General features: G+C 70.3%; 4 protein-coding genes across 7 annotated transcripts; all 4 read right to left on the reverse strand.

The window, feature by feature from the left end:
• Positions 1–19,204: 19,204 nt before the first annotated feature.
• LOC138846773 (lipocalin-1-like) lies at positions 19,205–22,709 on the reverse strand. Of its 2 annotated transcripts, XM_070063483.1 has the most exons (6): positions 22,484–22,709; positions 21,178–21,311; positions 20,731–20,798; positions 20,364–20,471; positions 19,557–19,658; positions 19,205–19,458 (listed from the first exon to the last, which is right to left on the reverse strand). In XM_070063483.1, exons 1-6 carry the CDS (start codon positions 22,589–22,591, stop codon positions 19,430–19,432), a joined length of 549 nt encoding a protein of 182 aa, XP_069919584.1. In that variant the 5' UTR covers positions 22,592–22,709; the 3' UTR covers positions 19,205–19,429. The 2 variants fall into 2 exon arrangements, with proteins under 2 accessions (XP_069919584.1, XP_069919577.1); XM_070063476.1 differs by lacking the exons at positions 19,205–19,458; positions 19,557–19,658 and having other exon boundaries at positions 19,880–20,471.
• Positions 22,710–25,258: 2,549 nt separating this feature from the next.
• Positions 25,259–31,034, reverse strand: LOC138846781 (uncharacterized). 2 transcript variants are annotated; one of them, XR_011384313.1, is made up of 6 exons: positions 28,977–31,034; positions 27,800–27,921; positions 27,317–27,484; positions 27,038–27,148; positions 26,717–26,818; positions 25,259–25,752 (listed from the first exon to the last, which is right to left on the reverse strand). XR_011384313.1 is itself a non-coding variant. In XM_070063489.1 (6 exons), the coding sequence occupies exons 1-6, from the start codon at positions 29,599–29,601 to the stop codon at positions 25,706–25,708; spliced, it is 1,179 nt and encodes a 392-aa protein (XP_069919590.1). In that variant the 5' UTR covers positions 29,602–31,034; the 3' UTR covers positions 25,259–25,705. The 2 variants fall into 2 exon arrangements, 1 of the variants encoding a protein (XP_069919590.1); XM_070063489.1 differs by having other exon boundaries at positions 27,313–27,484.
• An 8,172-nt stretch (positions 31,035–39,206) lies between these two features.
• LOC138846786 (odorant-binding protein 2b-like) lies at positions 39,207–42,338 on the reverse strand. The gene is made up of 7 exons (XM_070063490.1): positions 42,178–42,338; positions 41,366–41,499; positions 41,169–41,239; positions 40,599–40,709; positions 40,338–40,439; positions 39,601–39,627; positions 39,207–39,344 (listed from the first exon to the last, which is right to left on the reverse strand). Exons 1-6 carry the CDS (start codon positions 42,265–42,267, stop codon positions 39,602–39,604), a joined length of 534 nt encoding a protein of 177 aa, XP_069919591.1. The 5' UTR covers positions 42,268–42,338; the 3' UTR covers positions 39,207–39,344; position 39,601.
• A 5,346-nt stretch (positions 42,339–47,684) lies between these two features.
• Positions 47,685–57,796, reverse strand: LOC138843246 (histo-blood group ABO system transferase 2-like). 2 transcript variants are annotated; one of them, XR_011385479.1, is made up of 7 exons: positions 57,532–57,796; positions 53,847–53,907; positions 52,335–52,391; positions 51,363–51,398; positions 50,807–50,941; positions 48,197–49,093; positions 47,685–48,009 (listed from the first exon to the last, which is right to left on the reverse strand). XR_011385479.1 is itself a non-coding variant. In XM_070066782.1 (6 exons), exons 1-6 carry the CDS (start codon positions 57,593–57,595, stop codon positions 48,403–48,405), a joined length of 1,044 nt encoding a protein of 347 aa, XP_069922883.1. In that variant the 5' UTR covers positions 57,596–57,796; the 3' UTR covers positions 47,685–48,402. The 2 variants fall into 2 exon arrangements, 1 of the variants encoding a protein (XP_069922883.1); XM_070066782.1 differs by having other exon boundaries at positions 47,685–49,093.
• Between the last annotated feature and the right edge of the window lie 7,527 nt (positions 57,797–65,323).

Genomic DNA, 65,323 nt, shown 5'->3' on the forward strand with positions numbered 1-65,323 from the left:
TACTACCTGTGCACACCTGTGCACACCTCACACACCTGCACACAACCTGTGCATGCCCCACACACCTGTACACACCTGTACACACCCGTTCACACACCTGTACACATACCTGCACACACCTGTACACACCTCACACACCTGTGCACACACCTGCACACACCTGTACACACCTGCACACACACCTGCACACACCTGTACACACACCTGTACACGCCTCACACACCCATGCACACCTCACACACCTGTACACACACCTCACACACCTGTGCACACCTCACACACCTGTGGCTGGAGGGGACGCACGCAGCGTCACCTGCGCACACAGAAGACCCTGACGCACCTTGAGAAGGGACAACTCGGGGAACCTGGAGGACACTGGGCTCCCGTGCGGGTGGCAGGGGCTCAACCACTTGAGCCGCCCCTGCTGCCCCCGGGAGCTGGGACAGGAGAGAGCAGGCCCGGGTCCCGGCACTGGGATATGGGTGTGGGTGTCGCAGCCGCGCGTGACCACTGGGCTAACCACCACCCCATGGCAGCTTTTTGTAAAGACTTATTTATTTATCTACTTGAAAGGCGGAGCTGCAGAGAGAGGCCCTCCACCTGCTGGTCCACTCCCCAGATGGCCACAGCGGCCGGGGCTTCTCCCTTCCTCCGGGTCTCCCACGCAGGTGCAGGGGCCCAAGCACTTGGGCCATCTTCCCCTGCTCGCCCAGGTCAGCAGAGAGCAGGAAGTGGAGCAGCCGGGACGCGAACCGGCGCCCGTATGGGATGCTGGCGCTGCAGGCGGCGGCTTTACCGCACACCACAGCGCCGGCCCCCCGGAGTGATTTTTAAATGCTGCCCTGTTTCCCCTCCTCCTTTGCGTGGCCCGGGGGGGCCAGGTTCCTGCTTCCGGGGGCTGCTGCTGCGGCTCGGACCTGCACATCCAGGGCTCACGCAGAGCTTGGGGCCGCCGGCCCTTCAAAGGGGGTTCCGTTCCCGTCCCGGCTGCACCTGAGCCGGCAGCTGTGAGCCTTCCTCGGCCGCGTTCCCTTTGTGTCCTGAGGCCCCCGGCACGGCGCGGCTCAGGGTGCTGTGTCGCCGCAGACCCCACGGGCTCCTGCCCCCGGACGTCCAGGACTGGCCTCGACCCCCAGCGCCGTGCCTGCGTGGACCCGGCCGCAGATCGCCTCTCCCACCCCCCACCCCCGGCGCTGTGTGTGCGTGGACCCAGCCGTGGGATTGCCTCTCCCACGCCCCACCCCCCACCCCCCACCCCCGGTGCGCCTGCGTGGACCCGGCCTCGCACACTCCGCTCTGGGCTGGGGACACGGCCCTGTCTCCGTCTCTGCTCCTGACCGCCCTCCCAGGACGCCGGGACACTCCCGGGAGGTGATTTCTTCCAGATTTGTCCCCGATGGAGGCCTTGCCGAGACCCCTCAGGGAGGACCGGGCCCCAGGGGAGAATCCAAGGGTCGGCGGGGATGAGGAAGGTGCCTTGGTTCTCCGGGGAGACCTGGGGGGACACAGGCGGCCCCGCTGCCGCGGTGGACGGAGCGGAGCCGCCCAGGAGAGGACGCCGCCCCGGCAGCTTCTCCAACCACGACCTAAACCCAGACCCGGGGCTGCGTGGCCCAGGCTCAGGAGACACAGGAGGGGTCTGGAGGGGTCGGGGCCCGACGCCACCCCAGCAGGGGCGCAGCGGGTAGAGGGACTCCCCTCGGGACACAGGTGACAGGGTGACCATGACTCAGCAAAGCAGGGCACAGCCAGAGGGAGGCGGCAGGTGCACCGATGGAAACAGCCGGCACGGGCGCTGTGTGCGACTGGCCAAGCCTCTGACGTGGGCTCCGGTTCCAGCCCGGCTGCTCCACTTCCGATCCAGCTCCCTGCTGTGGCCTGGGAGAGCAGCCGTGATGGCCCTGGCCCTTGGGCCCCTGCACCCGCGTGGGAGCCCCGGATGGAGCTCCCGGCTCTGGCCTGACCCAGCCCTGGCCATTGTGGCCAGTTGAGGAGTGAACCTCTCTCTCTCTCTCTCTCTCTCTCTCTGTAACTCTGCCTTTCAAATAAATAAATGAATCTTTAGAAAAAGCAGTTAGTTTAGAGCTAAACAGTGCAGCTGCTGATACGAAGAATTCAGCCAAAGACTCAGCAGGAAGGCAGGGGAGGAGGGGCGGGGCTGTGGAGGAAGGGCGGGGCAGGGGAGGAGGGGCGGAACTGGGGGAGGAGGGGTGGGGCTGGGGGAGGAAGGGCGGGGCAGGGGAGGAGGGGCGGGGCTGGGGAGGAGGGCAGAGCAGGGGTGGGGCTGGGGAGAAGGGGTGGGGCTGAGGAGAAGGGGCGGAACTGGGGGAGGAGGGGCGGGGCTGGGGAGAAGGGGCGGGGCTGGGAGGAGGGGCGGGGCAAGGGAGGAGGGGCGGAGCTGGGGAGAAGGGGCGGAACTGGGGAGGAGGGGCGGGGCTTGGGGAAAGGGCTGGAGCAGGGGTGGGGCTGGGGAGAAGGGGTGGAGCTGGGGAGGAGGGGCAGAGCTGGGGGAGGAGGGGTGGAGCTGGGGAGAAGGGGCGGGGCTGGGGAGGGGTGGGGTTGGAGGAGATTCTGTTTCTGGCTCGGCTGCAGCCTCCAAGTGGGTGAAGCCCTGGCCAGCGGGCAAACAATGGTCTTTTTAAAAAAGATTTATTTGTGTATTTATTTGAAACTCAGTTACAGAGAAGGAAACGCAGAGGCAGAGAGAGAGAGAGAGAGAGAGGTCTTCCATCCACTGGCTCAGTCCCCAGATGGCCACAACGGCCAGGACTGCGCCAGGCTGAAGCCGGGAGCCAGGAGCTCCATCCGGGGCTCCACGCGGGTGCAGGGCCCAGCACTTGGGCCGCCCTCCACCGCCTTCCCAGCCGCATCAGCGGGGACCCGAGCCGGCCCCCGGATGGGATGCTGGCATCACGGGCGGTGGCTTCACCCGCTAGCCACAGCGCCGGCCCCCAGACAGCGGTCTCTGAGCGGCGAGGGGAGACGGCGCCACCACGACCAGGCTGCTGCCCGAGGTTCCAGCCCACGAGGCAGGAATGGGCCGCAGAGCCGAGGAGACGCAGACGAGAGCTAGAGACCGGCGGCTGCGAGTCGCAGGCCGAGGCAGAGAGGCGGCCACCACAACGAGAGCAGACGGGGTCCCGGTGCAGGGGTGCGGGGCACCGGGGCTGGGAGGAGCCGCGGGTGCAGAGTGAGGCCCTCAAAACCGCATAGCCAAGGCCGCCAGAGGACGCAGGTGAGCGGGCGTGGGTGCAGGAGCTCAGCTGGACGCCCGAGGCGGAAGTCCCAGGGGCGGCTGCAGCCCCACCCCACGCCACCCCACGCCACCCCACGCGGGGGTTTTCTCTGCTCCTCACCAGCCACACCGGGAGGCTGCTCCTGCCGGGGCGGGCGGGAGAGCAGGGTTGCCCAGCCCCGGGCGGCAGTGACCCGCGGGTCGCCGACAGGACCCCGCCTCCTGCGCCCTGCGCCAGCCCGGTGCCATCGCCTGCCCCTCGTCCATCTTCTCCGAGTGGGGCTGGGTTTCCCTCGGGAGGGGAGGGAGGTGCCGGCCGGGGGCGCGGAGTCAGAATGACCAGCGTGTCCACTCTGCCCGTGTGGGCCTGGCGGTGATGAGGTCACCTCTCGGCCGCGTGGATGGGAGTGGACGGAGCCCCGGGGGGGGGGTGAGGGGGACGGAAGCCAGCGGCCGCACAGGAAGGCGGGGGGACCCTGTGGGACCCCAGGGAGGCTCCTCACAATCTGCTGGTTCGTGAAGTTCAGTGCCCGGTGGGGGGTGGGGGGACGTCCGAGGTGGGCCTCGGAGCAGCAAGACGGCCAACAGTGAGGGGACAGAGCCCAGCACCCCGCACCCAAGGGGGCTGCAGGCTCCCCGGGCCCCCACACATCAGCCCAGAGGCGGGAGGAGGGTGCTGGCGGCTTTATTCACGGCTGCGCAGGAAGAGCTGGGAACGGGCACCTCGCGGAGCCCCAGGCGGGGCCCGCTGTGCCCTGGGTCTGCAGCCCTGCTCTCCTCTCTGCTTAGGGGGCCGGGCTCCCGCACCTGATGTGACGGGGAGGGGCCCCTGTGACTCTGGGGAGCGCAGGGGCTCACCAGCCCCTCCCCCGGGGTGAGCCCCCCCCCCCCCCGCCTGGAGGCGGCAGGGCCTCAGCTGGGCAGTGACGCGGGGCGGAGGCTGGCAGGTGGCACAAGGAGGGGCCTGGCCGGGCCGAGGTGCGGGGCTGGCACTCACCGGGGCGGGGGCGGCAGGGCTCTGGGAGGGGAGACAGGCGGCAGCTGAGGGGCGGGACCCCGCCTGCACCACGCCCACCCTGGGCCGGGGGAGGGGGCTTCCGGCGCCCAGGCTGGGCGGTCCAGGCTGGAGCACACCTTCCTCCCAGGTGGGGTCCTGCGTGACCAGCGTGGGCGTGGGCAGCCTCTGAAGCACGCGTCTGAATTTCTCCACGACCTCGTCGTCCACCTCCGGGGTCCTGGCTGTGGGGACAGGGGTCGGCCCTGGGCTCACGGGTCTGTCCGACAGGCTCCCAGCCCCAGCTCTGTCACCTCCCTGGGGAGTGAGGGCGGCTGGGTGACGGGAGGGGAACCCCTGTGCGGCCGCCCAGGGCGTCTGGTGTACAGATGGGGACGCCGGGCAGCCCCAAGCCGCAGCCCACGTGGGGTCTGGGAACCACGGCCAGCCGCTGTCCCTGGGGAGAGCCCCCCTCCCCGGGTCATGGCGCAGCAGGAAGTGGTCCCCACTGCTCCCATGGCCCCTGCCCCGGGGACGGCCCCACAGACACGGGCAGGGCATCGCGCTGGGCCCCTCCCCGTCCTCCCACGGGGGGCTTCTGAGGGCTGCTCAGGCAGATGGCCAGCAAGGGCCACCCCCTCGGGGCCCGGCCCCCCAGGAAGCGCCCCGACGTGCCCAGGCACTGGCACGGGACCGGGTGCTCGGCCATGGGCAGCTCAGCGGGGGGCGCGGGGGCCTCGGTGCAGAGCAGCAGGAGGTGGGCCTCTGTGTCCAGCACAAGGAGCTTCCGTCACCCCCGGTCTGGACACACAGCAGGGAGCAGCGGCCACTGCGGGGTCAGCCCGCCTGCAGCAGCCCGTCCCTTCCCCGGCCGGGCCAGCTCCCTCGGGCGGGCACCTACAGTCCACGGTGAACACAGCGGGCTCCTCCGTCTGCCGGGCAATGACGCTCTTCTCCACACAGCCGCCGCCGTCCCTGGGGAGCCAGGTCTGGTCACCTTTCCCCAACCCACGAGGGGACAGCAGCTGGGCTCCGGCCAGCACCCGGGCCACAGAGGCCCCAGCCCAGCCTGGCCCTGGCCCCCGGGGAGGAGTCAGGAGGCACCGGCTGTCCTCACGGTGCCTGAGGCGTGTGGACAGAGGGCCACACACAGCCCCGACACCTGGCGATGAGCTGGCCCCGGGGGGCGGGGCTGGGCACCTGCAGCTGCCAGCGGACCCTGACGGTGCTTCTGCGGAGCCCAGTCTCACCATGGCCGCCCTCGGAAAGGCCCCCCGCCCACATGCTGACCTCTGACCCAGCCTGGCTCCGGGGGCGGCCCGGGGCTCGGGAGGAGGTGCCCAGATGCCCAGGGCGGCCGTGCTGGCGCAGAGCCCTTGGCTGCCGACCCAGGGGTCAGGAAGTCCCCCGAGCCCCGTTCCTCACCCAGGCTGCCCTGGAGGGGCCCACATGGACCCTGGGGTCCTTCCGGAAGTGGCCGGAGCGGACCCTGCCCGGCTGCCTGTGCTGTCCCGCTTGCTGCCCCAGCCCCTCGCCGCCCGCCCCGTCCTGACGGAGGGCGCGCCGCTGGCTCAGGACGATCCCAGGTGCCCCTCGGGCGTGGGCCTCAGCTCCTTCATGTACGTCCCCAGGAAACACTCTCGGTCTCCAGGCGGGAGGAGTCGCTGGTCGCCACGGCCACGGCATGCCACGCACCTGCCAACTGAGGGGACCCCAGCTGACTGCCCCTCCCCTGCGGTGAGCCCTGGGCCCCATCCGTGGGCCCAGGTGCCCGGAGCAGAACCTGACGGCTCGTAGCACCAGGAAGGGTTCCAGCGTCCCCGGGCAGCCGAGCCCCCAGCGCCGTGGGCTCCCAGACAGGGCATGGCTCCGCCAGGCGAGACGTGGGAGCTCGGGGGTCAGATGGAGGGGGACCAAGATGCCCCCTGCGCTGGGGTCCTTTCTGCACCCAGCTCAGGTTCTGAGGCCCCAGGCTCCCCTGCCTGCCCCCAGCCCGGGCCCCCAAACCTCTGGACATCCAGGTCCCTCGGGGTCTGGGGCAGGAATACAGCCTGGATGCTGCAGGCGAGGGCCAGGCCCAGGGCGGGCAGGAGGGGCTTCATGCTGGGCCGAGCTGCTGCGCCGTGTGGCTGCGGGGGGCCGGCCGGGGCTCGGGCCCTTATGCAGGAGGAGGGCGGCCGAGGGCCAGCCCCGGCCACTCACACCACACACCGGACCCCCAGGCTCCTCCTCGGGCCCTGGGGCGCTTCCTCCTCCCGACAATGGGGGCCTTCCTCCTCCCGGTCCCCTTGGGCAGGGACCACGGGAAAGGGCTGGGGTCAGCCAGCGTCCAGGGTCAGGAGCACTTCCTGGGGAGGGGCTGTGGGGTGGGGGTCAGAGGTCAGAGGTCGCATGTGGGACAGCACCATCAGGGAGAGGACACTGATCAGCAGCCAAGGCCCAGGAGCGCCGCGCATGACGGGATCCTTCAGACACCGCGGGAGTACCTGTGCTGGCGCCACTGCACTGCTGACCTGACCCAGGGCCCTGCCCCCGGGTGTGCACACCCAGCTCACACCTGCACTGCCGCCCCCAGTGTGCACACCCAGCTTGCACACACCCTGCTGTCCCCGACTGTGCACACCCAGCTCACACACACCCTGCCTGCCCCAGTGTGCACACCCAGCTCACACCTGCACTGCCGCCCCCGACTGTGCACACCCAGCTCACACCTGCACTGCCGCCCCCAGTGTGCACACCCAGCTCACACCTGCACTGCCGCCCCCAGTGTGCACACCCAGCTCACACAACCCTGCAGCCCCCGGGTGTGCACACCCAGCTCACACCTGCACTGCCACCCCCAGTGTGCACACCCAGCTCACACACACCCTGCCGCCCCGAGTGTGCACACCCAGCTCACACCTGCACTGCCATCCCCGGGTGTGCACACCCAGCTCACACCTGCACTGCCGCCCCCAGTGTGCACACCCAGCTCACACACACCCTGCAGCCCCCAGTGTGCACACCCAGCTCACACACACCCTGCAGCCCCCAGTGTGCACACCCAGCTCACACCTGCACTGCCGCCCCCAGTGTGCACACCCAGCTTGCACACACCCTGCTGTCCCCGACTGTGCACACCCAGCTCACACACACCCTGCTGTGCCTGGTGTGCACACCCAGCTCACACCCGCACACCCACACTAAGCGTGCACACCCCGGGGGCCCCTCCTTGCTCGGCCAGCACCCCTGTTCCACTCTGGGGGCACCCAGGAGACTCCCACAGCCGCTTCTTGCTGGCTCGGAGCTGAGGCAGGCGTGGGGCCAAGGCCAGGGAGCTGCTCGGCCGAGCTGTCCCGGGCACTGTCAGCGGCGTGGGGAGCCCTGGTCCCCCGGCGACGTTTGCCCAGCTGGGCAGCGCGGGCCGGGGCGGCGGGTGCGCCAGGCTGAAGCCCCTCGGATTGCTCTGGGAAAGCAGCAGGGCCCACCCACAACCAGTGCAGCCGCACCCTCCCAGTGCCCGCAGGCTAGGAGCGAGGCGGGACGGGGAGGGGAGCAGACCACGACCCAGCCCTGCTCTGACCCCTTCTTGGCATGGATGGGACCCGGGGGGCCTGAGACCCCCCTTTAGGGAAGGGCCGGGCTTCAGAATGGACCAGGCTGGGGTCCACCGCCCAACCTGAGACCGCCCAGCCCAGACCCCAGCAGAGGCTGCACACTGAGGATACGGAAGCCGCATTTACTGTGCACCGGGAGGCGGCGTGCCGGGGTCGGAGCCGCAGCAAGGACAGCGGGTCCCGGGGCGGCGAGGGCTCCAGGGGCGGCTCAGCTGGGTCCAAATGGCCGAGGTCCCCACCAGGCCCGGCAAGAATCTGCAGGGGCCAGGGCAGAGGGAGGGCGCTGAGCCCTGCCCAGGGTCCACCAGGATGCCCGGCCAGCTCCAGGAAGCCAGCAGCCCCTGGGCTCGAGCCCCGAGCACAGCCCGGTGAGAGCCCCACCCGGCCCGCGCAAGGCTGCAGGAGCGGCCGAGGCTGAGCAGGGTCAGGAGCGGCCCCGGGCGCAGAGACGCGAGGAGGCTCCCAAAACAGCCGGCCCCGCTGCCGGCTCCGCAGACCCGTCAGAGCAGGTGGGCTTGGTCCTGAGCCCCCGTCCCAGGCCGTGTCACACACGGGTCCCTGAGAGGCAGGCAGCAGCCCCAGCCCCGCCAACCCCTCCTCTTCCCCCATCCCCCACCCCAGCCCATGCCAGCCTGAGCTCCCTGCCAGCAGCCAGGCCAGGCAGGAGCCCAGAGGGCACAGGGCGGGGCAGGAGGCCCAGGACGCCACTGGGAGGGCACAGAAGGGCAGTGCTGCCCCCAACCCCAGAGTGGGGAAAGGGGCCCCACCCCCTTGCGCCCTGAGTACTTTCCCAGGTCCCGGCCAGGAGGTGCAGACAGCGCCCCCACCCACCCCCAGCCGCCCGTGGCCTCTCCCTCCCAGCTGGGCCGGACTCGCACAGGCCGGGTCACTCAGCTCAGCCACTGGAGGCCTTCGGGCAGGGGTCTAGAGGGGCCGAGAGAAGGCGGACGGTCACTTCCTCCTGCCTACCCCTGGCGGGACCCCCGGACCCACGGCACCCGCGCCCTCACCGAGGTGCGGCGGCACCACGATGTGCACCCTCCTCAGGCCCTGGGTCTCCACGAAGTCCTCGAAGATCAGCACCACGTCGTCCTCGCTTCCGCAGGGCGGCCTGCGGGCTGGTGGGCCGGGGCCGGGGCCAGGCGGGGGAGCCAGTGGGCTGGGGCTGGGGACAGGTGGGGAAGCCGGTGGGCCGGGGCCGGGGACAGGCCGGGGAGCCAGTGGGCCGGGGCCGGGGACAGGCCAGGGAGCCGGTGGGCCGGGGCTGGGGCAGGCCGGGGAGCCAGTGGGCTGGGGCGGACTCCCTGTCCCAGGGCCGCGTCCAGGGGGCGTCACCTCCAGGAAGGTGAGGACAGAGCCTTGGGGACCCTCCCAGTGGGTGAGCTCCCAGGGCCCCGGCTCTGAAAGCTCCAGGGGACAGGGAGAGAGCAGAGAGCGGACATGGGGCTCCCGGGACAGACACGGGGCTCGGGGACGCCCGCCGCCCGCCGCCCACTGCCGCCCGCCGCCGCCATTGGTACTGAGCAGCGTCAGGGTGCATGAGACCTGGGCCCTGCTCCTCCGCATGGCCCGCAGGGTGTGGCAGCCCGGCACCACCGTGGGCCAGTACACGCCCACCTTCCCGCCTGCGGGGTCGGTGTTGGGGACTTGGGGTTTTTTCAAAGGTTTATTTATTTATTTATTCATGAAAGGCAGAGGAAGAGGTGGCGTCCACCCACCCATTACGCCCAGATGGATGCAGTGGCCAGGAGCCCACAGCCCCAGCCGGGTCCCCCGCGGGTGCAGGGCCCAGCACGCGGGCCTCCTCCACTGCTCTCCCAGGCCACAGCAGGGAGCTGGACGGAAGTGGAGCAGCCGGGACTCGAATCGGCGCCCACAAGGGATGCCGGCAGTGCAGGCAGTGGCTTCACCACTGTGAAACAGCGCCGGCCCCTGTGTTAGACATTTTTTTTTTTACCAAGAGCCCAAGAGGTTGCCATGGTAACAACCAGGCTGTCTCCCCCCAGCAGAGGCACGGGGGCGGCCCCAGGCATCACCCAGCCCGCGGCAGGGAGGGGCGCCTGCCCCAGACCTCTGCCACAGGGGCTGTGCACAGGCCCAGGGCCCAGGAAGGGGCTGGGGGCCAGGTTGGGGTGGGTCTGCGCCTCTCACCGGCCTTGAACGTGGTGGGGCTGTCCGTCGGCATCAGCAGGACCTTAAACTCCTCGCACCTGCCGGACTTCTGCCTGCAAAAGCCCCAAGACGGCGCCCTCCGCGTCCACACCCACTCGAACCTTCACCCTTCCTCCCAGAAACGTGCCGGACTTTCCGCGGCCACAGCCGGCCGGGGCGGGGCACCCTGCCTCACCTCCTCGGCCGCACCTGAGGCCGCCCGCAGCCCCCACGCCTCCCACCTGGCCAGGCGGAGCCCACGCTCCTCTCACGGCACAGCCCTGGGCACCGCCCCCGGGTACACCCGTGCCAGCAACACACAGCGGCCCACCACACCTTCGGCACCACCTGCCCTGCCTGGGCAGTGCCGTGGCCTCTGCCCCCGACCCCGTGCACAGCCCCTGCTGGCGGAGCTGGGTCGGGAGCCCTTGGCCTGTCCCCCTGCATCTGGGGCAGGTGCCCCTCCCCGCCTTGGTGGGAGCCCCTGCAGGGGACGGCAGAGGCGCAGGGTGCGCCCCGTGTCCGATGGCTCCCGGGACTCCCGTCTCCAGCCCCACCGCGGCAGACCGTCTGGTGTTCCCGGGCCATTGGTGGGAGGCAGCCCGTGCTGGGGGAGGGGCCCGAGCCCCGTGTGAGGGCCCTGCATGCCAGGCTCTCTGCTGCCCCTGCCTGCCGCCCCTCGCAGGGTCCCCCACCCAGGTCTGCAGCCGGGGGGGCTTCAGGGCAAATCCGCAGTCTCCACACCCGGACGGCAACACCCGCGCTCACCGTGGGGCCTCGAGCACCGAGCTCCGTCTTTTGGAAGCTCGGGTCCCTGGCTTTGCCCCACCCCCGCCCCGGGCCTCGTGGAGCAGGTGTGGCCACACAGGCTCTGCATGCTGGGCCAGGTGCTCTGTTCCGGTGCTGGCCCAGTGGACACCAGGCACGGCTCTGAAGGTCATCGGGACTGCCAGGCAGGGCTGAGGCCCAGCACAGGAAGCAGCTGGCCGTGCAACGCACGGGGCCAAACGCAGGTGCTCATGTGGACAGGTGGTCGTGTGGACAGGTGTGGACAGGTGGTGGTGTGGACAGGTGTGGACTGGTGGTGGTGTGGACAGGTGGTCATGTGGACAGGTGTGGACTGGTGGTGGTGTGGACAGGTGGTCATGTGGACAGGTGTGGACAGGTGGCCATGTGGACAGGTGGTGGTGTGGACAGGTGTGGACTGGTGGTGGTGTGGACAGGTGTGGACTGGTGGTGGTGTGAACAGGTGGCCATGTGGACAGGTGTGGACCGGTGGTCGTGTGGACAGGTGGTTGTGTGGACAGATGTGGACTGGTGGCCGTGTGGACAGGTGGTCATGTGGACAGGTGGTGGTGTGGACAGGTGTGGACCAGTGGTTGTGTGGACAGGTGTGGACAGGTGGCCGTGTGGACAGGTGTGGACAGGTGGTGGTGTGGACAGGTGGTCATGTGGACAGGTGGCCGTGTGGACAGCTGTGGACAGGTGGCCTGTGGACAGGTGTGGACAGGTGGTGGTGTGGACAGGTGGCCGTGTGGACAGGTGTGGACAGGTGTGGACAGGTGGTCATGTAGACAGGTGTGGACAGGTGGCCGTGTGGACAGGTGGTCATGTGGACAGGTGGTCGTGTGGACAGGTGTGGACAGGTGTGGACAGGTGGTCATGTGGACAGGTGGCCGTGTGGACAGGTGTGGACAGGTGGTCGTGTGGACAGGTGGCCGTGTGGACAGGTGTGGACAGGCGGCCGTGTGGACAGGCGTGGACAGGTGGCCGTGTGGACAGGTGGTGGTGTGGACAGGTGGTCATGTGGACAGGTGGCCATGTGGACAGGTGTGGACAGGTGGCCATGTGGACAGGTGTGGACAGGTGGTGGTGTGGACAGGTGTGGACAGGTGGCCATGTGGACAGGTATGGACAGGTGTTCATGTGGACAGGTGGCCATGTGGACAGGTGTGGACAGGTGGCCGTGTGGACAGGTGTGGACAGGTGGTCGTGTGGACAGGTGGCCGTGTGGACAGGTGTGGACAGGTGGTGGTGTGGACAGGTGGCCATGTGGACAGGTGTGGACAGGTGTGGACAGGTGGCCGTGTGGACAGGTGTGGACAGGTGGCCGTGTGGACAGGTGCCCTGCGCCCAGGTGCGGCTTCAGGGACCTCCGGGAGGAAGAGCACGCTGGGCGTGTGCGGCTGCTGTCTCTGGAGTCCCTAACGGTCACCTTGGGGCAGGCCAGGACACTTGCTGATGAGTGAGTGCATGTGGGTGGGTGGATGTATGGGCGGACGGATGGACAGACAGATGGGAGTTTGGACGGATGGACGGATGGGTGGACAGATGGGTGGATGGACGGATGGACGGATGGACGGATGGGTGGACAGATGGGTGGATGGACGGATGGACGGATGGACGGATGGGTGGACAGATGGGTGGATGGACGGATGGACGGATGGACGGATGGGTGGACAGATGGGAGTTTGGACGGATGGGTGGGAGACAGACGTACAGTCAGACAGGTGTACAAGGACGGTGGATCGGAGGTGGGTGTCTTCGTGGTGGTGGAGGGAGGGAGGAGGGAGGGAGGAGTCTGGGAGGCCCCGGCCGGGCACGCACCTGAGGTTCACGTCCAGCATCGAGGTGCCGTTGCAGAGGCGCAGCTGGAAAGGCGGCAGTGGCCGCGTGATCTGAGGCAGGGGGCGTCCCTCCGTGGGCTTCACCGGCCCAGCGCGGGCCGTGCCGCTCTCCTGCCAGCTGGGTGGAGACGGGCTCAGCAGAGTGCAGGCGGACAGCGGTGTGGCTGGCAGCCGCCTGGCTCCCACGGAAGCGAGGGGCGAGGGGGGCACGGGGGAGCCCCAGCCCAGCAGTGGGGCCTGGGGTGGGGACACCTGGGCCGGGTGTCCCTGTGACCGCCTAGTGAGAGGCACAGCGTCCTCGGGGAGAAAGACCGGCAGCCCTGGGCCACCGTGGCTGGGGACAGGGTGGCATCGGGACACACGCAAGGTTAGGTCTTGCTCTCATCATCCCACGACTTCTTAAAGGGCGAAAGTCCCGACAGGCACGCCCGGTTCTCCACGCGGGAGCTGGGGGAAGGGCCCCACAGGGGCCTTCAACCCCGAGCCTAACGGGGCTGGAGCTGCCCCCGCGAGACCAGCCCAGGGCACCGTGTCTGGGAGACGCCTGGCTTTGGGCTGGGAACGCCCACCAAGGGGGCAGCCAGTGTCCACCTGGGGCTCCGGGAGGGGGCTCCAGGCTTGCACACACACCCCCGGCCCCTCCTCACCTCCTCGGGGTGGCTGGCGGTCAGGCGGTCGCCCCCGGCCAGCAGGAGCAGCTGCATCGTGGTTGGCCGGGCGTCCACGCTGCTCCTCGGGCTCTGCTGGCCGCGCATTGATCCCCTGGGTCCGGGCTGACTGGGAGGCAGGCGTTTCCACCTCACTTGCTTCCCACAATGGCCACGGCACGTGGCAGCGCGGGGGTTGGTGAGCCGTCGCTGTGGGGACAGTGACGTCCCGCGGGGGCCGTGTTTGTGTGTCTCGCCCGCTTCCAGGAAGCAGCACCCAAAGGTGCATGAGATCGGGGCGGGGACAGACCGGCTGGGACCAGCTCGGGAGCCCCCCGTCTCCTCTGACCTGGCTCGTGCCTTCCCCTCGACCCCTCTGGCCACGGGTCTGCGAGATGCCCCCGCCCAGCTCCTCATGGTCGGTGCCCCCCGCCGGGCCCCGCTGCCCGCCTGTGCTTCCAGGGGTCCTCTCCTTGGACTCCTGACTGCCTGTGCTGCCCCCACTGCGCCCGTGCCCAGGCCACCGGGTTTTTGGTTTAAGGATTTATGTATGTGTCTTGTACGCATGCATTTGAAAGGCAGAGGGACCAGGGCAAGGGGCTAGTGAGAGAGAGAGAGAGAGAGCGAGTGAGCGTCACTGGTTCACTCCCTACGCAGCCACAACAGCCGGGGCTGGCAGAGGCGAAGCCAGGAGCCGGGCGCTCCATCGGGTCTCCCACGTGGTGCAGCTCTGCTGCCTTCCCAGGCGCGTCGGCAGGGGGCTGGGTCGGGAGCGGAGCAGGCGCAGGCGCAGGACGCCGGCGTCAGACGCTGCAGCCCAGCCGGCTGCACCCCCCCTCCCGCCCCCAAGTGCCCGTCCTCTGTGCTCAGCGTCCTCCTGGGGCCTCGGCACTCCCAGGAGTCCTCGTGACCTCTCCTGGCCCCCACGGTTCTGCATGGCGGCACCTCCCAGACTCCAGGTCCTCTTGTCCAGCTCCCGAATGGATGCCTCCCCCAGGACACCCCACAGCCCGCCCCGCAATGTGCCGGGCCAGCTCCGTCCCCTGGGCAGCCCTGAGACTCGGCTGGCTCCCCCGCCCGCCCCCCGGGGCCACCTGCACCGGCCCCGCCCTCGACCCGCCTCCTGGCAGCCTCCTCTTCATCTTCCTCTTCCCCCAGCGGCCCCTCCCCTCTCCTGCCTGGGGAGAGACCCCTGGGCCAGCAGAGTCGAGCTGTCACGAGGAAGACAGAGCAGACCCCCCCCCCGCCAGGGAGTGGCCGTGACCAGGGTGGGGGCCGCAGCTGCTGACAGAGGCGCTCCCGGGGCCCCGGAGTCTCTGGGTTTGGGGCTGGGGTCTCTTCTCCAGCTGCTGATGCTGACAGAGCACACGGCCTTGGGGTGGCCTCTGCACCCCCAGCCTCCGTCTCCCACTTCCTGTCCCCCCTGGTCTCCCGGAGCCGCAAGCTCAGCTTGTTCAAGGCGAAGCTCACGGACCCTGGTGTGGGAGGGGCTTCCCGAGCACAGGCCGCGGATACGGGCGGCTCACGGCAAGGGTGGGCCTGCCGTGGCGGCCTGCACCCCGGCTGCGTCCTCACGGAGGGGCCGGCCACCCTCGGATGCCCCGGGACGGGAGAAGGGGCGGCTACAAGGCCATGTGCCCTGGCTGTCACACCTGTCACCGCGTCCGGAGGTCCAGGGGCTCCGGCTGCAGGTGAGGCCACTGGGCTTCCCCGACCAGGGCTGCCCCCACCACGGCTGTGCTGTCGGGCGCCGGCTCCCCCTGCCTCACCAGCAGACTCTGGGCCCAGAAGGGCCAGTCTTGCTGGACACTCAGACCGGTGACGTGACCTCCAGCGTCTTCCCAGCCCTGAGTGTGGCCCAGATGCTGCCGTCTGAGACCCAGGGCCCCTGCGGCGTTCAGGCCGGGGCTGGCCGTCGAGGGGCCTCCCTGGGTCAGCGCCAGCACGGACAGCGCCATCCACAGCGACAGAGGAGGAACGAGGGACACACTGACGGGGTGGCAGACACCGGTGGGAGAATGGCGGGCGGGTGGTCTCCTTAGCCCACAGTGCACACTCATGCAGCTCTGGCTCTCGTGACATTCCAAGGTGTTTCAGGTCCACTGTCAGTCTGGGCCCTCCCACGCCAGCAGCTGACCCGCATCCGCCGAGACGGGCCTGGAGCCAGGGACTGCTGAGTCAGCACCAGCCGCTCGCTGCTTCCTCCTCCCGGGAACGCCAGGCCCCGCGGGGCTCTTGCTGGCCCAGCCTCTGGCTGTCTTTGGGGATCCCGGGAGCCCCGAGGGAAGGCGGGAGCAGGAGCTGGAGTGGTCGCCAGCAGGGCTGAGCGTGGTCTCGGGGGGTCTCGGGGAGATGCGGGTCCTGGACGCCTGCCCCGCCCGCCGTCCGCTCGGAAAAGGCAGGCGGGCGGGGGTGGGGTGGGGTGGGGGTCGTTCCCTGGGGAGGACGTGGGTGGCAGAGCAGCTCCCGAGCGACAGGGAACCTTGCAGACGCCAGAGCAGTGCTCAGAGGAAAACAGGAAGCCCCAGGGCCGCCCCACCCAGCAGGCACCGGCTGGGTCCCGCCGCCACGGCCTCCCGACCCAGGGCGGCAAACGCAACGGCTCGGAAAGAAGCAGCGGTGCGGCCGGCCCCGCCGGGTCAGCAGCTGGGAGGGCACCCGCCAGGTCCTGGGGGCCCGGCCGGGGGTCCAGACCTCCACGGAGAGCCCGGTTATTCACCGGGACAAAGGAGGAAGCCTCCACGAAGAACCAAACAGCAATCCGTCCCGACAGCACACAGGGAACGGGAAGCCGCGAAAACAGGAAGAACGAGGGAGACTTCCCGGAAGCACGCAGCTCCGCTCACGCCTGTTTCCACTGCAGCCAGCGACCACGAAGCAGGAGGCAGAACCCCACGGCCACGGCCGCTAGAAGAAAACACGTTTGTGGGCGCAAGTCAAACGTTCACAGTTCGCCTTCTGAAAGCCACAGCTGGCGGGGCAGAAGCCAGGGGCCTGCCGTGACCAGCAGGGCGCCGGGTCCACAGAGTGATCCCCGTGGAGAGAGGCGCACACGTGTGCACCACTGGGAATTCGAGGGGCCCTGCACAGGGACTCACACAGATGCACACGGCACACAGGGCACAGTGACACATGTGGTGCACACAGCACACAGGGCACAGTGACACATGTGCACACGGCACACAGGGCACAGTGACACATGCGGTGCACACAGCACACAGGACACACGTGACACATGTGGTGCACACGGCACACAGGGCACAGTGACACATGCGGTGCACACGGCACACAGGGCACAGTGACACATGTGGTGCACACGGCACACAGGGCACAGTGACACATGCAGTGCACACGGCACACAGGGCACAGTGACACATGTGGTGCACACGGCACACAGGACACGTGACACATGTGGTGCACACGGCACACAGGGCACAGTGACACATGTGGTGCACACGGCACACAGGGCACGTGACACATGTGGTGCACACGGCACACAGGGCACAGTGACACATGTGGTGCACACGGCACACAGGGCACAGTGACACATGTGGTGCACACGGCACACAGGGCACAGTGACACATGTGGTGTACACGGCACACAGGGGGACAGAGTGGGAGGCGCCTGCGTGGACACGGGGCAGGGGCTGGAGCAGCAGGCAGGGCACCCTCTTTGGTGGCTCACTGGGGGCGGGACAGAGTGGCACGTGGACCCCGACAGGTGGGCTGCCCCGGGGACGGGGCTTTCTGGAGCACAAAGTCCCAGCAGCCTCTGTGGCGCCCACCCGTGCCGTCACGCAGGCCCGGGGTCTTAGCACAGGCACAGGTGAGTCCTGGAGTTGCTACTTTAGAATGAAATGAGAGCAAGTGCTCAGGGCCGAGACGGTGCACAGCCGGCCGCAGAGTGTGCCAAGAACACGGAAGCTGGCTGCGTGGACACAACACGGAAGCCGGCTGTGTGGACACAACACGGAAGCTGGCAGGGTGGAACAACACGGAAGCCGGCTGTGTGGACACAACACGGAAGCCGGCTGTGTGGACACAACACGAAAGCCGGCTGTGTGGACACAACACGAAAGCCGGCTGCGTGGACAGCAAGAGCGGCCGCTGTGTGCAGAGCAGGGGAGGACCGGGCTGGGCGTGCAGGATGGGCCCCAGGCCAGGACCTGGCGCCCGTGAAGGGTTTCCAAACTCAACGCCAAAAATCGAGAACGGAAACGGCAGGAAAGGCGCTGTCCCCGAGCGGGCGGCGGTGAGGGACAGGGAGCGCCAGGGAGATGTCAGGGCACGGGGCGGGGGCTGCCACACAGCCACAGGACAGCCGGGGCAGGGGGAGCACAGCGCAGAGAGACAGAGGCTCCCCCGGGCCGTGGCGTGGGCCGCCCTGGGCTCCCCGGCGTCACCGCGGCTTCACGGCTCGGCGCGTCCCCCGCAGACGCTGGGGCCTCCGGGCACAGGTGCGCCTGCCGCGCTCCTTCTCTGCAGGCGGTGAGCGGCGGCCCCAGAGCGGGGCATGGCTGACACGGCCCGGCGCACGGGCAGAGGGCCCAGGGCCAGCACCAGCGCCGGTGCCAGCGTCCCTGCCGCCGGCTGTGGTTACGGCACCCGAGGGAGCAGGGGCTGCTGGGGCTGGGGACGGCTCGGCTGTGAAGGGCGAGACCCCCGTGGGGGTGGGGACGCTGTCTGCGGGGCGCACTGCACAGAGCCCCCACCCCCACACAGGGGCCCCAGGTGAGGGCCCAGGTGAGGGCCCCAGGTGAGGGCCCCCAGGTGAGAACCCCCGGTGATGCCCAGTCCACAGGGGACGACTGCAGGTGTCCCAGGGCCACGGCGCCCTCAGCCTGAGCCACTGGCACCAGGGCCTGCTTCCCCATCCCTGCAGAATGGGCTCGTGGCCAGGGCCGGGGCAGTGAGCCCAAAGCCAGACTCCCCGGTCATGCTGTGAGGGCCCTGGACACGGCCTGGTCACAGGCTGGACACGGCCAGGACACGGCCTGGACACGCCCTGGACACGGCCTGGACACGCCCTGGACACGCCCTGGACACGCCCTGGACACGGCCTGGACACGCCCTGGACACTGCCAGGACACAGGCTGGACACTGCCAGGACACGGCCTGGTCACAGGCTGGACACGCCCTGGACACGGCCTGGACACGGCCAGGACACGGCCTGGACACGCCCTGGACACGCCCTGGACACGGCCTGGACACGGCCTGGACACGGCCTGGACACGCCCTGGACACGGCCTGGTCACAGGCTGGACACTGCCAGGACACGGCCTGGACACGCCCTGGACACGGCCTGGACACGGCCTGGACACGGCCTGGTCACAGGCTGGACACTGCCAGGACACGGCCTGGACACGGCCTGGACACGGCCTGGACACGCCCTGGACACGCCCTGGACACGGCCTGGACACGGCCTGACAAGCCTGGACACGGCCAGAGCCCTCGCTGTTCTCCACTTCTTTTTTTTGAAACTTGAATAAACGACTGATTTCAGAGACATCTTAAAAACTGGCAGAAAAGTCAGGGACGCAGATGCGTGGAAGCCCGACGTGTGCGGGAGCCCGTGCCCCGGGCAGCAGCGGGACCCACGGGGGGCTCTCGGCTTTAGCCCAGCCCCAGCCTCGTGGCCAGCTAGGGAGCGCCCAGCATGGGAGACCTCTCTCTCTCTCTCTCTCTCTCTCTCTCTCCCTCTCTCTCTCTCTCTCTCTCTCTCCCCCTTTGAAATACATAAATCTTTTTGTGAAAAGGACCCCGTTTCCACCAGCGCCGCAGGGCCTGTCCACGCCCCCCGGAGCGTCTGGCACCCGGGGTGATCCCGGGAGGGGCTGCCCCCGGCCAGCGGGAGTGGGGCGGAGCCGCAGGGGAGCGGGGGCGCGGGCTGCCCGGCCAGCGAGGCCCACAGCTGGATTGAATTCACCTGGAAGCCGCATCAGCAAGGAGCCAGGGCCCCGATGGGGGGGCAGCTTTATTCTCACACACGCGGGGCTGGGGGAGGCGGGCGGGGGGCTCCACACCGCAGGGAGGGCCGGGAAGGCCCGGGGCCTGTCAGTCTTCGGCAGCAGCTTCGTCTCCATGGTGACGTCTCTTAGTCACAGCCCCTCGTCCGGGCTGGGGGGGCTCCGGCGGCGGTGGGTTCCCTCTGAGTCCATCACGCCGCTCAGGGCTGGGCACTAGGAGTCTGTAGGCAGCTTGCAGGTGGCTGCAGACCCAGAGCCGGGGGTCAGCGGGGTGCACCCAGTGTCTGTCCCGGGGTGGGTGCCGAGGGGGCCCGGAGGGGCAGAGGGGCCCCGGCATTACCGGCGTGAGGGGGCCTGACGATGTCGCTCGTGTTCAGTCCTTTTCTCTCCACGAACTCATAGAAGAGCCTCACGCACTCGGGGATTTCATCCAGGGTGTGTCCTGGGGGAGGGGCGTGGGCGGGTGGGCCCCAGGGCCCTCCCCGTGGACAGCCCCCCAGGGCCCTCCCCGTGGACAGCCCCCCAGGGCCCCCTGCCAGCCCTCCCCGTGGACAGCCCCCCAGGGGCCCCCTGCCAGCCCTCCCCGTGGACAGCCCCCCAGGGCCCCCGCCAGCCCTCCCCGTGGACAGCCCCCCAGGGCCCTCCCCGTGGACGGCCCCCCAGGGGCCTCCAGGAAGATCAGCCTTGGGTTTGTGGGCCTTGGCAGGGGATACCAGGAGGGACGGGGGAGGAGAAGGGGGAGGGGAGGTGCTGGCCATGATCTGCAGGGGGCCCAGCCCTGCTCTGAACTCTCCTGGGACATCCCAGGGCCAGGACCCGCCCCAGCCGGCACCGTGGGAGGGGCAGGGTGGGAGGGTGGGGTCTGGCAGGTGGGAGGGTGCTTAGCGTGGGCAGTGGAGGCAAGGACAGGGTGGGGCAGGAGGACCACCAAGCGTGAGGTCGGCAGGGTCCCCCAGGCCCTGGGCTGCAGAGACAGGAAGCGCCCGCCAGCTGGGAGGGGGAGGCGCCGGGTGGGGGTCCGGCTGGCTGCGGGCCTGATGGGGCGTGGGTTCACTGTGACCGTGCAGAGCAGAGCAGGGCAGGTGCACACGCACACACCAGCCACACGCGTGCACGCGCACACGAAGGGGGTGGGCGGGGCCCCTACTGAAGAGCATCATCATCTGCATGTCCTGGTTGTTCATCTTGTCCTCGAAGTAGGCGATGCCGCAGCTGCCCTCGCTGACCAGCCAGATGTAGATGGGGTGCCTCCACCCTGCAGGGGCGGGTGGGGAGAGCCAGGCGTGGATGGGGTGTTTCCACCCTGCAGGGAGAGCCAGGTGTGGATGGGGCACCTCCACCCTGCAGGGGCGGACAGGGGAGAGCCAGGCGTACATGGGGCACCTGCACCCTGCAGGGGCGGGTGGGGAGAGCCAGGCCAGCCCTGGGACAGCCGTCCAGGGGCCAGACGGGGTGACTCCGGCCAGCTGGCCAAGTGGGGCCCCGCCCACCGAGGCTGCCCGGCGGTCACTCACAGGTGCTGAACTGCCCGGTGTCGTACTCTACGAAGGGGAGTTTCAGCAGCTGGCACCCGCTGGGCTTCCTGGGGGCAGAGCAGCCTTGGGACCGGCGCTGGGGCCGGGGCAGCAGGACCGCTGGGCCCTCAGGCCCTCCCTGGCCGGCTGTCAGGACAGGCCCTGAGGACCCCACCCGGGCACCGGGATGGACGGGCGCATGTGTCGTCCAGCGGGAGCTCCCGACTGCCCGCTCCCCCCGCCCCGGGAGTGGGGGTCAGCAGTGCCCCGTGGTGTGGGGCTGGGCACCCGGGCGCGCTGCACCCCGGGAGACCCAGGAGCCCCCGGGGCGGGGCGGGGCGGGGCAGGGGCAGGGGCGGGCGGGGGCCGGGCGGGGCGGGGCGGGGGCGGGGCGGGGCGGGCCCGGGCGGGGCGGGGCGGGGGCGGGGCGGGGCGGGCGGCGCTCACAGGATCCGCATGCGGAACTCCAGCTTCCCGTTGTAGTTGATCACGAAGCTGAAGGGCGGCAGCGGCTCAGACCGCTTTTCCGGGGGGAAGGGGATGGTCCCCGCCCATCGGTGTATGTGCCACCTCCCTAAAAGCTGGGGACAGAGCCCGTGCCACCACGCTGCGCGTGCGCGGCCGCCCCGGCAGCCGCCCTGCCGCAATGGCGCCCCTCGGCTCCTGTCCCGGCCGCCCCACTCGCAGCCCGGCCCCTGCTGTGGCCTGGGGAGGCAGGGGTGATGGGCCGGGTCCTCGGGCCCCCGCACCAGGTGGGAGACCCGGATGGAGCTCCGGGTTCCTGGCCTTGGACCGGCCCAGCACTGCCCATTGTGGCCACTGGGGAACAAAGCAGTGGGTGGGAGACCTCTCCTCTCTCTCTCCCTCCCTCCCTCTCTCTCTCTCTCTCCCTCTCAAATGAATAAATAAATCTCTAAAAAAGAAAGCAAGGACGGAGAGGGAGGCGCCTGGGAGCAGGAAACACCGAGCGGACGACCGACGGCCAGGAGAAGCCGGGCGGGGCGGGCGGGCGGGAGGGAGGTTGGTGTGGTGGGAGAGAGGGGACACGGATGGAGACAGACGCACCCAGAAAGCAGAGGGCGAGACGCGGGCAGCCCGGCTCGGGCGCCTGCCCGCCCGGCAGACGCAGCCTGGGGCAGTGGGCCGGGCCCGGCGGCGGGAGTCGCTCCCCGCCATCCACGCGTGCACGACGGGGCAGTGTGCGTGGGCAAACTTCTCTGAGTTCAGGGCAGGTGCTCCTGGCGACGCACACGCGTGGCCGTGCGCGGCGACCCCGGGGCCTGGGGACCCACCGGCCACCAGCACTCGACTCCCCTGCGCCAGCCCCTGCCTCACCCTGGGGCTCCTGGGGTCACTCTCCTTGACCTCGGGGGTCTCCCACACCAAAGGTCCTGTTAGCCCAGCCGGAGAAGCTGGAGCCGCGGGCATGCCCACTGCCCCTGCCGTGCCGGGGTCTCCGGGTGACCCCGTGTTTGAGGCGGAGACCACAGGCCTCTTGCTTACAGTGGACGAGGGCTGACCCCGAGGGAGCAGCACCTGCAAGGCGTGGGATTCCCACAATCCCCCGGAGTGGGGGCCGCGGGGGCCCCACTGCCCACGGAAGCCTGCACCCGAATCCACGCAGCGTGTCCGATGTCACCACAGACACGAGCGGGGCTCCCGCCCCTCCAGCAGCTGGACCGAGCTCGGCCCTGTGCGGGCGCCGGCCAGGGAAGCAGCCCCGTCCCCCGGCGAGCCCCCTCCCCGCGCTCACCTGCTGAGAGCGGGCAGAAATGACCACTTCCTCCTGGCGGGCTGGGGGGCGCTGGGCTCCCAGCGCCGAGAGCAGGCCCAGCCCGGCCGCCAGCAGGAGCAGCCGCATGGCCCAGGCCCGCTGCTCTGCGCGCCCCGCGGCCCACGCCCCATTTATCCCTGGAGCAGGACCCCCAGCCCCTCCCCTCCGCACAGGCCCTGTGACTGCGCGGAGCCGATGGGGCGGGACTCCTGAGGCGCCTTGACTGACAGGGAGAGGTCAGGGTGGGAGGGGCTGCGCCGCAGACGCTTGGGGTGACAACAAGGGTTCCTTGTGCTCCTCGCCCCGCCCCCACCTCCACGGCCCCAGCCTGCACCTGCCGGCTCCCTGCCCACTGGCCTGGGGCCCTGACCCACACCCAGGCTCCGGCTGCAGCCAGAGCAACGCCCCCACATCACACCCACAGGCACAGAGCGCAGGCCGGGTCAGCCTGGCCCCTCGCCAGCTGGACACACGTGTGTCTTCCCTGTCAGCCTGGCCCTAGAATGGACACATCTGTGTGCATCAGTGTGCACACGTGTCATGAGTCATGTGCATCACGTGTGTGCTGTGCGCATGCGTGTCTGCATGTTGCATGTTTTTCGAGCATTTGTGCCCACATGTGTGTCTGTTGCATGTGTACACGTCCGTGTGTCTTGTACACATATGTGTGCACACGTGTGCATGTCTGTGGGTCCCTGTGGTGGGAGGCCAGGTGAACCCACATCCACCAGCCCTAGAGCCTTCTGTGGCCCCCAAATGCCCCCTCCTGGCCTCGTGGGGGGGCGTCTGCCGCACGGCTGGGGCAGAGCCCGGGAGCCCCTGCCTGAGGCACCGCCCCTGCTCCTGCGGGGTCGCTGTTCTGTCCGCCCCCGACGGCTCCTTGGACACCAGGGACCCGGGCGTGTGGGGTTTGCCAAGCTGCCTGCCCTGCCCCCCGCCACGGCAGCTCCCGCCACGGCCATCACCAGCCGGCACAGAGCACAGCACGGCAGGCGGGCTGGCCCGGGGTGAGCGGGACCCGCATGGACACTGCAGGCCGCGGAGACAGAGGGGCCCCTGGCCAGACGGGCGGCGGCCTCGAGAAGCCACAGAAAGACCACGTGTGTGCCCCAGGGCGCCCCTTGACAGCCGGGATGAGCAGCCCAGGCCGTGGCGGAGCGAGGCTGAGCCAGGCGGCACCCAGCGGGCAGAAGGCGTGGCCGGCGCACACCTGAGCACGGGCGAGCCGGGAAGACTGGGCCAGCGCCAGGGACCCCGGGTCCGTGCCCACAAGGGGCGGCCCACAAACAGGAGGCGGGGCTGGGCGGGGCTGGGGTGGGGCTTCTGTGGGGCCGGCAGCACCAGGGCAGAGATGGGCAGCTCAGCGGGGGAGGGGGAGCCCCAGGTGCCTCTGAGCTGCGGCCTCCGTGCTGGGGGGAGGGGGCTCCGCACAGGGGATTTCCCGAGGGAACCTGGGTTTTCCAGAAGGTGCGGGCTGAGCCCACGTTAGGGGGCAGGGATTGGGTCAGGGACAGGAAGGGGGCGGGTGAGGCTGCGGCTCGGGAGGTGTGGCCTGGAGCCGGAGCTGGACCAGTGGGACGGAGCGGGCTCAGTGCCCTTCCCGGCCTAGGGCCCGAGCTGCCCCCGGGAGGGAGCCCCAGGCCGGCCGCGGCCCCTGCTGCCGGTGGACGCTGACTGAGACGCAGCCCCGAACCTTCCTGACCAGGCCGGGAGGGGTGTGCACACGGGGACACGGCCGCCCCAGCAGGAGGGGAGGCTGCGGGGCAGGGGAGGGGCTGGGGCCAGACCTCCCCTCCCCTCTGAGAGTGCTCTCCGGAGCAGGGCTGGAGGGCCCGGGCTGGCCACCTGGGCTCCGGCGACACAGTGGCTTCTGTGCCCCAAGGAAATCCTGGGGTCCCCAGGGGCCGCCCGGGAGCCTGTCCCTCGGGCACCGCCGTTCGCCGGGAGCCTGTCCCTCGGGCACCGCCACTCGCAGCGTCTTTCTCAGAGTCCGTCTGGTCCTGGCCACCTCCCTGGGCTTGGACCGGCCTTGAGTCCAGTTCCCCACTGCCGGGTGTCCAGCCTCTGGGTGCAGCTGGACCAGGCTGAGCCCTGGGCCCTGAGCCCCAGGCAGGACCACTCAGGACCAGGACAGCTCCAGGGCAAACCCTGCTGGGGTGGGGGTCCCAGGGCCGGTGCCCGTGGGCTGGGCAGCTTCACCCCTGCAGGGACGGGGGTCCCAGGGCCGGTGCCCGTGGGCTGGGCAGCTTCACCCCTGCAGGGGTGGGGGTCCCAGGGCCGGTGCCCGTGGGCTGGGCAGCTTCACCCCTGCAGGTGTTCAGCCTTGCACCTCTGCAGGGGGCTGGGGAGGAACGGCCCCACAGAAAGCAGAGGCCGGCGCAGCCCAGCAGGAGCGAGCCCCGCGCCGGGAGCCCTGGCTGTGGATGGCCCTGAGCCGCCCCGTGGCCGGCGTTGCGTCCTCCCTGGAGGGCCCGGGGGCCACGCGCTAGTGTCCCCTCCCGCAGTCCCGCCCCAGAAGCCCAGGTGATTGCCACCCGTACAGGTGCTCTGCCGGTTCCCACCTGTGGGCCGGAGCCCCCCGTAACCCTCACCATCCCCCCCCACACCCAGAGAGACCTGGGAGACACCCACGGAACCCCATGCCCCAGAGAGCCAGGACCAGGCTGAGACCCCGGGGCCACACACCAGCAGTCACCGCGGCTGCTGAAGCTCTTTATGCGGCACTGGGGGGGGGGCAGTGCTGGGGGGGCTGCCTGCGCTGGGGGGCTGCCTGCACTGGGGGGAGGGGGTCCCTCTGCTGTCTGCCGACAGCCAAGCCCCGTGCCCACAGGAGCTACCTGGTACAGGTGCACCTGTCCAGGGTCCTGGAGCCCCAGCTGGCTGGCGGTCACCCTGCCCTGCCTGGGCCCCCAGCTCCCAGCACCTGCGCTCCGGAGCGCCCCGGAGACGGACGCCTGGAGAGAAGATGCCCGGGGAGCCCTGGGCGGGCAGTGGAAGCCTCCCTGGAGGCCCGGGCAGGGCTGGGGCCTGGCGCTGGATGGAGGGGGCGGGGCCAGGGGAGGCGGGGAACCCGCGAGTGGCAGCTTGGAGGGGGAACGGCCCAGGGCAGGGCAGGTGGGGTGGGGTCTTCCATCTGCAGCTTCGGTTTCCTGGGAGGTGGGAGTGGGGGTCCTGAGGCCCCTGTGAGCCCAGGGCTCTCCGTCACTTCCAGGGCTGCTCACCCTCTTCCCGTCTGGGGACGCAGTTATCTGTCGGGGGCAGGGGACCCCTGGTGAGAAGTCGCGGGACACGGGCCCAGCCCCACCGCGGGCAGCCCAGACACAGGGCCCACGGGAGACGCGGGCAGCCCTGACCCAGGGCCCACGGGAGACGCGGGTGGGCCCGGCCCCACCGCGGGCAGCCCAGATGCAGGGTCCACGGGAGACGCGGGCGGGCCCGGCCCCACCGCGGGCAGCCCAGACGCAGGGTCCACGGGAGACGCGGGCGGGGCTGGCCCCACCGCGGGCAGCCCAGACGCAGGGCCCACAGGAGACGCGGGCGGGCCCGGCCCCACCGCGGGCAGCCCTGACCCAGGGCCCACGGGAGACGCGGGCAGCCCAGACGCAGGGCCCACGGGAGACGCAGGCGGGCCCAGCCCCGCCGCGGGCAGCCCTGACCCAGGGTCCACGGGAGACACAGGCGGGCCCGGCCCCACCGCGGGCAGCCCTGACCCAGGGTCCACGGGAGACGCGGGCGGGGCCGGCCCCACCGCGGGCAGCCCAGACGCAGGGCCCACAGGAGATGCGGGCGGGCCCAGCCCCACCGCGGGCAGCCCAGACGCAGGGTCCACGGGAGACGCGGGCGGGGCCGGCCCCACCGCGGGCAGCCCAGACGCAGGGCCCACAGGAGATGCGGGCGGGCCCAGCCCCACCGCGGGCAGCCCAGACGCAGGGTCCATGGGAGATGTGGGCGGGCCCGGCCCCACCGCGGCAGCCCTGACCCAGGGCCCACGGGAGACGCGGGCAGCCCAGACGCAGGGCCCACGGGAGACGCAGGCGGGCCCAGCCCCGCCGCAGGCAGCCCTGACCCAGGGTCCACGGGAGACACAGGCGGGCCCGGCCCCACCGCGGGCAGCCCTGACCCAGGGTCCACGGGAGACACGGGCGGGGCCGGCCCCACCGCGGACAGCCCTGACCCAGGGCCCACGGGAGACGCGGGCGGGGCCGGCCTTACCCGCCTGCGCGGGGGTGACGATGCTCTCCCGTGGGAGCCCCTGGCGCTCAGTGAATTCCTTAAATTCCCCCAGGGCCTCAGGGTTGGGGTCCGGATTCCTGCCTGCAGGTGAGGTGCCCCAGGAGAGGTGCCGTCACAGCCCCTGGGAAGCACCTGTGCTGCGCCCACCCTGGGGGTCCCTCAGGACACCCCCCTCAGGCGCGGGGCGGCGGCACTGTCCCGTTCAGTCCCACGGGCCCGCCCGGCTCCCGCAGCGGGAGGAGGGAGGCCTGGTGAGGTGCCGGAGCCAGAGAAAGGCGGGCGCCCGGGGCCGGGTCTCACCCAGGAGCTTGGTGACTCTGAACACCGCGCCGCTGAGCCGCCCCTCGTAGGAGAGCACGCGGTGGGCCCTCACGGCCGAGGCCTCGATGCGCAGGGAGCTCAGGCCTCCATCTGCGCAGGGCGGGGCAACAGGGCAGTGAGCACCTCACGTGCGCTCACCTGGCCCAGGTGCCCGGGGAGCCCGCCCACAGCCGCCCCCAGCCGCCCCCAGCCGCCCCCAGCCGCCCACAGCCGCCCACAGCCGCCCACAGCCGCCCACAGCCGCCGGGACTCACGCACGCTGTATCTGCCCGGCTCCTCCGTCCTCTCCAGGGCGGTCTCCACCTTGTGGCACTCCCCGTCTTTGCTGGAAGCAGGAGCAGGTGCGTGTGCACGTGTGTGTGTGCGTGTGTGCATGTATGCATGCATGTGTGTGTGTGTGTGTGTGCGTGCGTGTGTGAGCCCGGCCTGACAAGGGACAGAGTGGGTGGCATCAGGGGACCAACATGGAGCCAGCAGGTGGGGCCGGCAGCATCCACAGGTGTGTGGGGTGGGGGAGCCCAGGGGGGAGCTGACACAGGTGGGGGGGGCCCAGGCGGGTGCTGATCCAGGTGTGTGTGGGGGCCCAGGCGGGTGCTGATCCAGGTGTGTGGGGGCAGGCCCAGGTGGGAGCTGACACAGGTGGGGGGGGCCCAGGCGGGTGCTGATCCAGGTGTCGGGGGGGCCCAGGCGGGTGCTGATCCAGGTGTGGGGGGGCGGGCCCAGGCGGGAGCTGACACTCACAGGTGTGTGGAGGAGACCCACACGGTGCCGTTGCCAGACAGCGAGATGGTCACGGGGGCCACCTTCTCCAGGGAGATCCTCGTGCGGGCAGCCAGGGCCTTGACGTACCATCTCCCTGCCATCTGAAGCGCAGGCTCCTGACGTCCACCCCGGCCACGCCCCATCTGACCACCGTCCACCCCAGCCATGCCCCATCTGACTGCTGTCCACCCTGGCCACGCCCCATCTGACCGCTGTCCACCCCTACCACACCCATCTGACCACTGTCCACCCCTGCCACACCCATCTGACCACTGTCCACCCTGGCCACGCCCATCTGACCACCTTCCACCCTGGCCACGCCCCATCTGACCGCCGTCCACCCCTGCCACACCCATCTGACCGCCGTCCACCCCGGCCACGCCCGGCACCCAGCCCCCACCCCACGCTGATGACCCCAGCTTCCCGCTGTCTCCGGCCACAGCCCGGGAGAGGTCTCCGTGGATGGGGGCCCTGCCTCGGCTCCTCCCGCCCCCACCCCACACGGCCCAGCCTCACAGCCTGCTCCCCCGAGGCCGAGCTCGGGAGGGACTCCCGGGCCTGCAGGGCAGCGGCGAGGCCGAGGCCCAGGGTCAGGAGCAGGGTCTTCATCCCGCGTCGGAGCGCCGGGCACTCCCACGGCCGCCCTTTATACGGCTCAGCCCCGTCCCCAGAGCCGGCACACAGGACTGCGCGGTCCCTTCCCACCCACGGCCCGGCCACACAGCTCGTTCTGCCCTCAGGGCCCTGGGCCACCGCTCCCACACAGCTGCCCCCACCCCGGTCTGTCTGGGCAGGACGTGGGCCAGCGGGAAGGCCAGGGTTTCCACTCGGAGGGACCCCTCGCCCCCTCCCCCTCCCCCTCCTGCGCCTCTCCTCCTCCCCTCCCTCCTTCCCTGCTCCTCGCCCCCTCCCCCTCCCCTTCTCTTCCCCCTCCCCTTTCTCCCCTCCCTCTTCACTTCTCCCTCCTCTCCCTCCCCCTCCTTTCTCCCCCTCCTCTCCTCCTCCCCTCCCTCCTCTTTCCTCTTCCCCTTCCCCTCCCCTCCCTCCTCTCCCCACCCCTCGTCCTCTTTCCTCTCCTCCTCCTCCTCTTTTTCCCCTCCTCTCCCCTCCCCCTCCCTCTTCTATTCCCCCTCCCCTCCCTCCTCCTCCTCCTCACCTTCACTCAGCTGCCCGCAAGCTCCTTCTGGGGACCCCAGGCCGGCCTCTGGGGATCCAGACGTCCCTGTGCCTGGGACGTCCCGCCCTGGATTGCCTGACAAGCAGCCCGTTCGACGGCTTGGGCTCAGTTCCCCGAGGATCCTCCCCCCACCCTGCCCCCCCACCCCACTGGTGTCCCCAGGGCACTGAGGTCCTGAGTCGCCCTCAGCAGGGGACCGCAGGCAGGCAGTGTAGACAGCAGCGCTCATTCTCCTGCAGTTCTGGGGCCAGAGCAAGGCACTGAGACCAGACAGCTGGGGACCCCGGTAGCCACGGCGGCCTCCGCGGGTGCTGACGCGGAAGTGGCTGAAACGGGGGCTTCCTGGGGGGCGGGGAGCAGCGGGCACCCCCACGCCGTGTGTTGGGGGCTCTGGGACCCCATGCGGGATCCCCGGGCTCCATCCCGGTCCCTGGACGCTCCCTGCTGCCGAGTGGTCTGTGCTGGGCTGGGCCACCCGCAGCCTGGCCCAGGACGAGGGGCAGCAGGGCCAGCTCCCCATGGCACCAGGGATGACCCCTCCCGCCCTCCCGGCTTCCGTGGCTGTGGCCGTGCTCACGTGGCCTGCCTGTGCCCACGTCTTCATCCTGGGGAGTGAGGCCCACCCCAGTCCTCCCGATGCCCCCCCGAGTCCTCCCCGCCCACCCCCATGAGCTCTGGCTAACCGGGCTCAGTGCCAGCCCCCAGGGGGCCTGGCTCTCGGGCCACTGCTCAGCCCACCCCCGGGAGGCCCAGGGCCGGGTCGGTGCTCTCCAGCCATCTGCTCGTGACCACCTGGGACAGGGACTTGGGCCACTTGTCAGACTGCCCATGGGGCACTCGGTCATCGTGTGGGCCACTCCACTGGCCTCCCCCCTCCCCGTCCTGCTGACCCGGGGTCTCCCCACTGGCTCCGTCTCCACGGCCAGGGTGAGAGGCCCCGGCCCTGAGCACCGTGCTCTGAGCAAGGCGCCCCCACGCCCCTCCTGGGACCCAGGCCGACCCCTGCCCGCCACTCAGGCCGGCTTTGTCTCGACCACGCACTCAGCAGCCTGGCTGACCCAGTCCTGACCCAGTCCTGACCCAGTCCTGACCCGGGGACACCTGTGCCCTGCGGGAGGGGGCGGGCCACAGGCTCTCCAGGCCAGACAGGAGGCGGAGGCGGGCCAGGCCTGGGGCTCTGCTGCCCGTGTGCGTGTGCCGTGACTTTCTCCCTGTGGCAGGCGGGACCCGCCCACTGCCCGGTCCCCTGGAGGACAGGGGCTCCCCTGGACCCTTGACCGCCGGCACTGCCCCTTCTCCTGGGAGCCGGGACCCTGGGGGGCCGTGGGCCGGGGGCAGCCGCTGTTTGTCACAAGGCTGGCTGGGGTCTGCTGGGCCTGGGTCCCTGCAGGGGGCGCCCGCGGGGCAGGGGTGTGGGCAGGAGCCCACAGACGGATGAGAAACTGTCCTGCCTGCAGTGCTGCTGGGGGTGGCTGTGAGCCGGGCCGGCGTGGACCGGGTGCAGGCACCGAGCCGCCCCGTGGGGACAGCGGGTGCACAGGGGCCCTGCTGGTACATGGCAAAATGCACCGTGCTCCCGTGAGACCATGGCGCCGGGCACCGCAGCTGCCGCGGGCGGGCAGGGCACTCAGCAGCCTGCCGACGCCTGGCACTGGCTCCCGGCCCCACGCCCAACACGGGGGGGGGGCAGCTCCCCCACGATGCCGTGCCCCTGCCCCGCACAGGCGATCCCGGGTCCCTCCCCGTCTCCCCCCACCTCTGCCACTCTGCCTGCCAAGTCAGTCTAGGAAAACAGCGAAGGGTCACAACCGGTGCACCGGGAGACGGAGGTCGGGGACCCCCGCGGACGCGCAAAACGTGGAAGAGAAGACGGGTGGGGGCGCCCAGCGAGCGGCGGCTGGTGGGAGGGGGTGCAGCCGTCCATCCGGGAAACTGCAGGAGGAGGGGGAGCCGAGGGCTGAGGCCCGGAGGAAGCCTCGTCCACCTGAGCCCCACCCACCGGACCCAAATACCCAGGAGCAGGCTGGACCCGGGAGGGAGGGGGATTCCAGACCACAAACATTCCTTAGGAACGGAGGGCAACACCCAGGGGGAGGGGCCAGAACGGGGGGGCACCCATGGGGGAGGGGCCAGAACTGGGGGGAGGGGACACCCATGGGGAGGGGCCAGAATGGGGGGATGCCCAAGGGGGAGGGGCCAGAATGGGGGGCGCCCATGGGGGAGGGGCCAGAACTGGGGGGAGGGGAACACCCAAGGGGGAGGGGCCAGAACTGGGGGGGGACGCCCATGGGGGAGGGGCCAGAACGGGGGGGGGCACCCATGGGGGAGGGGCCAGAATGGGGGGGAACGCCCAAGGGGGAGGGGCCAGAACTGGGGGAGGGGAACACCCATGGGGAGGGGCCAGAATCAGGGGAGGCGCCCAAGGGGGAGGGGCCAGAACTGGGGGGAGGGGACACCCATGGGGAGGGGCCAGAACTGGGGGAGGGGAACACCCATGGGGGAGGGGCCAGAATCAGGGGAGGCGCCCAAGGGAGAGGGGAGACGCTCACGCATCTCATACAACACAGATCACACACGTCACACGTCACACAGCACACGTGTGCTTGGCCACAGGCATCACTCATCAGACCACACGTGGCACACAACACACAGCACATAGCACACGCGTGCCCGACTTAGCTTACCGGGCTGTCGAGGACACATGTCGGCCGCGGCTGGGGTCAGAGCGGAGAAACTCGGGCAGCCGCGTGGTGACACGATGACCGAGGCTGGCGGGCGCCATGTGCTCGCCACCGTGGGAGCCGTGGGAGCGGCAGACGGGCGGGACACCTGCCGCTCTCGCTGCGACTTTGGACAGGCCGGCCCCGCCCCAGCTCACAGGCGGGCGCCCAGGACCGGCCTCAGCACCAGCTTGTTCTGGTGCAAACGATCCTGAAAGCCGCGCGGTCCCCGCAGTCACTGTCCACGGGCTTTGCGAGTGCGTCGCACGGGCAAGGGTTTCACAACGTTTGCACCAAAATAAGCGTCCAGTTCCTCTTCCTGTGGACCGTTTGGAGCCTCGTATGCGAGTATTTAGGGAAAAGAAATAAGAAATGAAAGAAGCAGAGAGCAGAGGAAAACGGAGGGCACGACCAGAGAGAATGCAGGAGCGAGCGACGTGTGTGCGTGTGCGACGTGTGTGACGTGTGATATTGCAGCATTGCGACGTGTGTGAAGCGTGTGGCATTGCAGCATGTGTGACATATGTGACATGTGGCATTGCAGCATTGCGACGTGTGTGAAGCGTGTGGCAGGTGTGCCGTTTGTGTAGTGTGTGCCGTGTGTGCCGCATGTGGCGTGTGTGACACGTGTGACATGTGTGACGTTGCAGCGTGTGTGCCGTGTGTGGCGCATGTGGCGTGTGTGACACGTGTGACATGTGTGACGTTGCAGTGTGTGTGCCGTGTGCGGCGCGTGTGGCGTGTGTGACACGTGTGCCATGTGTGACGTTGCAGCGTGTGTGCCGTGTGCGGCGCGTGTGGCATGCACGGCTCCCCAGGAATGCACGGTTAGGGCCACACCCAGCAGTGCTCTGTCAGCCCCGCCCTGACGGGGAGGTGAGACCTTGGACGGCGCCACCTGACTCACCCTGGTGCTGGGGTTTCACTTCTATAAAGGCTTGTTTACCTCAGAGAAGGAGAGAGAGAGAGAGAGAGAGAGAGAGAGAGAGAGAGAGAGAGGTCTTCCATCCGCTGGTTCACTCCCCAGATGGTCACAACAGCCAGGGCTGGGCCGATCTGAAGCCGGGAGCCAGGAGCTCCTCCGGGTCTCCCACGCGGGTGCAGGGCCCAGCACAGGCGCCACCTTCCACTGCTTCCCCAGGCCGGAGCAGGAGCCGGAAGTGGAGCAGCCGGGACCCGAAACCAGCACGCGGACACGGACGCCAGCATCGCCCGCCGCAGCTTAGCCTGCTGAGCCCCAGCACCAGCCTTGCGATGCCAGCCCGGCTACAGCTGCAGAGTGTGCGTGCACTGGCGGCTGGCCCAGAGAGGCCGTGAGCTGTGTGCGCCCTCGTGTGGCCGCGCGTGGCCTCCTCTGCGTGGCCTCCTTGTGTGGCCATACGTGGCACCCTCGTGGACTGTGGGTGGAGCTGCAGGCTGGCTGGGCCATGCACAGCTGCAGGGGCATGCTGGGAGCTGGGCAGAGCCACCGGCCGGACCCTGAGGCTCCGGTGTCTGCCCCGCGGCAGACGGGCGCGTCCTCGGTGGTGCAGAGGACGTGGCTCCTGCCTCGGACGCTGGCCTTGTCCCCTGCGGCTCAGCCTTGCTGCAGGGCTGCTGTGGGCTCAGGCTCTGCCGGGGTCCTCTCGGGGCACGACCTTCCAGGCTGCCCACGGCCTGCTGTCCCGGACGCCCCGTCTGACCCGGGTTCAGCTCAGGTCGGAGTCCAGACTTGGAGGCTGCCTCAGGGTGACCCTGGGGCCCAGTGGAGCTTCTGTGGAGAGGCTGCCGACCCCAACCTCAGGGCCCCGGCGCCCACGGCTGCTGACCCCTGACCTCGGGGCCCCGGCGCCCACGGCTGCCGACCCCTGACCTCGGGTTCCCGGCACCCACGGCTGCTGACCCCTGACCTCAGGGCCCCGGCGCCCATGGCTGCTGACCCCTGACCTCGGGGCCCCGGCGCCCACGGCTGCCGACCCCTGACCTCGGGTTCCCGGCACCCACGGCTGCTGACCCCTGACCTCAGGGCCCCGGCGCCCACGGCTGCTGACCCCTGACCTCGGGGCCCCGGCGCCCACGGCTGCTGACCCCTGACCTCAGGGCCCCGGCGCCCACAGCTGCTGACCCCTGACCTCGGGTTTCCAGTGACCACAGCTGCCGACCCCTGACCTCGGGGCCCCGGCGCCCACGGCTGCCGACCCCTGACCTCGGGTTCCCGGCACCCACGGCTGCTGACCCCTGACCTCGGGGCCCCGGCGCCCATGGCTGCCGACCCCTGACCTCAGGTTCCCGGCGCCCACGACTGCTGGCCACTGCCAGGACCTGGGTCAGGAGCGGCCCCCCCCGGGGCTGTGCCCCCCGCTCTGAGGCCCGCTGCAGCTGGGTGAGCCCCTTTCTAAGGGCGACAACAGCTGAGCATGATGGGAATTCTGTGATTTGGGGATACTCTGTCCCCTGCGTGGAGAGCGAGCACCCAGCGGGCACCCCACAGCCCTGCCCCGCGGGCTCCCCCTGCAGGAGCCCAGGCCCAGCAGACCCCAGCCAGCCTTGTGACAAACAGCGGCTGCCCCCAGCCCACGGCCCCCCAGGGTCCCGGCTCCCAGGAGAAGGGGCAGTGCCGGGCGGTCAAGGGTCCAGGGGAGCCCCTGTCCTCCCTGGGGACCGGGCAGTGGGCGGGTCCCGCCTGCCACAGGGAGAAAGTCACGGCACACGCACACGGGCAGCAGAGCCCCAGGCCTGGCCCGCCTCCGCCTCCTGTCTGGCCTGGAGAGCCTGTGGCCCGCCCCCTCCCGCAGGGCACAGGTGTCCCCGGGTCAGGACTGGGTCAGGACTGGGTCAGGACTGGGTCAGCCAGGCTGCTGAGTGCGTGGTCGAGACAAAGCCGGCCTGAGTGGTGGGCAGGGGTCGGCCTGGGTCCCAGGAGGGGCGTGGGGGCGCCTTGCTCAGAGCACGGTGCTCAGGGCCGGGGCCTCTCACCCTGGCTGTGGAGACGGAGCGAGTGGGGAGACCCCGGGTCAGCAGGACGGGGGGGAGGCCCCTGCTGGGGCCAGCTCCAGGCCCAGGACCCCAGGGGGCCAGAGGGCGGGGTTTTCTGTCCCGCGGCTCTGGGGCTCCCTCCCCACCTCCTGGGAGGGGCGGGGGGGGAGTGGGCTTGAGAGTTTGCCTGGGAGCTGCTGATGGGGGACGGCTGCCCGTGGGGGGCCTGCCAGCATCTGGCCAGGGCTCGTCCAGGAGGCCGGAGGAGGCTGGGGTATGACCTGGCCCGCAGCTGCCCGGCGGGCAGGGCCTCGGTGGACAGGAAGAGCGCCCGGGCCAGGCAGGAGCTGCGAGCGAGGTTCCGACCCACGCCCCCTGCGCTGCCCTTGGAGCCCACGCCGCGCTGTGGTGGGCGCTGGCCAGGCTCTGCCACTTCCTGTGTGGCCGCTGTTCCGCTGAATGGCTGGGCCCAGCCCACGGATGGGGTTACTTAGCCAGTAACACTGGGGATGGGGGGAGAGGGAGGGAGAGGGGAGAGGGGGATGCAGAAGGGGGAGGGGGAGGGGAGGGAGAGGAGAGGAGAGAGGGAGGGGGAGGGACAGGGAGAACAGGAGGGAGGGGAAGAAGGAGGGGGGAGGGAGAGGAGAGGGAAGAAGAGGAGGGGGAGGGGAGGGAGGGAAGAGGGAGGGGAAGAGGAGCAGGAGAGGGAGATGGGGGAGGGGGAAGGAAGGAGGGGAGGGGGAGGGGGAGGGGAGCGGGAGGGGAGAGAGAGAGGGAGGGGAGGAAGGGGAGGGAGAGACAGGGGAGGAGTGGAGGGAGAGAGGGGGAGAGAGGGAGAGGGTGGGGGAGCGGGAGAGAAGAAGTGGGAGGGGAAGGGGGAGGGAGGGGGAGACGCAGGCAGTGCAGGGCTGGAACCAGGACCTACAGACAGGGGTGAGGTCAGCGAGCTGCACACGCCCTAACACATCTGTCCCACATGGGCCTCAGGGCAGGGGGCGGGCGCTGGTCTCTGCTGCCCCCATCTGTCAGGGTGACTGACTTGTGGGGGCCTCCAAGGCAGCTTCCTGCATATCTGCCCCTGTGGGGGGTGAGGGCTGAGCCGAGGCAGACCCCCGCAGACCCCCATAGACCCCTGCAACCCCACAGACCCCAGTAGACCTCCACAGACCCCTGCAGACCCCACAGACCCCTGCAAACCCCCATAGGCCCCCACAGACCCCTGAAGACCCCCATAGACTCCCACAGACACCTATAGACCCCCATAGAACCCCACAGACCCCTGCAGACCCCCATAGACCCCCGCAGACCCCCATAGAGCCCTGCAGACCCCCACAGACCCCTGCAGACCTCCATAGACCCCTGCAGATCCCTGCAGACCCCCATAGGCCCCCACAGACCCCTGCAGAACCCATAGACCCCCATAGACCCCTGCAGACCCCCATAGAACCCTATAGACCCCAACAGACCCCTACAGACCTCCATAGACCCCCACAGACCTCTGCAGACCCCCATAGACCCCCGCAGACCAACATACACCCCCATAGACCCCCGCATACCCCCATAGAGCCCTGCAGACCCCTGCAGACCCCCATAGACCCCACAGACCCCCACAGACCCCACAGACCCCCACAGACCCCCGCAGACCCCCGCAGACCCCCACAGACCCCCGCAGACCCCTGCAGACCCCCACAGACCCCTGCAGACCCCCATAGACCCCCGCAGACCCCCATAGACCCCCATAGACCCCCGCAGACCCCCATAGAACCACATAGACCCCCACAGACCTCCGCAGACCCCCATAGACCCCCACAGACCAACATACACCCCCATAGACCCCCGCATACCCCCATAGAGCCCTGCAGACCCCTGCAGACCCCCATAGACCCCACAGACCCCCGCAGACCCCTGCAGACCCCCATAGACCCCCACAGACCCCCATAGGCCCCCACAGACCCCCACAGACCCCCATAGACCCCCACAGACCCCTGAAGACACCATAGACTCATGCAGACCCCCACAGACCCCCATAGACCCCCATAGATCCCCATAGACCCCCTTAGACCCCTGCAGACCCCCATAGACCTCTGCAGACCCCCACAGACCCCCGCAGACCCCCGCAGACCCCCCATAGACCCCTGCAGACCTCCATAGACCCCCACAGACCCCTGCAGACCCCCATAAACCCCCACAGACCCACATAGACCCCTGAAGACCCCCACAGGCCCCCATAGACCCCCACAGACCCCCCACAGACCCCCATAGAACCCCACAGACCCCTGCAGACCCCCATAGACCCCTGCAGACCCCCACAGACCCCCATAGACCCCTGCAGACCCCATAGACCCCCATAGACCCCTGCAGACCCCCCACAGACCCCCACAGACCCCCGCAGAGCCCTTCCCAGTGGCCTCACCAACCTGGAGCCCCGGGGCCACATCAGCTCCCAGGGTCAACCTTTCTCTACAGCCCTGGGAGCCAAGGTCCACAGTGTAGACACACGGGTGGGTCCTGACTCCCACAGCCCCCTCAGTGTAGACACAGGGGTGGGTCCTGACTCCCACAGCCCCTCTCAGTGTAGACACAGGGGTGGGTCCTGACTCCCACAGCCCCTCAGTGTAGACACAGGGGTGGGTTCTGACTCCCACAGCCCCTCAGTGTAGACACAGATGTGGGTCCTGACTCATTCCCACAGCCCCTCTCAGTATAGACACAGATGTGAGTTCTGATTCCCACAGCCCCTCTCAGTATAGACATAGGGGTGGGTCCTGACTCCCACAGCCCCTCTCAGTGTAGACACAGGGGTGGGTCCTGACTCCCACAGCCCCTCAGTGTAGACACAGGGGTGGGTTCTGACTCCCACAGCCCCTCAGTGTAGACACAGATGTGGGTCCTGACTCATTCCCACAGCCCCTCTCAGTATAGACACAGATGTGAGTTCTGATTCCCACAGCCCCTCTCAGTATAGACATAGGGGTGGGTCCTGACTCACTCCCACAGCCCCTCAGTGTAGACAGAGATGTGGATCCTGATTCCCACAGCCCCTCTCAGTGTAGACACAGGGGTGGGTCCTGACTCACTCCCACAGCCCCTCTCAGTATAGACACAGATGTGGGTCCTGACTTACTCCCACAGCCCCTCTCAGTATAGACACAGATGTGAGTTCTGACTCCCACAGCCCCTCAGTGTAGACACAGGTGTGGGTTCTGACTCCCACAGCCCCCTAAGTGTAGACACAGGGGTGGGTCCTGATTCCCACAGCCCCTCAGTGTAGACACAGGGGTGGGTCCTGACTCCCACAGCCCCTCAGTGTAGACACAGATGTGGGTCCTGACTCACTCCCACAGCCCCTCTCAGTATAGACACAGATGTGAGTTCTGATTCCCACAGCCCCTCTCAGTATAGACACAGATGTGGGTCCTGACTTACTCCCACAGTCCCTCTCAGTGTAGACACAGATGTGAGTTCTGATTCCCACAGCCCCTCAGTGTAGACACAGGGGTGGGTCCTGACTCACTCCCACAGCCCCTCAGTGTAGACAGAGATGTGGACCCTGACTCCCACAGCCCCTCAGTGTAGACACAGGGGTGGGTCCTGACTCACTCCCACAGCCCCTCAGTGTAGACACAGGGGTGAGAGGAGACCATGTCCCTGGGTTTAGGACCCGGGGGTGCCTGTCGCTGGTGCCAGGCCGAGTGACCGCACGGGCTGGCCGGCCTGCGGGCGCGGCCCCGGCCCACCCCAGCGCCGCCGCCGGGGCAGCTCGCCCTCCAGCCCCGGGTCCTGGCTATCTCCTCCCGTTTGAGGTGGGAATTTTCTTCTAGAACTTTCCGTGCATGTTGCCCCCTGGCTCTGTCCCGCCCGGGCCTCCCCGCCTCCCACTCGTGTCCCTGCTCTGCCCCGAGTGCGGCTGGATTTCGGGGCCCCCCAGGGGCGCCAGGACCAGGTGCAGGTGTGAGGGAGGGGGAGCACTGGTCGGGTCGGGTGCAGGGCCCGTGGCCCGCGGCCCGGTGACTGGTGGCGATGGCTCAGTCACCTCTGAGCAGTAAGAGCAGCTGGGGAAAGACCGGTCCTCGGGGCTCCCCGCCCTCGCCGCGCCCCCTCCCGGCCCCCGGGGGCTGGGTCAGCACAGAGCCCTGGACACCCTCAGGGAGCCTCTCGCGGCTGCGGCCGGCTCTGTCCTGCCCGGGGCGATGGATGGGGCGCGGTCAGCCCTCCCTCTGCCCGACTGTGGGGCCGGGCTCAAAGTGGGGCCACTCGGAGGAGCCTGGGAGGCCCCTGTTGGGGTGCGAGCCGGCTGGGGACCCCCATCCTCGCAGCCCAACCCTGCCCCCTCCTTGCCCTCCCCCAGGGCCCTGCCCCGTCCCCCGCTGAGCCCAGGGCACGGGGGGCCGTGGCTGGGCAGGCGCACCCTGTGCACCTCACAGGTCCCTACAGGCCTGGGGACCCTCGGCCCTTGCTGGTTCCAAGGTCGCCGACTCCCCCACGCCCACCCCGGCCATTCACAACGAGGCAGAGCCGGAGCCTTGTCTGCGTCTCTTTATTGGAGTGGGGGTGGGTGGGGGGCAGGGAGCAGCCGGGGTCCAGGCGGCGGGCGGGGGGGTCCACGCGGGCTCCGGCTCTGAAGCTGCGCACCTGGCGACTGCAGGGCAGGAGCCGAGGCCGGGGCCGGGGCCTGGAGGCGGCACAGGGGCAGGCGTCCGGGCAGAGCCTCGCGCCAGGCACACCCGCAGGGCAGCGGCCTCGCCCGGGCGGGGGACACCAGGGTGCAGGGGCCGGCGGTGCTGGGCTGACACGGGGGCCCCCACCCAGGGCAGAGCTACCGCAAAGGGCGCCCTGAAGGCCCCGGGACCCGGCCTTGGGCAGACCCTGGAGGGGTCGGGGGTCAGGCTGAGGCCGAGAGATGGGCGCTGGGCCTCCGGATCACTCACCCTAGCTGCTGGCCGGGACGCAGCGTTCTGTGGGGGCAGGGAAGCCCGTGAGGAGGCGCCCGGGACACGGGCCCAGCCCCCGCACGGCCAGCCCTGCCGCGGGGCAGTGACCCAGGGGCCCAGAGGGGACACGGGAGACGCGGGGGGGCCCAGAGGGGACACGGGAGATACGGGGGAGGCCCAGAGGGGACACGGGAGACGCGGGGGGGCCCAGAGGGGACACGGGAGACACGGGGGGGCCCAGAGGGGACACGGGAGATGCGGGGGGGGCAGCCCTGACACGGGAGACGCGGGGGGGCCCAGCTCTGACACGGGAGACACGGAGGAGCCCAGAGGGGACACGGGAGACGGGGGGGCCAGCTCTGACACGGGAGACACGGAGGAGCCCAGAGGGGACACGGGAGATGCGGGGGGGCCCAGAGGGGACACGGGAGACGCGGGGGGGCCCAGCCCTGACACGGGAGACACGGAGGAGCCCAGAGGGGACACGGGAGACGGGGGGGCCAGCTCTGACACGGGAGACACGGAGGAGCCCAGAGGGGACACGGGAGACGGGGGGGCCAGCTCTGACACGGGAGACACGGAGGAGCCCAGAGGGGACACGGGAGACGGGGGGGGGGCAGCCCTGACACGGGAGACGCGGGGGGGAACAGAGGGGACACGGGAGACGGGGGGGCCCAGCCTTGACACGGGAGACGGGGGGGCCAGCTCTGACACGGGAGACGCGGGGGGCTCACCCTCCTGCTCGGGGGTGAGCATGTGCTCCTGCAGGAACCCCTTGCGCTGTGCGAATTCCTTAAACTCCTCCAGGGCCTCCGGGCTGGGGTCGGGGTTCCTGCCTGCAGGTGAGGTGGCCTGGTGAGCAGGGAGGGCCCTCCCCCGCCCCTCCCCTGCCCCTCCCCTGCTCCGCTCTGCCGGGCTGGGAGACCCGGCGCCCTCAGCCCTCCCCGGGGCTCCTCGGGCCCTGGCCCCAGGAGTGCGGCGGCCCCCGCCCTCACCCATGAGCTTTGCCATGCGGAGCGTCCTCCCCTGCTGCTGGTGCTCGCAGTAGAAGGTGTGGTGGCCGCTGGCGGGCAGCCGCTCCACCCACACTCGCTTCGTGCCTCCCACTGCCGGGACACGGGGAAGCGGCTCTGCCGTGCCGTCCGTCACAGGGAGAGCACTCGAGCCACGTGACGAACACCGGGCCGCGCGGGGCCGCCCAGGAGCCCAGCCACCCCGGGCCCGCAGTGCTGCCCCCCGCAGCTGCACCTGCCGGCTTCCCGCACCCTGACCAGGATGTCCCCACAGCGAGGGCTGTGGGAGGAGGGCGGGCACAGCCCCAGAGGCCCGCTGAGGACAGGCCGGTCACCCGCAGAAGGGCAGCCCCCGGGCCCTCCCGCACATGACGACAGGCCGGTCACCCGCAGAAGGGTGGCCCCCGGGCTCTCCTGCACGTGGGGACAGGCCGGTCACCCGCAGAAGGGCGGCCCCCGGGCCCTCCCCGCACGTGGGGACAGGCCGGTCACCCGCAGAGGGGCGGCCCCAGGCTCTCCCGCACGTGGGGCTGGGGTGCAGCGGGGACCTACGGGCCGTGTACTCCCCGGGCTGCTCGGTCTTCTGCAGCACGAAGGTTTTCTTGTGGCACTGCCCCTTTTTCCTGGAAGACGGGGGCCGGTGTGAGCGCCCTCCCCGGCCGGGGGACCCCGACAGTCCCGTGAGCGCCCTCCCCGGCCGGGGGACCCCGACAGTTCTGCCCCCGCTGCTGTGGGGGAGGGGCACTCACTGGAAGGTGATGGTGGCCTCCAGGCTCCCGTCTCCCAGGGCCGTCACCGTCATGGGGAACACCTTTCTGGGCCTCTTCCCCTCGGGCAGGGCCTTGTCGGCCACCATGGCCTTCGTGTACCAGGTCCCTGTGATCTGCAGCAGGCCCAGGCGTGAGCGACCCCCCCCCAGACGCCCCCGGCCCAGACACAGCTCCCGCCGTCTGCGCCCCACACTCGAGAGGGCGCGCCCAGCACTGGGGCTCCCGGCCCTGGCGGGGTCTGAGGGCTTTTACCGCCCGTGGAACCGTCCCCTGCAGGTCGAGGCCCCAGCACTGGGCACCCCCCGCTGCAGAGGCCGTGGGGGTCTGGCTGCAACTTCAACAGGACCCGAGGGAAGCCTGCACCTGCCCCAGCCCTGCCCCAGCCCCACCCCAGCCCTGCCTCACTCAGCCCTGCCCCAGCCCTGCCTCACTCAGCCCCACCCCAGCCCTGCCCCAGCCCTGCCTCACTCAGCCCTGCCTCACTCAGCCCTGCCTCAGCCCTACCCCAGCCCTGCCCCACCCCAGCCCTGCCTCACTCAGCCCTGCCTCAGCCCTACCCCAGCCCTGCCCCACCCCAGCCCTGCCTCACTCAGCCCTGCCTCAGCCCTACCCCAGCCCTGCCTCACTCAGCCCTGCCCCAGCCCTGCCTCACTCAGCCCCACCCCAGCCCTGCCCCAGCCCAGAGGGAGAATTCCCCGGTCTCCGGCCACCCCAGTGGGTCCTACAGGGCAGCGCCCCAGACCGGCCATGGCGGGCTTTCCCCTGCAGCACCCCCACCGGCCCAGCCTCACATCCTCCTCCCCCTGGAAGAGGGCCAGGGGGTCCTGGGCCTGCAGGGCAGCGAGCAGCCCCAGGGCGACGGCCAGTGCCAGGGTCTTCATCTCTGTGGCTCCGTGCAGGACACCAGGCTGTGCCGGCTCCTCTGGCGCACCCTTTATACCCCCTTGGCCGGTGCTGTGGGCACTGCGCCCCGGCCACACCGCAGCGCCACGTCCACCCGGAAGGTGCGGCGCTGTTATTGTTGGGCTCTGATGAATAGCAATGAATGGCACCCGGGAACAAAGACACGGGGGCCGTCCAGTGTTGGCACCACCCAGGGCCCGGCTCTAGGCCAGCCCACCCGGATGCACCTGCCGGCCCTCGGAGCCCCGGGCAGGGGTGGGGGCCGGCTTCCTGGGCTGGGGTGGGGAAGAGTTCTCCTGCCAACCTCCTGCTGACCAGGAGGGGCCCAGCTCCCTAGAGCCCCACCCTCCTTGGCCAGGGAGCCCCCCAGCACTGCTGGTCCCCAACTGGGGCCTCGTGCCCGTGGAAGGGGCACTGTTTACAGCTCAGAACAGGTGAAATCCGCGTCCTCGGAGCCCCTGCCCAGGCCACGCGGGGGCAGCGTCACCTCCTGACCCTGCCCCAGCCACTCCCAGGCCAGCAGTGCTGCCCAGAGCTGGGCACGGCCTGGCCATCCTGCTCGGCTCTCCTGTGTGTCCACCGCCCGTCCCCCTGGGATTGAACCCCAGAGCACGGGGTCCAGGCCGTGGCTGCTGGAGTGACCGCGGCCACAGGGAGAGCTCGGGACAAGTTGGCCACCCCAGGTCCCCTGTGCTCTGTCCTCTGCGAGCCCAGCACCCTCGTCTCCCGTGGGCGCCGTGGCCAGGCCCGGACGAGGGGACCTGCACAGCCCCCGGAGCCCCCGGCAGCACTGGCGTCATCCTGGCCCACCTGGAGCGGGGCACGGGGAGCAATGCTGTTGCCCGTCCCAAACCCCTCAACTCGGTCCTCTGCAGTGGGGGTCGCAGGACCCCAGGGCGTTCCCCGTCGTCCGACAGGCTTGGCCCGCATCCGCTTTGGACAGACGGGCGTGTGAAGCCTGGGTGGCCACGAGCCGGCCTGGGTCCCCTGCCCCGTGGCCGCATGCCTCTGAGCAAGGGCACCGCCTGCTCCCTCCTGGCCCCTGGGAGCTGGGCCTGGGTCCTTGGATGTGCAGCCGCCAGGCTCTGCAGCCCCTGCTGCACCCACAGTGGCACCTTGGGCCTCTCTGGCCCAGAAAGACCCCAAGGACTCGCTAACAACCTGGCAGGGGCCCTCAGGGGCCCCGGGGAGGGGCTGGGGGGGGAGGCAGAGGGAGGCAGCTGAGCCCAGCCTGGGGGGGGCGGCCCACGGCCTTCAGGACCAGATCGGCAGCCAGGCTGAGCCCCCGCCCCCGTGCCCTGCGCCTGTCACGGCTCCCATGATTCACTTGCTCTGTGACAAGGGGGGACCAGAGGGCTGCCCAGGCATCCCAGGCACTGCCCGAGTGCCATCCATCCTCCACATGGTGTGCCCTCTGTCCAGCCCCGGGCCCTGTGGGACCCCCGCCCCGACCCTCTGTCCAGCCCCGGGCCCTGTGGGACCCCCGCCCCTGACCCTGTGTCCCAGCCCCTGGGTCCCGTGGAGCCCCCTCTCTCTTCCTCTGAGGCAGCCTGGGTTCAGCTGGGGGGAGCCCCACAGGAGACGGTGTGGATGGGGGGGTGCTGTTGGGAGGCGGTGCGGCCGGGGGCTGTGGGTGCCCACCGTGGACACCGTGGGGGGACAGTGGGGGACAGCAGAGGCGACCCCACTCCCACACCTACATGGCTGCCCCTCAGCCCCCAGCGCTTCCTGCCACGCCCTTCCTTGCGAACCTCGGACGGTCACAGTGGCCAGTGCTGTGCCTCCCTAGGGCCCCAGTGAGTGGACAGCGGGCTTCAGAAGGTGTCGGTGGCACCCCACGCACAGCCCTGAGACGGGGCCCCGGGAAGGGGTCGTCTACAATGAGAGCCAACAGCACAGATCCAGGGGCGATGGGGGCTCGATCGTGTCTGCTGACCAAGGGTCAGTTCCCACAGACGGGGGCCAGCTCTGCAAGCAACCCCCGGCCTCCGCGTGCCCCCCTCTCCCCGCCCCCGCAGCCTCGAGCGCCCCTGGTGCCCTCCTGTGTGTGGCGCCCTTTGCCCGCCCTTGTCCATTGTTCCCCGGGTAAACTCCCAGCTCAGGGCGTCCTGAGCCCCAGGTGCAACTCCTATAATTACAGGTTATTCCCAGGTGACGAGCGCTCCAGGGACGAGGCAAAGGGCACCGAGCGGGCCGGGGTGAGTGGGACAAGGGGGCATTTGTGCGCTGAGTGGCACATCGGAGCCCGCCTCCCCGAGGTGACATTGGAACACGGGGACAGGCCAGGAGAGGGCTGGGCAGAAGGAACACTCAGAGGTGTGTGTGTGGGTGCCTGCAGGGTGGCGTGGCGGCCACCAGCCATCCAGGGGAGTCAGGCCAAGGGGTGGCCCCAGAGCGGTGGACGCCGGTGCCGGCTGCTGGCCGTCCTCGGCACTTCGGGCCCCGGAGAGCTTCGGCAGTGTGGCAGTGTGGCTGGATTCTTTGTTTAAGATTTACTTATGTGAAAGGCAGAGTTACAGAGAGGGAGAGACTGAGATCTTCCATCCACTGGTTCACTCCCCAAATGGCCGCAACAGCTGGGGCTGAGCCAGGTCAGTGCCAGCAGCCAGGAGCTTCCTCCAGGTCTCCCACACGGGGGCAGGGCCCAAGCACTGGGGACATCTGCTGCTTTCCCAGGCCACAGCAGAGCTGGACAGGGAGTGGAGCAGCCGGGACTCGAACTGTGCCTGTATGGGATGCCAGCACCACAGGTGACAGCTTTACCCACTGTGCCGCAGTGCCAGCCCCAGGGTGGCTGGTTTTGTTTTTGTTTTTTTTTTTTTTTTTTAGATTTATTTATTTGAAAGAGTTACAGAGAGAGAGAAGGAGAGGCGGGGAGGGGGGAGAGGTCTTCCATTTGCTGGTTCACTCCCCAATTGGCCACAATGGCCAGAGCTGTGCCGATCCAAAGCCAGGAGCCGGGAGCTTTTTCGGGGTCTCCCACACGGGGGCAGGGGCCCAAGGACTTGGGCATCTTTCACTGCTTTCCCAGGCCACAGCAGAGCTGGATCGGAAGTGGAGCAGCCGGGACTGGAACCAGTACCCATGTGGGATGCCGGCACTGCAGGTGGCAGCTTTACCCGCTATGCCACGGCATGGCTGGCTGGTTTTTAAAGGGCCCTCCAGTGGCAAGGCAGAGGATAGGTCTCGGGGACAAGCACGCCCAGAAGCAGAGCCCTTGGCTGGAAAGCGGCCGCCCGTGCAGCACCGGCTTCCCCGTGGACGTCCGTCCCCACCGCAAACAAGGGGAAGCCGTCCAGCAGTCAGGATGAGCTCACTGGGGCTGGACGCAGGCAGTGCGGGCTGTGAGCCCGAGGGGAGGCAGAGGAGCCCGGCCTTCATCCCCCAGCTGGAGGCGACTCGGGGAGCGTGGGTGATGCCGTTACAGAACCCTTGGTTCCAACAGGCACCAGAGACGGCGGTGGCCCCAGGGCGGCGTGTGACGCGGCCCAGCGGGACTCCTTCCCCGGGAGCCGGGCACCAAACCCGTTTCTGGCAGCACAGATAGGCTCCTCAGTGCGTGCCATAGCCCTCACAGCACGGGGGGGGGGGGGGGGGGGCGCGGGGCGCAGCCTGCGTACTCAGGACCACACCTCCGTGGCGGTGGGCCCGGTGTCGGCAGGACAGCTTTAGGACGGGGGTTGCAGAGCCGAACTTAGGGCCTCTCCCTCCGGGACACGACAACCCGGCGGCCACTCTCCAGGGTGCCGGGGGCCCGCCTCCCTCCTCGTCTCTGGCTGCAGCCCTCTCCCTCTGCAACCCAGCACGGCGGGTGGAGGCCAGATGGGAGGGCCTGGGGGGCTGCGCTCAGGCTGGTGGAGCCCCTGAGCCTGTGGCCGGCACCCACACCCCGTTACTATGACGGGACCCGAGACGGCCACCTCCTCAGAAACGAGGTGGCCTCGCATCCCCGAGGCACTGGGTCCCACACCGAAGCCCCCGAGGCTCGGGCCATGGTGCCGTGCGCGGCAGGCAGAGCCCTCACACGCAGGAGCCAGGACCCCAGGGACCCAGAGGGCCCACCTGCGAGAGGGCCCCTCCCCTCACGGCCACGGGGGGACAGAGCCCCCTCCCCTCACGGCCACGCGGGGACAGAGCCCCCTCCCCTCACGGCCACGGGGGGACCGAGCCCCCTCCCCTCACCCCTCACAGCCTCATGGGGACCGAGCCCCCTCCCCTCACAGCCATGGGGGGACAGAGCCCCCTCCCCTCATGGCCACACGGGGACCGAGCCCCCACCCCTCACAGCCTCATGGGAACAGAGCCCCTCCCCTCACAGCCATGGGGGGACCGAGCCCCCTCCCCTCACAGCCACGGGGGGACCGAGCCCCCAGCACGCGCCTCTGCAGAGGGCGGATTCAGGCCGCGGCCCAGCGCTCGCCGGGTTGGGGTCTCTGTCGTGATCGGAGGCCTGTGGAGGACAGCCCGGAAGGGCCCAGAGACCGGCCCCGGGCCAGTGTGCGACCTGCAGACATCTCGCAGGCTCCGAGCCGCCTTCCACCGTCACGTCCTCGGACGCACGCGTCTGTACTGACCCTCCCTCCGGAGTCTGCTAGGAACCAGCGCCCGGGCCGGGGCCTGAGGTGGACACCCGCTCTCCTGCACAGCTCTGTGCACCCTACCTTCTCCTTGGTGCGTTCTGTATCATTTTGTTTTAAAAATTTGAAAGAGACAGAGAGACAGACAGACAGAGAGAGACAGAGAGAGAGGTCGTCCATCCGCTGGTTCACTCCTCAAATGGCCACACCGGCCAGAGCTGAGCCGATCTGAAGCCAGGAGCCAGGACTCCATCCGGGTCTCCCATGTGGTGCGGGGGCCCCAGCACTTGGCCCGTCCTCTGCTGCTTTCCCAGGTCACGGCAGAGCTGGATCGGAAGTGGTGCAGCCAGGACCGGAACTGGTGCTCATGGTGTCACACATGGTGCCCCGAGCAGTGGCTTAGCCCACGGCGCCACAACACAGCCCCAGCGCCTCCTAAGACGAGATGTGGCCACGGCCACGGGCACAGCCACGGCACAGTCAGCAGAGGGACACACGGATCGTGCGGCAGCGGAAGGAGCCAAAAACAGGCCCAGGAAGTGCAGCCACTCCTGTGCCACAACGGTGCAGACACGGGCAACACAGGAGGGGCGTCTCCCACACGTGCAACACACGTGCACACAGACGCAGTGCACACACAATGCACACGCCAGACTGCAATACAGCACACACAAAACACACACAACACACACAACCTACACACAACACACACACAGCACATGTACAGTACACCCACGCCACACCACGCTGTACCAGTGTACGCACTGCATACAACACACACGAGTGCACCACACGGCCCACAAGAGAACGCGAATGGGTCACAGCTGAAGGCGAGAAACAGAGCGACGGGGTCCTTAGAGGCAGCACAGGAGGAACCCGGCCCCCGACCTCGACAGTCTCTGCACACGCCTGAGGCCTCGTCCCAGACCACGGCCGCCGCCCGGCACAGGGCCCGGGCACGCTCGGCGGGAGCTGCTGGTGGCCACTGGGAACTTGTGCCGGAGAAAGCGCCGGGGCTGAGTGTGTGTCCATGTGCATGGCTGTGTGTGCATCTGTCTCTGCACGTCTGTGTGTCCACGTGCACGTGGCTGTGCATGTCCGTGTACCGTGTGCATGTCCACGTGGCTGTGCGTGTCCGTGTACCTGTGTGCGTGTCCACGTGGCTGTGCGTGTCCGTGTACCGTGTGCGTGTCCACGTGGCTGTGCGTGTCCGTGTACCGTGTGCGTGCCCACGTGGCTGTGCGTGTCCGTGTACCGTGTGCGTGTCCACATGGCTGTGCGTGTCCGTGTACCTGTGTGCGTGTCCACGTGGCTGTGCGTGTCCGTGTACCTGTGTGCGTGTCCACGTGGCTGTGCGTGTCTCTGGGGGGGGCAGAGGGCTGGGCCTGCCTGGACATGGGCTGGGCAGCTCGGCTGCAGCCGTCTCTCTCCACGGGGACAGGAAGTGGAGCCCCTGCCCCCTTTCTCCCAAAACCGCTTCTGGCGCGGGGCGGCCGGGAGGGAGCGCAGGCGGCCAGGCCCCGCCCTCCACGCCCCTCACGGGCTCCGCATCTCCTCGTGGTTCTTGGGCACAGCCACGAACCTCAGCTTCTTCATGACCGAGGGCCAGCCCAGCAGCCGCTGGTCCCACAGGTACTCGGGGGACAGCACCTTGGTGGGCTTGTGGTACAGCAGGTACCTGTTCAGGTGGCTCTCGTCATGCCACACGGCCTCGATGCCGTTGGCCTTGTCCAGCACCGTGGCCTGGTGACAGGCGCTGGCCAGCCGCTGCACCTCGGCCACCGAGCCCCCGAACAAGGCCCCCATGTAGTAGAAGTCGCCCTCGTCCGGGGGGATGTACGCCTGGGAGCGCGGCCGCCGCTCGTAGGCGAAGGCCCGGCGGTCGGCTCTGTAGAAGCCGGGGTGCAGGGTGCCGAACAGCGGGCTGAGGATCTCCACGCCCACGTGGTCCCGGAACTTCATGTCCACGTCGGCGCACACCAGGTAGTCCACCTCGCGGCGGAAGCGCTGCTCCGAGAAGCGGCTGATCACCTCCATGCGCTGCATGGACACGTCCTGCCAGCGCGCGTGGCTGCGCACGGCCAGCACCGCCAGCCGCCGGCCCTCCCGCAGCGGCACGTGGGGCACGTCGGCCGGCCGGTCGGTGAAGACGTAGTAGGTGACGCGGTGGCCCACCATGAAGTGCTGCTCCGCCGTCTCCAGGAACAGCCGCAGGAAAGCCACGTACCTGCAGGGAGGCGACGGCAGGCGGGAGCGGGGTCACACCCGCCCAGGAGGCCACGGGGAGCGGGGTCACACCTGCCCCAGGAGGCCACGGGGAGCGGGGTCACACCCGCCCAGGAGGCCACGGGGAGCGGGGTCACACCTGCCCAGGAGGCCACAGGGAGCGGGGTCACACCTGCCCCAGGAGGCCACGGGGAGCGGGGTCACACCCACCCAGGAGGCCACGGGGAGCGGGGTCACACCCACCCAGGAGGCCACGGGGAGCGGGGTCACACCCGCCCAGGAGGCCACGGGGAGCGGGGTCACACCTGCCCAGGAGGCCACAGGGAGCGGGGTCACACCTGCCCCAGGAGGCCACGGGGAGCGGGGTCACACCTGCCCCAGGAGGCCACGGGGAGCGGGGTCACACCCACCCAGGAGGCCACGGGGAGCGGGGTCACACCCACCCAGGAGGCCACGGGGAGCGGGGTCACACCCGCCCAGGAGGCCACGGGGAGCGGGGGTCACACCCGCCCAGGAGGCCACGGGGAGCGGGGTCACACCCACCCAGGAGGCCACGGGGAGCGGGGTCACACCCACCCCAGGAGGCCACGGGGAGTGGGGTCACACCCACCCAGGAGGCCACGGGGAGCGGGGGTCACACCCACCCAGGAGGCCACGGGGAGCAGGGTCACACGCACCCCAGGAGGCCACAGGGAGTGGGGTCACACCCACCCAGGAGGCCTTGGGGAGTGGGGTCACACCCACCCCAGGAGGCCACGGGGAGCGGGGTCACACCTGCCCAGGAGGCCTTGGGGAGCGGGGTCACACCCACCCAGGAGGCCATGGGGAGTGGGGTCACACCCACCCCAGGAGGCCACGGGGAGCGGGGTCACACCCACCCAGGAGGCCACGGGGAGCGGGGTCAGCACAAACCCCAGGTGGCCACAGGCTACCTGGCCCGGGGGACACAGGACCTCCTGAGGCTGAGCGAGCACCCGCCACACTCTCCCGTGCCGTCCTGGGTGTATCTGTGGCTCCGCCCCATTTAACTCCCCCCCCAGATGGGGGCAGGCACCCAGCAGGAAGAGGCAGAGGAACTTGGCCACGAATTGCAGCCCAAGGGCAAAAGCTCCCAGGTCCAACACGTGTGCCGCCCCCTCCCCGGGAGGGTCTCCAGCTGCCCTGCAGGTCCCCCGGGCCACACCCCCACCATGCGCTCCCCGTGGATGCCCCCCCCCGGAAGTTTCTGGAACAGGCGCTAGGACTGCTCCCCGTGCTGCCCCACACCTGGCTGTGAGTAAATCTCGGGGGGGGGGGAGTGTGCACACAACTGGGCCGGGCTCGCACCCCCAGACCCCCCCCAGCAGACCCTCCCCAGCAGGAGCCAGGCCTGAGCTCGGCACAGCAGCCCCCCGCCCCCGCCCGTGCCCACGGCTTCCCCGCTGCTGTCACCAGCCCTGTCCTGCCTGTGCGGCTCCACCAGGCCCAGCGGTGGCCTGAGGTCCCGCGAGGCCGGACAGACCCGGATGCCAGGTCAGAGGTCAGCCACCTCTCCGGGGCTGGCTGGGCCCCACCTCGCTGTCCACGCCATCCTGCACCTGAGCCCACGGGGCCCTGGCTCTGCGGGCATCAGTGTCCACTGCCCAGAGAGCAGACAGCCGCCCTCACCCCGCCCTCCCCAGTCCTGGGTGCAAGGCGGGCGTGGAGGCCGAGGTGTCCGCCCCCCCCCACTCACTTCTTGACAGCAAACACGGTCAGTCCCACGGTCACGTTCTGCAGCCGGAACTGCTCGTCCAGGATCTCGGGGCTGAAGGTCCCCTCCCACACGATGGGAGCCAGCCAGGGGGTCAGCACGAGGACATCGCTCCGTCTGCACGGGGACAGCCACGCGGCAACGCGGGGCCGGCAGGAGGGTGGGCAACACAGCCGCCCCCACCCGGGACCCCGACTCGGCCTCCGTCCCCAGGGCCGCCCCTTCCGGAGGACTCGGCAGGACACCAAGCCGAGGACACCCAGACTCCAGCCAGCGGCTCGCGGCCGGCTCAGCCCGCCCCAGACCCACTGCCCACTCAGGACCAGGAGGCCCCTCCCACTGTAGGAAGACCCCCCACAGCCCCTAGGCCCCAGGGGGATAAGGACAGCAGGGGCCGGGCCAGGGCCAGAGAACAGGACAGGAGCACTGCGGCCGAGCCTGGAGGCCCCGCAGAGGACGGGAGAGGGAACGCCCCCCCTGCCCCGCCCAGGACCAGTGCCCGCCCTTGCCCGACCCCCAGGACACGCCCAGCACTCACGAGGGAGTCAGCGCCTTCGGCTGGGGGTACAGCATCCTGCAGGACACAGCGCGTGGTGAGTGCCGGGAGGGGCGGGGCGCGGGCGCGGGGGCGTGCACGGCACGGCCCACACATGCTGCCTGAGCCCACGCGGTGCCTGTCGGCCACCATCGGGTACCCCGGGAAGGACAGGCTCAGTGAGCTGGGAGAGGACCGGGCCCCGCAGGCTGCAGGGAGGCCCACGGGGTCCGTGTGAGTCCGTGTGGGCAGGGAGGGGCTGGACATGGCCCAGGGAGCGGCAGGGAGGGGCAGCAGAGGCGCGGACCAGCTGTGCACTGCCCCCCCCAAAGCCCTCGGGGCCCAGGAGACAGAACCAGGGCCCCCTAAAGGCAGCCACTGCCTCTCCGAAGGGGGAGCGGGGAGGCATCAGCTGTGCGGGCCAGGTCCACTGAGGCGCTAGGTCCTCAGTCCCACAGGGCAGGAGGAGGAACGGGGTGCGCGGTGGCGGTGGGGAGGGGAGGGGGAGGTCACGGGGTCAGAGGTCAGCCTGGAGGATGAAGGTGCTGAGGCTGCAGCCCCAGGCTGGGGTGGGGTGGGGGTGGGGGTGGGGGTGGGGAGGCTGGGCAGGCCCAGTCAGACCACAGAGAGCCTCCCGCCACTACAATTTCCAGAAAGATCACTGCGGCTTCTGTGAGGGGCGAGGGGGCACAGAGACCGGGGGTCCGGGCAGAGAGGCGGGACAGGAGGGAGACCGGGGCAGCACTGACAGCCGCGGTCAGGAGCGGGCACGGGCAGAGGGGAGGAAGCCTCGGTGCCGAGTCAGGGCCGCAGGGCACGGGGAGGTCGGGCTGGAGCCAGAGCCGAGGGCAGCAGTGCCTGGGGCCCTCCAAGCCGTGGAGGGGCCGGGGCTGCTCTGGGCAGAGCCTGGAGGGGAGGGGCGGGGGAGCCCAGGGAGCAGCGACCAGGCCTGAGGCCGGCACCCCCCACACTCACCCAGGCCTGACTCCCAGGCCTCCTGGCATCGGGCGTCTGGAGCTCAGGAACCCGTAGCTGCGGGAAGAGCGGGGGGGGGGGGGTCAGGACGCAGAGCCCAGCCCCCCGTCCCCCTCCCTGCACACAGCACAGAGCCTCCTGGGAGGCTGCCAGGTCCCGGCCCAGCCCAGGCGGCCGCAAGGTGGGCTGGGGAGGACCCTGGGGCTGGGGCTGTGTGGGGGCCCGTGGCAGCTGCAGGGTCCCCCCGCCGGGTGTGTGCAGCCTGAGGCCACACCAGCGCCTCTCCTCCCTGTGCGGCACACGCCCCAGGAGCCCTGGCCGGACCTCACTCTGGGGTTCCAGGAGCCTCTGGAAGCAGCTCACGGCCTGGCCTGACTCGGCTTCCCCTCCCGGCCCTGGAGGACGGAGTGCCCTCCCCACGTCCCCCCTGTGCCCAGGACGGAGTGCCCTCCCAGCGTCCCCTCTGTGCCAGGGACGGAGTGCCCTCCCAGCGGCCCCTCTGTGCCCGGGACGGAGTGTCCTCCCCAGGGTCCCCTCTGTGCCCGGGACGGAGTGCCCTCCCCACGTCCCCTCTGTGCCCAGGACGGAGTGCCCTCCCCACGTCCCCTCTGTGCCCGGGACGGAGTGCCCTCCCCACGTCCCCTCTGTGCCCGGGACGGAGTGCCCTCCCCACGTCCCCTCTGTGCCCGGGACGGAGTGCCCTCCCCACGTCCCCCCTGTGCCCGGGACGGAGTGCCCTCCCCACGTCCCCCCTGTGCCCGGGACGGAGTGCCCTCCCCACGTCCCCCCTGTGCCCGGGACGGAGTGCCCTCCCCACGTCCCCCCTGTGCCCGGGACGGAGTGCCCTCCCCACGTCCCCCCTGTGCCCGGGACGGAGTGCCCTCCCCACGTCCCCCCTGTGCCCGGGACGGAGTGCCCTCCCCACGTCCCCCCTGTGCCCGGGACGGAGTGCCCTCCCCACGTCCCCCCTGTGCCCGGGACGGAGTGCCCTCCCCACGTCCCCCCTGTGCCCGGGACGGAGTGCCCTCCCCACGTCCCCCCTGTGCCCGGGACGGAGTGCCCTCCCCACGTCCCCCCTGTGCCCGGGACGGAGTGCCCTCCCCACGTCCCCCCTGTGCCCGGGACGGAGTGCCCTCCCCACGTCCCCCCTGTGCCCGGGACGGAGTGCCCTCCCCACGTCCCCTCTGTGCCCGGGACGGAGTGCCCTCCCCACGTCCCCTCTGTGCCCGGGACGGAGTGCCCTCCCCACGTCCCCTCTGTGCCCGGGACGGAGTGCCCTCCCCACGTCCCCTCTGTGCCCGGGACGGAGTGCCCTCCCCACGTCCCCTCTGTGCCCGGGACGGAGTGCCCTCCCCACGTCCCTCTGTGCTCAGCAGAAGGGAAGGGTGGGGTGGAGCTTGAGTGACAGCTGTCGCTGCCCCTCCCCACTGCTGCAGTGCTGGGGTGGGCGGCTGGGGGTGCCCCCGTGTCTAAGGCTGCCCCTCCCCCCGCCCAGCACCGCAGGTTTCTTACCCAAAGAAGACCAGGAGGAGAAGGAGCCCAAGGAGCAGGGGCTGCAGGGGGCAGCGTTTTCCTGGAAAACAGCAGGGGGCGGCGATGAGCCCTCCCCCACCTGCCACCGCACCTGTTCCCTGTGCCTCACACAGCGGTGCCCCCAGCAGGCAGCGGGGGACCCCAGCCCGGCCCCCACGTCTCCCGCCCCAGCCCAGCCCCAGCTCCACGCCGCTCCCCTCCCACTGCCACTGCGCCGAGAGGGGAGCCGTCTGTCCCCCAGCTCCGTGCCCGGGGCTCCTCCGGCCTCTCCAGGGCTCCGGGCCCTGCCCCCGCTCGCCTGCCCTGGGCCCTGGGCCGTCCTCAGCTCACTGCTGGGCTGGGGGGGTCGCCTGCTCACAGGGTGGAGGTCGCTGTGCCTGAGAGGCTGCTGTCCCCAGGTCGGCCCCTTCTTAGGGACTGGGCGCTCCTGTCTCAGCGCCTGAGTCCTGTGCCCTCGGAGCCCTGGAGCAGGGAGGTGGGCGCCCGCGGCGGTGTGCACCTCCCCCGTCTGCAGGGCGGGGGTCAGCGGGTGTAGGGAACCCCGGGTGCAATCTCAATGTCCAACAACAACTCTGAGATTTTCCTCCTGCAGACCTGTGAGATCAGCCCTGGAGGCCCATCGGCAGTGATTCGGCGAGCGTCTCGGGGGCAGTCTGCTGAGCTCTGGGGCGCCCGGCCCGCCTCCTGCCCCCAGCCGCCGGCCGCCCTGGCACACACATGGCGTGCGCGAGACTCCTGCGTGTGGCCACCCGTGTCGCGTGCTCCCTCCTCTGCGCTCCGCCCCCACGCCACCGTGTGCTCCCGTGGCCTGCTGGCCGGCGAGCCGGCGGTCACTGATTCTCCGATCGGCACTACCACAAGCGCACGACGTGCGGCCACGTCCCCGCGCCCCAGGAGCGGAAGGGGTGGGGCCCCTGAGACCCTGCCCACGTGGCGCCCACCGCGCTCTGCAGGGCGCAGGCCTCGTGGGGGCGGGGCCAGCGGGACGCCCCCCACACACACACACCTCCGCTCACGTTTCATCGCGCTCTGTTACTACTGGGCAGGGAGCGGTACCGCGTGAGTTCCGGGGAAAAGCCCGCCCGTCCGCGCCGGGCTCGGCGTCAGGCTCCCACGTGGGAGCCCTGTAACTGCTGGGGACAGTGGAGGCGGCCAAGTGCCCAGACCCGGCCGGAGCTCCAGGCCCCCGGCTTCGGCCCGGCCCAGCCCAGCGCTGCGGACATCTGGGCCCCGACCCGGGGACAGACAACCTCCCCCGGCACCTGGCGTGCAAACAAGTCATGCAGGAGTCGGAGCCCCCAGCTTGTAAATGCCGGCTCCACTTCCGCACTCTGGCTTGCTGGGGAGCCGGCTACAGTGCCAGGACAGGCCTCGGCCCGCACCAGCCCAGGAGCCAGGCCGGGCCTTGAGGGCAAGGAAAGTACAGTAGGCTCCCCGGGATGCACGGCCCTGCCCCCCCGCTCCCCGGGATGTACGGCCTCCTGCCCCCCTCCCCCGGGATGTACGGCCCTGCCCCCCCCCGGGATGTACGGCCCTGCCCCCCCCCGGGATGCATGGCATCCTGCCCCCCAGCTCCCCGGGATGCACGGCCCTGCCCCCCCGCTCCCCGGGATGCACGGCCCTGCCCCCCCAGCTCCCCGGGATGCATGGCATCCTGCCCCCCCGCTCCCCGGGATGCACGGCCCTGCCCCCCCACTCCCCGGGATGTATGGCCCTGCCCCCCCAGCTCCCCGGGATGCACGGCCCTGCCCCCCAGCTCCCCGGGATGCACGGCCCTGCCCCCCCAGCTCCCCGGGATGCACGGCCCTGCCCCCCCACTCCCCGGGATGTATGGCCCTGCCCCCCCAGCTCCCCGGGATGCATGGCCCTGCCCCCCCAGCTCCCCGGGATGTATGGCCCTGCCCCCCAGCTCCCCGGGATGTATGGCCCTGCCCCCCCACTCCCCGGGATGTATGGCCCTGCCCCCCAGCTCCCCGGGATGCATGGCCCTGCCCCCCCAGCTCCCCGGGATGTATGGCCCTGCCCCCCCAGCTCCCCGGGATGCATGGCATCCTGCCCCCCCTCCCCCGGGATGCATGGCCCTGCCCCCCCAGCTCCCCGGGATATATGGCCCTGCCCCCCCAGCTCCCCGGGATGTATGGCCTCCTGCCCCCCCCGGGATGTATGGCCCTGCCCCCCCCCCGGGATGTACGGCCCGATGCTTCCCGCCACAACGTGCATGGCCTCCGTTTAAACGAGCAGTGAACACGTCAGGTCCCAACACCTCCCGCATAGAGCGAGAAGGGAAGCTGCGTGGGAGACGACCTGCACCCTCGCACGTGCGAGGCTGTCGAAGCCCCTCCTGTGCACGCGAGGGGGCCTGAGGGCGTGCGGGTGGGTCCGGCCGGCTGCTGTCTTTTTACACACTCTCCCAGACAAGCTCTTCCCTCCTGTCTGCGGGTTGTGGGTCAGGTGACCGCAGGAGACCCCCACCGACCCAGCCCAGGCCGCGGGACCGATCCCCACCCCCCCGCCCCGACCGAACCGGACTCCGCCCCTCCGCGGGGTAGCAGAGCCCGCCCGCCCCCGCCCGCCCCGGCCGCAGGTCCCCCACACTCCTGGCCCCTCCCCATCGGCGCCGCTGCGGCCGCCTCCTCCCCGGGCGCACCCAGCACCCAGCACCCAGGAGCCCCCACCCCGACGCGGGAGCAGAGCAGGAGCGCGGGAGAGGCCGGGCCCCCCCGCACGCGGGGACCCGCCCCCCGCAGCCCGCCCCCCACACGGGGACCCGCCCCTCACAGCCCGCCCCACACGAGGAGACCCGCCCCCCGCAGCCCGCCCCGCACGAGGAGACCCGCCCCCCGCCCCACACGCGGGGACCCGCCCCCCGCAGCCCGCCCCCCACGCGGGGACCCGCCCCCCGCAGCCCGCCCCGCACGAGACCCGCCCCCCGCAGCCCACCCCGCACGCGGGGACCCGCCCCCCGCACGAGGAGACCCGCCCCCCACGCGGGGACACGCCCCCCGCAGCCCGCCCCGCACGCGGGGACCCGCCCCCCGCACGAGGAGACCCGCCCCCCACGCGGGGACCCGCCCCTCACAGCCCGCCCCGCACGAGGAGACCCGCCCCCCGCACGCCCTGCACGAGGAGACCCGCCCCCCGCAGCCCGCCCCGCACGCGGGGACCCGCCCCCCGCAGCCCGCCCCGCACGAGACCCGCCCCCCGCGGCCCGACCCGCACGCGGGGACCCGCCCCCCGCACGAGGAGACCCGCCCCCCACGCGGGGACACGCCCCCCGCAGCCCGCCCCGCACGCGGGGACCCGCCCCCCGCACGAGGAGACCCGCCCCCCACGCGGGGACCCGCCCCTCACAGCCCGCCCCGCACGCGGGGACCCGCCCCCCGCAGCCCGCCCCGCACGCGGGGACCCGCCCCTCACAGCCCGCCCCGCACGAGGAGACCCGCCCCCCGCGGCCCGGCCCGCACGCGGGGACCCATCGCGGCGCGGTCCAGTCCCCTCGGCCAGGACGCCGCCCGGGGGCGGGGTGAGGCCGGCGGGGCTCTCGGTGCGAGGAGGGCGGGACGTCCCGCCGCCCGCCCCTGAGCCCCTCGGAGCCCGGCCCCGGGACTCCCCAGGCCCGCGCGCGCCCGGCGCCGTCCCAGAACCTTCCGCACCCCGCGCGCACCCGCCTTCCTCGCGTCCTGAGGAGACGCGGCCTCGCGGCGCGCGCGGTGCTCCGGGAGCGTCATGGCGGCCCCTCCGCGTGCTCCGCGCGGCGCCGCCTCGCGCGGGACCCGGATGAGCCGCGGTGCATCGTGGGAAGGGAGCGCCCGGCACGGAGGGGCGGGGTGGGGCCGCGGAGCGGGGACCCCGGGGTCCTGCCCCACTCGGGAACTGTGGGAGTCTGCGAGAGGACGGGCGGGGTCCCTTTCGCAACCGAAGGCGCTTCCGGGGCTTTCTAGAAGGGGCCGGGGTCATGGCACCCTGCGACTGTGACGTCGGTGCCCACGGGGTCTCCCCGGTTCTGGCAGCGTACACCCGGTCGGCCCCGCACCCGCCCCACGCGCGAGGTTGTCCCGGTCCCCGTCGGCCCGCGCCCGCCCCACGCGCGAGGTTGTCCCGGTCCCCGTGACCCCGTCGGCCCGCACCCGGCCCACGCACGCGGTTGTCCGGTCCCCGTGACCCCGTCGGCCCGCACCCACCCCACGCGCGCGGTTGTCCCGGTCCCCGTGACCCCGTCGGCCCGCACCCGGCCCACGCACGCGGCTGTCCTTGTCCCCGTGACCCCGTCGGCCCGCACCCGCCCCACGCGCGAGGTTGTCCGGTCCCCGTGACCCCGTCGGCCCGCACCCGCCCCACGCACGCGGTTGTCCGGTCCCCGTGACCCCGTCGGCCCGCACCCACCCCACGCGCGAGGTTGTCCGGTCCCCGTGACCCCGTCGGCCCGCGCCCGCCCCACGCGCGAGGTTGTCCGGTCCCCGTGACCCCGTCGGCCCGCACCCGCCGCCTCCCACCTGCCGCTGGCCCGGGCGTCCCACGTCTCCTGGGGCGTCGGGAGAGGCGCCGCGGGTGTGGTCGTGGTGGAGCCCGGCCCGGCTCTGAGCCCCGCGGGGAGGACGCAGTGTGGCCCCCGGGGTCCTGAGGGAGTCCGGCCTTCTCCAAGGGCCGGCTGGGGCCCGGGCGTGTGCAGCTGTGCAGGGGCAGGTGCACCCCTGCCGGCCCCGTGTCGAGCTCCCCGAGAGCTCACCGCGCGGGCGCACAGGTGCAGTAGCCGGGCTGTGCTGGGAGCTCCCTCCCCGGAGGCCGCAGTGGGCCGGAGCGGCTCCTTTTCCACGTTGTTTTAAAAAGATTTAATTATTCATTCTGAAGTGGGTTGCAGAGAGGGAGAAGGAGAGAGAGGGAGAGGTCTTCCATCCGCTGGTTCACTCCCCACATGGCCACAACGGCCGGGGCCGGGCCAGGCCGAAGCCAGGAGCTCCGTCCCGGTCTCCCCCGCGGGTGCAGGGGCCCAGGCACTCCGCCATCTGCCGCTGCTCTCCAGGGCCACAGCAGGGAGCTGGATGGAGGTGGAGCGGCCGGGGCTCGAACCGGCACCCGTGTGGGGTGCGGGGCTGCGCCGGCCCTGTCCACACCGGGGGGATCTTGGAAACTGGCACTGGCGGAGTTGGGTTCCCATGTTCTGAGAGCCTTTTGTACCCGACCCGGATTGATGGTGGACCAGAGAGGAAGTCCGGGCTGAGGAGGGGTCTCCCGGCAGCGCTCCCGGGGGCCATCTGAGGCTGAGGAGGGCTGCTGGCAAAGCCTGCGCCACGATTCTGGGTCTCGGGGCTCCGTGTAAGACTCCGGGGAGCCTCGCGCCTCGCCTGCCGATCCAGGCGTCCGGGACGGAGGCGGTGAGGTCGGGTCCCCAGAGTTAATGCAGGCGCGAGGGGGGCCCTGGTCCCGTGGAGGGCGTGGAGCCCGGTGCATGGACCTGCGGCCTCCGGCAGGGCTGCACACACCTCCTGTGCCTTGTCGGGGCTCTGAGACCCTCTCCGGACGCTGACAGGTGTCTGTCCCCATTTGCTGGGTAGGAAGTGAGAAGTTAGCCTGTGTGAGAGGGGCCGAGGGGAGCAGTCTACAGGCCCAGCCCGGGATCTCCCACGGCGGAGTCCCGCCCAGGCCCTGCTAACTTAGAGGGGTCTCAGCCCCCCAGGAGGGTCCTCGCGGCTCAGCACCACGCGGGTCGCCTGGCCTGAGGATAAGGAGCAGTGAGCCATCACGTCTTCCTCCAGGGCAGGGCCTGGGGGAGGCGCCTCTGCCCCGGCCAGCTGGGCTCCCCGCAACAGCACCGAGCAGAGCCCTGGGGGAGTCGCCTGATCCACACGCAGCAGCCCTGTGTCCTGGGGGGGCTGGACCCCTGCCCTTACCAGCCCCACTGGACCCCGTGTGGACCCCATCCTTACCAGCCCCACTAACCCCGTGTGGACCCCGTCCTTACCAGCCCCACTGGACCCCGTGTGGACCCCGTCCTTACCAGCCCCACTGGACCCCGTGTGGACCCCATCCTTACCAGCCCCACTAACCCCGTGTGGACCCCGTCCTTACCAGCCCCACTGGATCCCGTGTGGACCCCGTCCTTACCAGCCCCACTGGATCCCGTGTGGACCCCGTCCTTACCAGCCCCACTGGACCCCTGTGGACCCCTGCCCTTACCAGCCCCACTGGACCCCGTGTGGACCCCGTCCTTATCAGCCCCACTGGACCCCGTGTGGACCCCGTCCTTACCAGCCCCACTGGACCCCGTGTGGACCCCGTCCTTACCAGCCCCACTGGACCCCGTGTGGACCCCTGCCCTTACCAGCCCCACTGGATCCCGTGTGGACCCCGTCCTTACCAGCCCCACTGGACCCCTGTGGACCCCTGCCCTTACCAGCCCCACTGGACCCCGTGTGGACCCCTGCCCTTACCAGCCCCACTGGACCCCGTGTGGACCCCAGTCTGAACACAGACTCCGCCCAGCTCTCCACTCCGCTGAGCCGCCCACCTGCCCGACCAGGTGCATTGTCTCCATTTCACCACTGTCCCCACTCTGAGTGACCGGGCGTGCTCTCGCTCTCTCTCGCTCTCTCTCGCTCTCTAACTCTGCCTTTCAAATAAATAAAATCAAACAGGAGCCCCTGGGCGGCACCCGCGTTGCTGCCCGTCTGCTGGTGCCTTCCCCTGGCTGACGTGGCCGCTTCCCCCTGCTGTCCTCCGACGTGGACGGCGGCCACTTGCAGAGGCCGCAGAGCTTCTGGAGGAGAGCCGCCCCCAGAGGGCGGGGCCGCCTGTGCCCGGAGGACGGGTACTTGGAGTCTGGTTAAACGTGAACTCCCCTTGGTGGCGGTGCCTGAGCTGCCTGGGGTCCCCGCAGCCGCCCCCACCCCCGCCCCGCCTGGGCTTCCCTGAGGTTTGTCTCCTAGACACCTGCTGTGGTCGACCTGGAGCGAGCTCACTTGTGGCCGGCCGGCGGGCAGCCGTCAGAGTCGCTGCAGGCGCGTCCAGGGGAGGAGCGCTGGCTGCTGGCCTGTCCTCCTGTCACCACGGCTGCCCCTTAACCTCCGGAGCTCCCCGTAGCCGGGGTGCAGCCCGAAGCTGAGGGTGGTTGCCTGTGCCGGCAGAGCTGTAGCAGCGCCTGCCCGTGGGCACCCTGCCGTCCTGCGGCCGCCGAGCCTGGTGCTTAGAAAAACTGACACGGCCTGGGGAGGTGGACCCAGGGTCGGGGTGAGCAGCTTGTGTGAGTCGGGCCCAAAAGACCCAGGCCCGGGGCGCCCGGTGCGGGGCAGTGAAACACCATGGGAGCGGCCGTGCAGCCTGAGGGCACCTGGTGCATGCTGGGAGACAGCCTGGTGCATGCTGGGAGACAGCCTGGCCCTTTCTCGCGCGTTCTCTTTTCCAGGAGAGGTGTGCATTCCTAAGACTGACAGAGATGGTCCGTTCACCGCTCACTCCCCATCCGCCCACAGCAGCCGGGGCTGGGCCAGGCAGAGGCCAGGAGCCAGGAGCTCCATCCAGGTCTCCCGCGTGGGTGCAGGGCCCGGGTGCTGGAGCCACCACTGCTGCCTCGGAGGTGCCTGGGAGGGAGCTGGGTCGGAAGGGGGGGGGGCTCCGTCCCAGGCACCTGACACGGGGTGGGGGCTCCACCACTGTGCCAAGCGGCCACCCCAACCCGGAGCAACCCTCAGCGCACGCCCTGGCCGAACGTCTGCACACACAGGCCGCTTCCTCTGACGCGCGCAAGCCTGCAGGGGACTGGGTTTGCAAACTGGCACCCGGACCCCGGAGGGCTCAGCAGTGAAAAAGAGTACGCAGACCCCCAGAGCCCACGCTGAGGGGTCCCCTGGACGGGACGCGCTCAGCGAGTGCACGGAGGGGCGGTGGGACCGCAGGGAGCCCTCCGTGGCCGAGGACAGCTCTGCATCGGCACAGGCACAGGCGGCAGAGAGAACCCTCCACCTGCCCCCGCCACGCCCTGGCCGGGACGCCCACTGACCTCCGAGAGGCACCCCTGGGGCACTGGGGAAGGTGTGGGGCCCCCGTCCACACCGCCCACTCGGCGTCCCGTGAACCCCTCAGTAATTCACAATCGGAAGCTTAAAAACCACCAAGCTACAGGCAGGCCAGCGTGGGGTGGCTCTCTGGGGGTGGGGGGGCTCCCTGCCACAGCCCCGGGAGCACAGATCTGAGCCAGGAGGGGGGCCAGGGGCGGCAGTGTGGGGGAGGAGCCTGCTGGGTCCCAGGAAGCCAGCGGATGGGCTGACCTCACCTTCAGGAACTCGGACAAAACCCGCTGGGCCCCCACTCACCCCTGTGACCTGCAGCCCCCACTCACCTCCTCCCTGTGTCCTGGGCCCCCACTCATCCCTGTGACACCTGGGCCCCTGCTCACCTCCTCCCTGTGTCCTGGGCCCCCACTCACCCCCTGTGACCTGCAGCCCCACTCACCTCCTCCCTGTGTCCTGGGCCCCCGCTCACCCCCTGTGACCTGCAGCCCCCACTTACCTCCTCCCTGTGACCTGCAGCCCCCACTCACCCCCTGTGACCTGCAGCCCCCACTTACCTCCTCCCTGTGACCTGCAGCCCCCACTCACCTCCTCCCTGTGTCCTGGACCCCCACTCACCCCCTGTGTCCTGGACCCCCGCTCACCTCCTCCCTGTGTCCTGGGCCCCCACTCACCCCCTGTGACCTGCAGCCCCACTCACCTCCTCCCTGTGTCCTGGGCCCCCGCTCACCCCCTGTGACCTGCAGCCCCCACTCACCTCCTCCCTGTGTCCTGGGCCCCCACTCACCCCCTGTGACCTGCAGCCCCCACTCACCTCCTCCCTGTGACCTGCAGCCCCACTCACCTCCTCCCTGTGTCCTGGGCCCCCGCTCACCCCCTGTGACCTGCAGCCCCACTCACCTCCTCCCTGTGTCCTGGGCCCCCACTCACCCCCTGTGTCCTGGACCCCCACTCACCTCCTCCCTGTGACCTGGGCCCTGCTCACCTCCTCCCTGTGTCCTGGGCCCCCACTCACCTCCTCCCTGTGTCCTGGGCCCCCGCTCACCCCGTGACCTGCAGCCCCCACTCACCTCCTCCCTGTGTCCTGGGCCCCCACTCACCCCCTGTGTCCTGGACCCCCACTCACCTCCTCCCTGTGACCTGGGCCCTGCTCACCTCCTCCCTGTGTCCTGGGCCCCCACTCACCTCCTCCCTGTGTCCTGGGCCCCCGCTCACCCCGTGACCTGCAGCCCCCACTCACCTCCTCCCTGTGTCCTGGGCCCCCACTCACCCCCTGTGACCTGCAGCCCCCACTTACCTCCTCCCTGTGACCTGCAGCCCCCACTCACCTCCTCCCTGTGTCCTGGACCCCCGCTCACCCCCTGTGACCTGCAGCCCCCACTCACCTCCTCCCTGTGTCCTGGGCCCCCGCTCACCCCCTGTGACCTGCAGCCCCCACTCACCTCCTCCCTGTGTCCTGGGCCCCCACTCACCCCCTGTGACCTGCAGCCCCCACTCACCTCCTCCCTGTGTCCTGGGCCCCCACTCACCTCCTCCCTGTGTCCTGGACCCCTGCTCACCCCCTGTGACCTGCAGCCCCCGCTCACCTCCTCCCTGTGATACCTGGGCCCCTGCTCACCTCCTCCCTGTGTCCTGGGCCCCCACTCACCCCCTGTGACCTGCAGCCCCACTCACCTCCTCCCTGTGTCCTGGACCCCCGCTCACCTCCTCCCTGTGTCCTGGGCCCCCACTCACCCCCTGTGACCTGCAGCCCCACTCACCTCCTCCCTGTGTCCTGGGCCCCCGCTCACCCCCTGTGACCTGCAGCCCCCACTCACCTCCTCCCTGTGTCCTGGGCCCCCACTCACCCCCTGTGACCTGCAGCCCCCACTCACCTCCTCCCTGTGACCTGCAGCCCCACTCACCTCCTCCCTGTGTCCTGGGCCCCCGCTCACCCCCTGTGACCTGCAGCCCCACTCACCTCCTCCCTGTGTCCTGGGCCCCCACTCACCCCCTGTGTCCTGGACCCCCACTCACCTCCTCCCTGTGACCTGGGCCCTGCTCACCTCCTCCCTGTGTCCTGGGCCCCCACTCACCTCCTCCCTGTGTCCTGGGCCCCCGCTCACCCCGTGACCTGCAGCCCCCACTCACCTCCTCCCTGTGTCCTGGGCCCCCACTCACCCCCTGTGTCCTGGACCCCCGCTTACCTCCTCCCTGTGTCCTGGGCCCCACTCACCTCCTCCCTGTGACCTGGGCCCTGCTCACCTCCTCCCTGTGACCTGCAGCCCCCACTCACCTCACCCCTGTGACCTGGGCCCTGCTCACCTCCTCCCTGTGTCCTGGACCCCGCTCACCTCCTCCCTGTGTCCTGGACCCCGCTCACCTCCTCCCTGTGACCTGGGCCCCGCTCACCTCCTCCCTGTGACCTGGGCCCCGCTCACCTCCTCCCTGTGACCTGGGCCCTGCTCACCCCCTGTGACCTGGGCCCTGCTCACCTCCTCCCTGTGTCCTGGGCCCTGCTCACCCCCTGTGACCTGGGCCCTGCTCACCTCCTCCCTGTGACCTGGGCCCTGCTCACCCCCTGTGACCTGGGCCCTGCTCACCCCTGTGACGCTCGCCCTCGCAGGTGCCACACAAGCCCTCTCTCTGATGCGCCGTCTTCAGAACAATGAAAGAGACAGTCCGCACGTGCTCAGTGCAGGCGCCTCCCAGTGCTGAGTTCTTGTCGGGTCGGGTCGGGTCGGAAGGGGCTGCAGCTCGGTGGCCGCACCGCGGCCCCGGGAGGTGGGGAGGGCGCTGGGGGCCGGGGCCTGGCCTCAGGCTGGAGGGCTTTCCGGGAGAAAATCCCGGATTCTGCAGCCCGTGCGGGAGGAGCAGAGTGACAGCTTCCCGGGAGAGTCCGGCTGCCGCTCACGGCGCAGCGGGCAGCGGGCAAGTCCCAGTTCAGCACCCAGAGGTGGCCGCGGCCCACCCCCGCGTGCCCTGGTGCACAGACCCACACCACACTCGGCCAGGCCTTGGAGCCTGCAGCCCAGCCCGGTCTCCCACAACAGCCCCGGCCCTTGAGGGCCCGGCTGAGTGGCCACCGTGAGTACAGGACAGAGCCCTGGCCCTCCGGTCTTCAAGAGGTCAGGGGTCAGGGGCACAGGCCAGCCCCCCTCCACCCATCGCACTGCAGCTGCCCATCTGCTGAGAACGTGTAAGGAGGTGCCATGTGTGCATGCGTGTACACACATGTGACTTATGCACACATTTGTGGGTTGCGTGTGTGCACGTGTGCACTGTGCGTGCGTGGACTGCACATCGCGCTGGCCGCATGCATACATGTGTGTGTGTGCAGCTGTGTGTGTCCACACCTGTGTGCCTGCATGGGTGTGCACGAGGTGTGCACACGAACACGCGAGCGGGTGTGGGTTGCGTGTGTGTGCACTCGCGAGCTAGCCTCCCTCACTTGGAGAGTGCAGCCCCAGAGGG

Source organism: Oryctolagus cuniculus, chromosome 1 (assembly GCF_964237555.1).
Source record: "Oryctolagus cuniculus chromosome 1, mOryCun1.1, whole genome shotgun sequence".
Lineage (NCBI taxonomy): Eukaryota > Metazoa > Chordata > Mammalia > Lagomorpha > Leporidae > Oryctolagus > Oryctolagus cuniculus.

Excerpts from the sequence above, each read along its gene's own strand:
- LOC138846781 (XM_070063489.1), bottom strand. The coding sequence starts at position 29,601 with ATGAAGACGTGGGCACAGGCAGGCCACGTGAGCACGGCCACAGCCACG. Across the intron at positions 27,485-27,799 it reads TGGGTCTCCTCCACACACCT|GCCGGGCTCACACACGCACG; the intron begins GTGAGTGTCAGC and ends GTCCCTTGTCAG. Across the intron at positions 26,819-27,037 it reads CAGAGTCACCAAGCTCCTGG|GCAGGAATCCGGACCCCAAC; the intron begins GTGAGACCCGGC and ends CCTCACCTGCAG.
- LOC138846786 (XM_070063490.1), bottom strand. The coding sequence starts at position 42,267 with ATGAAGACCCTGGCACTGGCCGTCGCCCTGGGGCTGCTCGCTGCCCTG. Across the intron at positions 41,500-42,177 it reads TCTTCCAGGGGGAGGAGGAT|ATCACAGGGACCTGGTACAC; the intron begins GTGAGGCTGGGC and ends GGCCTGCTGCAG. Across the intron at positions 41,240-41,365 it reads GAGGCCACCATCACCTTCCA|GAAAAAGGGGCAGTGCCACA; the intron begins GTGAGTGCCCCT and ends CCCGTCTTCCAG.
- LOC138846773 (XM_070063476.1), bottom strand. The coding sequence starts at position 22,591 with ATGCGGCTGCTCCTGCTGGCGGCCGGGCTGGGCCTGCTCTCGGCGCTG. Across the intron at positions 21,312-22,483 it reads TTTCTGCCCGCTCTCAGCAG|CTTTTAGGGAGGTGGCACAT; the intron begins GTGAGCGCGGGG and ends CTCTGTCCCCAG. Across the intron at positions 20,799-21,177 it reads GAGTTCCGCATGCGGATCCT|GAAGCCCAGCGGGTGCCAGC; the intron begins GTGAGCGCCGCC and ends CTCTGCCCCCAG.
- LOC138843246 (XM_070066782.1), bottom strand. The coding sequence starts at position 57,595 with ATGACGCTCCCGGAGCACCGCGCGCGCCGCGAGGCCGCGTCTCCTCAG. Across the intron at positions 53,908-57,531 it reads TCAGGACGCGAGGAAGGCGG|GAAAACGCTGCCCCCTGCAG; the intron begins GTGCGCGCGGGG and ends GCTGTTTTCCAG. Across the intron at positions 50,942-51,362 it reads CCGAAGGCGCTGACTCCCTC|ACGGAGCGATGTCCTCGTGC; the intron begins GTGAGTGCTGGG and ends GTCCCCGTGCAG.